This window comes from Hyla sarda, chromosome 3, assembly GCF_029499605.1.
Source record: "Hyla sarda isolate aHylSar1 chromosome 3, aHylSar1.hap1, whole genome shotgun sequence".
NCBI classification, from domain to species: domain Eukaryota; kingdom Metazoa; phylum Chordata; class Amphibia; order Anura; family Hylidae; genus Hyla; species Hyla sarda.
Genome location: NC_079191.1, coordinates 382,967,565 through 383,039,653, shown reverse-complemented (window position 1 = coordinate 383,039,653; position 72,089 = coordinate 382,967,565).

The window sequence follows — 72,089 nt, the reverse complement described above, 5'->3', positions numbered from 1 at the left end:
CTGCAATTCAAACGATTTTAAAGGCATAGTTGTCATTCTGTTTTATAGTTAGACATTTTTTATTGAATTTTAGAATATAACATAAAAGCAAATGTTACAGCCATTGAGTGCAGGTAATAATTGTGAAGTTCAATTAATGTTGATCTTGAATGCTGTCCATCAATATCCTCGTAAAATGTTACAGAAGTATTTGTTTATCGTGTGGATCTTCGACTCTAAGAATAGTCTTCCAGCTGGAGTAGTGGAAGATGGTACCATTCCTCAAATAAAAAAATACCATAACAATAGATAAGGAAATAAATCCTTCTCTGTCAATGTACTTTGTCTACAATAATTGTCCAACCATTTTAGTTAAGGTGTCAAATCAACTTCGCCATTCCCACTACTCATAGATATTTTTTTTTTTTTTTGTATTTGTAGGTAATCATGTTTTGGAGATGCTTGTGCTATCAGATATAGTTGTTATTTCTTTCAAAGAAGGAGTAAATAAATGTATTAGTGGAAACCACTCTTCCAGTTCTGGGTTGTAATTCCCATCAATAGTAGTGCCAGGGATAGGAATGTTGGTATAGGTGCCTTAAAATTTTGGGATATTAGTTGAAAAATTGACCATCATAAAATAGGTAAGTAGAGACAAGATCATAGAAAATAAAATAGCATGCATGTACCGTCACAGTCTCTCTAACAAAGTTGTGGCTTAGTCAACATCTCTAGTGTGGTATCCCAGAGCGGAACACACCTGTTTACCTGCCCTGTCAGGTGAATGTCACTTTATTGTGTCTGTACTGGTCCACAGTAGTGTTGAGCGGCATAGGCCATATTCAAATTCGTGAATATTCGCGATTATATGGACGAATATTCATTATATATTCGCTAAATTCGCATATTCGTAATATTATCGTTTTATTTTCCCATATGCGAAAATTAACATATGCGGAAATTAGCATATAAAAAATTAGCATAAGCGAAAATTTGTATATGCGAAAATTAGCATATGCAAATGTTCGCATATGCAAAAATTCGCACGACAGTCTCACACAGTAGTATTAGAGCCTTCTTTACACCACACAAGCTGGAAGCAGAGAGGGGTGATCACTGTGATGTGTACTGTGAAAAAAAAAAAAAACGAATATTCGTCATTACGAATATATAGTGCTATATTCGCGAATATTCGCGAATAAAATTTGCATTGCGAAAATTCGCGAGCAACACTAATCCGCAGCTCCAGGGGTAAATTCTATGTATTTTGAGATTTGGGTAGAAGTATCAAAAAAGCCGACAGATCCTATAGCAACCTAAGAATAACGTGAGTGAAATCCTGCATCAGCTCTGGTCCAAACAAATCCACCCTGGTGGTAAGCCATAACCCTGGAACCCCAAGTGTGAAAGTCTTGACCGGCGGCAGCTTTATCCTTTCTCTCAAGTCTGTGTTTCCTACTTTGTCAAGTCAAGTCTCAGTCAGTTAGTCTAGTCAAGTCAAGGCTAGCTCAGTCAAGGCACCTTTTAGTCAATGAGAACAACATGTTCCAAAGTGCCAAGAAGCAACTGTGTTTTCTGTTATTTTCAGCGTCAATCACATTGAACTGAACTGCACTTGTTATAGCACCTGTCTGTGATTCCTGAAATAAAGTTCAAAGGTGGCTTCCCTAACCTGGCACTTGGCACCAGAAACACTCCTGGCATCACAAACTCTTACCACAATAGCAACAACCCATAGTACACCAACACGCCATTAAAAGCCTAGCTCTCCATATTGGGTGAATGAATGACTCATATTGGGAGACACAGCAAAATGTTTTTGTAATTAGTTTTTTAAAGAATATCCAAGATAGATTTTGATCTAAACCTATTTCCTATGTATTATAGATATAATAACCTTTGTAATATATCTGTTCAGAAAAACTGCTCTAGTCAATATCAAGATAAATTAGCTTATATCAGGTAACAGTCGCTCATACAAGTCTATGGAGATAGGGGGGGGGGGGAGGTCGGTGCCTGTGGAGAGGAAGACAGATGCATAGGAAAAGGTTACAGAAGCTTGTAGTGAATTTTGTATCTCACGCTAAGTGCTGGATTCACAGTTAACACTGCTCATACATAGCACTGGCAGCAATGTAACATGGACATTTGTTTGTATGAGATGTCTGGTCTTAGACATTTACAAAATTCCTTGGGCATAATTTGTTATTTTTGGTTGTAAATAATAATAATTATTATTTTTTTTAAAGGTGTTATGTTACTTTATTCTGTCGTATTTGTATCACTATAATGTGATATAACTATATTACTATATAGAAACTTAAAAGCAGCCCAATGGTATTTGAATAAACATGCAGAATCATCATATCCCATGCAGAATCATATGGGTAGGCTCATATTGTAATTTTAATTAGCAGCTGTTGTAGAACAAATAAATCGCAAAAAGAGGAACGTTGCACTCACCTAGCAGTCGGTTCAGGTATTTTATTGTTCCAAAAAAAGCAGTATGGGAACAGAACATGAAATTCCTTGGGGGTTCGTACCACTAGTTGTGTGTCAACTGATGCTTCTTCAGAATGACCATCATGGATCACATCTGGCACGAAGTGGCCTTGCATACATTACTGTATGCATCACTGCTCAGTACGTACAGGAGCAGGGCATACAGCAATAAATAGGAGTCCTTCTTCTGTACATTCTGTGGTGCAATCATTTTGGTGGCCATCAGCGCTAAATGCCCCAACAATATTGTGACAACTCAACATGTAATTAAAATGGTGTACAATGAGCAGGCAGCAGTAAGGTGAAGCAGTAATACATACAGTATTATGTGCATCACTGCTTACAACATCATGAAAACAGAGTAGCAGGCCCAATCCTCATTAATATATATTAAAGGGGTTATCCAGTTTAAGAAATCTTATCCTCTATCCACAGGATAGAGGATTGGTGTCTGAGAGGAGCAGAGACGGCCCTTGCAGGAGATGGCATGCGATACAGTCAATTCTATGGGAGTACCAGACACCCGTGTGCTTTATGCCCTACCCTGTGGATAGGGGATAAGTTGCCCTCAACTGGTTAACCCCTTTAAGTCATTAAAAAGCACAGAAGGTTGGATCTAAAAACGACACGATGTTAAAGTCAACATCTAGAATGCAGAAAAAAGATGTCACTAGATCAGTGTTTTCCCATCAGGATACCTCCAGCTGTTTCAAAACTCATACTCCCAGCATGCCAGGACAGCCAAAGGCTGTCCGGGCATGTTGGGAGTTGTAATTTTGCAACAACTGGATGCACCCTATTTGGGAAACACTGATGTAGATCGACAGTACAGTATTCCAATTTGTTTTTTTAATTTGGATTTGGGGGAAATTTGAGCTTGTCGTGACTGCTGTTTCTTATTACCCAAATTTATTCCAAAAAAGAGCTTTTCTTAAACTGTAAGGCTTGTACCCAGGGTTACAACTCGATGCAAAACATTAACCGTGTGGCTATTTTCATCCTAGATCCAAAGGCTGCTCACAGATCTGTCAAGTATCTCAGAGTTCTTATCTTTGTGCCTAATGAGCCTCCTGACTTGAAATTTTCAATTATTTTATCCGCAAGACAAGCTTCTATCTTCCACACAACAAAGGAAATAGAGGCGGCTATAAACTGAAAATGATCATAAGGCATTCAGAGCCTGGGCTCAGCTCTCGTAGTAGAAAGAGATGAGAAGATATTTCACAACAATCATCCCACATCTCTTTCAATTGTCTGGTAACACCTACACAGATACAGTGTAACCAAGAAAGCCACATACCGTAATGGGCATTTTTCAGCACCATTTTTTTTTTCTTTTGATATCCACAGGATGTTTTAAAGCAATTTTTCTATGTACATTTCAGTCTACAAATAATAAGGTTAGAAAAATCCCAATTATATAATTTTTGTTATTATTTTATTCCCCCTGGAGACTGCAAAGAAATGTGTTTGATGTGGTTAGCAATTTGCTTTCTATGTGGCCAGCACGAAAAACAAAACAAATAGTGAGCTAGCTATGGTGACGTGAAGCGGATGGCTAATACCATTAAGCAGCGATGTAATTTTGTTATTCAGATTGGAATTTACAGCCTTTGTAACAGGCATTGCAGTGATAAATTGTCTCCATTAACACTGATAGCTGAAGTCTGGGATAAACCATGTTTCAATATAAGGAGGAAACAACAAATACAACAATAACAAGCTTTGCATAGATTTTGAGTGCATTAACTTTATATGTATTAGTTAAAGGGATATGCCAGGAATTTTTTTTTTATTTGACTGTGCTACAGAAGCTGTAAAATTAGTTTATTTTATAACATAGTGTCTTTACCTGTGTTTGATAGTGGTCTTGCAATTCTTATATGATATTTGCCCTGATGTTTATTTTTAGCAGCATATAAAATGAGTGTTGTCTCAGCTTTTCCCAGGTTGCAGTGCAGCCCGAGACATTACATCACTAGTAAGGTGTTAAAAAGAGCTTGGCTGAGCTTCAATGGGTGAAGCGACCACTTGGTGGAAAGGAAATCATTCTCCATAGGGGTGCAGGTGTGCTTCAATGGGTGGAGTGGCTGATGTGTGGGTGGGAAAAAAATGACCTCACACTTGCAAATAAGGGTTCTTGGGACTTATAATTAAAGGAAAGGAACTCCAACAGGAAATAGCAATTTAACAAAAAGAAATCAGCAGCATTAAAGTGGACTCCCAACACAGCTATTTAGCCCCAAGATAAGAATGGCTTCTTCCGCAGCATGTCCATTTTTGTCTGGCAGGTAAATACTAAAATCACCTTATGGTGAATAACCCCTTTAAAGCATGTCTCTCAACATATTTATTCCCTTCTCGACCTATGGCTTACCGGTACGTCATGGGTCAAGTGAGGGAAATATGGCATGGGCCCACGGTTCTAGTCCGTGTCATAACCCCAAAATCCCCTGCTATCAGCAGCTGACATCTGCCGGATATTGGAGCTAGCTGATTTAATGCCATTTGCTATGAGCAGCTGATGTCCGCCAGTAATCACAGTCATCGGAGCTGGCTCCGATGTCCATCACTTAAAGGTTTAAATGCCGTCTGCTCTCACCAGCAGACATCTGCCACTAATGGTGGCCATTGGAGCTGGCTCCGATGTCCGTCATTTAAATGGTTAATGGCGGGATCAAAAGCAGTCAAGGCTTTTAAACACTGAATGCCAGTAATCCCTGGTGTCTAAGGGAACCCATCTGTAGCTCTGCTATGTAATCAGGGGCTGCAGATGGGTTGCTTGGGAAAAAAAGGCACTTACCCATCCTTCACTGTGCTCCATGGATCAGTTATTGTTTAAGGCTGCCTCAGGTAGCCCTTAGCAATCAAGGAGGGGCCAAAACATGTGTTGAAAAAAGTTTTAAAATGTCTTTAAAAATAGAAAAAAAAACTCCCCCCCCCCCCCCCCCCAATGAAATCACCTCTTATTCCAATTTGTCAAATTAACCACTTAAGGACCAAGGGCATACCTGTATGCCTGTGGGAATTCGGGTCCCCGCCTGCTAAAATCATTCAGTACAAACCCCCGGGGGGGGGGGGCCTGAGACCCAACCGTGTCGGCGAATGCTGCAAATCTGCAGTGATTCCGGGTCATACGGGTCTCCAGTGACCTGGAAAATAAGGGGGATCGGGGCTGTCCAAGACACCCCCAATCCCCCTGAAGGGATTGGAGTGAGGTGGCAGGGGTGCCACCCCTCCAATCCCTGCTATTATTCGGGGGTTAAAGTTCAGTTTCCCATTCTGCCCACCCACAGTAGTCAGGGCAGAACCGGGGAACTGTGGTGTAACCGGTGGCGGAGGTCCCTTACCGGCGGCAATCGGCGGTGGGCAGCAATTCTCTCCCTGGTGCAGCATGCGGTGATCCTGCTGACTACAGAAGACGGTGAGTTGTTGCCTAGCAACATCTGGTGGGCTGCAGTTTGGAGACCACTATACAGTGGTCTCTAAACTATAGCCCTCCAGATGTTGCAAAACTACAACTCCCAGCATGCCCAAACAGCTGTTTGGGCATGCTGGGATTTGTAGTTTTGCAAGATTTAGAGGGGTACAGTTTGGAGATCACTGTGCAGTGGTTTCTAAACTGTGGTCCTCTAGATCTTGCAAAACTACAACTCTCAGCATACCCACACAGCAGTTTGCTGTCTGGGCATGCTGGGATTTGTAGTTTTGCAACATCTGGAGGGCCACAGTTTGGAGATCACTGTGCGGTGGTTTCTAAACCTTGGCCCTCTAAATCTTGCAAAACTACAACTCCCAGCATGTACGAACAGCAAACAGCTGCCTCGCCATGCTGGGAGTTGTAGTTGCATACCTCCAGCTGTTGCATAACTACATCTCCCAGCATGCCCTTCGGTGATCAGTACCTGCTGGGTGATGTAGTTTTGCAACAGCTGGAGGCACACTGGTTGGGAAATACCTAGTTAGGTAACAGAACCTAACTGAAGGTTTTCCAACCAGTGTGCCTCCAGCTGTTGCAAAAGTACAACTCGCAGCATGCACGGTCTGTCAATGCATGCTGGGAGTTGTACTTTTGCAACAGCTGGAGGTACCCCCCCTCCCCCCATGTGAATGTATAGGGTTCATTCACACGGGCAGGTTCACAGTGAGTTTCCTGCTTCAAGTTTGAGCTGCCGCAAATTTTCCGCCGCAGCGCAAACTCCTAGCGGGAACTCACCATAAACTCCCGCCTGTGTGAATGTACTCTAAAAACACTACATATACACCCCTCTTACACTGTCTCCCCCCCCCCCCCACCAATAAAAATGAAAAACATATTGTACGGCAGTGTTTCCAAAAGGGAGCCTTCAGCTTTTGCAAAACAACAACTCCCAGCATTTCCAGACAGGGATGCTGGGAGTTTAGCAACAGCTGGAGGCACCCTGTTTGGGAATCGCTGGCATAGAATTCCCTTATGTCCACCCCTATGCAATCCCTAATTTAGTCCTCAAATGCGCATGCACTCTCTCACTTCGGAGATTTGTCGTATTTCAAGGAAACAGTTTAGTGCCACATATGGGATATTTCCTTACTCAGGAGCAAATTGTGTTACAAATTTTGGGGGGGGGGCTTTTTCTCCTTTTACCCCTTATTAAAAGGAAAAGTTGGGGTCTACAGCAGCCTGTTACCGTAAAAAAATAAAAATGTTTACACTAACATGCTGGTGTTGCCCCATACTTTTCATTTTCACAAGAGGTAAAAGGAATAAAAGACCCCCAAAATTTGTAACACAATTTCTCCTGAGTACGGAAATACCCCATATGTGGGTATAAAATGCTCTGCAGACGCACAACAAGGCTCAGGAGTGAGAGCGCACTATGTACATTTGAGGCCTAAATTGGTGATTTGCACAGGGGTGGCTGATTTTACAGCGGTTCTGACATAAACACAAAAAAATAAATACCCACGTATGACCGCATTTTGGAAACTATACCCCTCACGGAACTTAACAAGGGGTATAGTGAGCCTTAACACCCAACAGGTGTGACTCCAAATGTGACTCCTTCTCTCTGAGCATTGTAGTTCGTCCGCAGAGCATTTTACGTCCTAACATGGGGTGGTTCCATAATCTGAAGAAATTGAGTTACAAATTTTTGGGGCATTTTCTCCCATTATTCTTTGTAAAAATTGTAAGTTTGGGGAAAAAACTGCACTTAAACATCCAACTTTAATGAAAAGTTGTCAAACACCTGTGGAGTGTTAAGGCTCACTGCACCCCTCATTACGTGCCTTGAGGGGTGTAGTTTATAAAATAGTATGACTTTTTTTTTATTTATTTTTTTTGCTGCTCTGGCACCATAGGGGCTTCCAAAATGCGACATGCCCACCAAAAATAATTTCAGCAAAATTCACTCTCCAAAATCCCATTGTCGCTCCTGCCCTTCTGAGCCCTCTAGTGCAGTGTTTTTCAACCACTGTGCCGCGGCACACTAGTGTGCGGTGACATAGTGTAAGGTATGCCGTGGGAAAAACACCCGCTGGGTGTTTTTGCAGCGGGACATCTCTGTGTCCCGAAAGTTGCTTTCGGGACACAGGGATGCCTCTAAGCCCCTGCGGCCCCGCGTTTACTTTAAAAATGCGGGGCCGCCGGGAGGTAGCGCATGCAGGGACATCACTGACGTCCCATGTGTGCTCCCATAGCAACAATCGCGGAGGACCGGAGCAGCGAGGAGGACGCGCGCTGTCAACTTGGTAAGTGTTAACAGCGGCGCGTCTCCTTCGGTGTTCCGAGTACCGCTCCTCCAGTACCGGGACCTACTGCTATAGCCAGACCGGAGGAGCGGTGCTCGGAACACCGAAGTGGGGCAGTACACAGGCATACAGCCTTCAGTAATACACTGTATGGCTGAAGGCTGTATGTCTGTGGGAGAACTATACTGCACCTAATGTGGGGGGACTATACTGGACCTAATTTGGGGGGACTATACTGGGCCTAATGCGGGGGAACTATACTGGACCTAATGTGGGGGACTATACTGGACCTAATGTGGGGGACTATACTGGGCCTAATGTGGGGGAACTATACTGGGCCTAATGTGGGGGAACTATACTGGACCTAATGTGGGGAATTATACTGCACCTAATGTGGGGGGACTATACTGCACCTAATGTGGGGGAACTATACTGGACCTAATGTGGGGGGACTATACTGGGCCTAATGTGGGGGAACTATACTGCACCTAATGTGGGGGAACTATACTGCCAACCTAATGTGGGGAGCTATACTGGGCCTAATGTGGGGGAACTATACTGGACCTAATGTGGGGGACTATACTGGACCTAATGTGGGGGAACTACAACCTAATGTTGGGGAACTACAACCTAATGTGGGGGTAACTATACTGCCAACCTAATGTGGGGGAAAATAAGATATATGCAAGATAAGATATATGCAGTGTGCATAGGAATTTGTTCATAGTTTTTTTTGTTTTTTTTAACTATAGTCCGGCCCTCCAAGGAGACAAGTGCAGTAATTACTGAGTGACAGTAAAACAGACAAATAGATATAGTGCAGTGCATTTTTTCCCTTTTTTTTTTTTTTTTTTGCTCGTTAACCTCGGTAGCGGTGCCCTGCGGAAATTTTTTTTTCCGAGGTGTGCCCTGACCCGAAAAAGGTTGGGAAACACTGCTCTAGTGCACCCACAGAGCACTTTACATCCACATATGAGGTATTTCCTTAATCGAGAGAAATTGGGTTACAAATTTTGGAGGGCTTTTTCTCCTATTACCCCTTGTAAAAATTCTAAAACTAGGTCTACAAGAACATGCGAGTGTAAAAAATGAAGATTTAGAATTTTCTCTTTCACTTTGCTGCTATTCCTATGAAACACCTAAAGGGTTAACAAAACAAACTTTCTGAATGTCATTTTGAATACTTTGAGGGGTGCAGTTTCTATAATGCGGTCATTTATGGGGTATTTCTAATATGAAGGCCCTTCAAATCCACTTCAAAACTGAACTGGTAACTGAAAAATTCCAATTTTGAAAATGTTGTGAAACATTAGAAAATTGCTGCTGAACTTTGAAGCTCTCTGATATCTTCCAAAAGTAAAAATATGTCAACTTTATGATGCCATCATAAAGTAGACATATTGTATATGTGAATCAATATAACATTTATTTGGAATGTCAATTTTCCTTACAAGTTGAGAGATTCAAGGTTAGAAAAATGCAACATTTTCAAATTTTTCATGAAATTTTGGATTTTTTCACCAAGAAATGATGCAAGTATTGACAAAAACTTACCACTATGTTAAAGTAGAATATGTCACGAAAAAGCATGGCTTAAAGGGACAGTGGTCAGATGTGTAAAAAAATGTTCTTGTCCTTAAGGGGTTAAAAATCATAATAAACATATTTTGATATTGCTGCATGTGTAATTTTCCAAACTATTATGCTATGATGTTCTGGATCCTGCACGGTGAACACGTAAACGCAAAAAAATTTCAAATGCCAAAATTTTAGATTTTTGCTCACATCACTTCCTATACAAAATAGAATAAAAAGTGATCTATAAGTCATATATACGCACAAATGGTATCATAAAAAACAAATCTCATGGTGCAAGAAAAACCCCTAACATAGCTCCGTAGGTGGAAAAATAAAAAAAAAAGTTATAGGGATCAGAACTTCACATTGAACAAACTTTTTTTTTCTTTTTCCAATTTTTTTTTACCTTAAAATGAAACAAAGATTATCATTGGAATGATACTGACCTATAGAATAAAGATAGCATGTCAGATTTACTGTATTGTCATAGACATGAATGAAGGGGATGTGACGTGACGTCACAACCCCTGCTATGGGAACCCAGCATTCTAAACATACACGGGAAAACTGCACGAAGATATCCTTTGGATAGGGGATAAGATGTATGTGGGCAGAGTATCCCTTTAATCCACAGCCTCTTATGATGAGAACCTCTATGTATAGATGCAGCTGATTTAGAATTAAAAATAATTGTTCTCTGCTGTTTTGAAGCGTTTCTCACTTTGAGACACATTTATTTCAATATAGGACTGAGAAGGCATAGACTTACACTGATCTCTTCTTCGTTTCTTTGTCATATGATTTGTATTAAAGGAAAACTGTCATCAAGTTCACCCACACTAAACCCAATACACTGGGTTATAGTGTGGGTGAACAGGAGTCCATACAGGGGTCACTTAAATTTTTTTTGTTGGGTTGCCGCAGAGTTTTCGTCCTGAAATTCATCCCCTTAGTTGCGCTCTGCAGGCATGTCCCCTGCCGGCAGTCATACTTTGGGTGCCTAAGACCGCCCCCCCCCCCCCTTATTCGTATATGCATTTTCTTCAACTCCACGTCCTAGTGATGTGGAGTCACATGGCCCCTGAGCACTGCGCTCTGTATGCAGAGTGCATGCGCTGAAGATTTTATGTAGCTGTGCGTCCCCAGAGAGCGCTCTGCGCAGTGTAACTGCGCATGCCCCGGGCCCTCGCTGCAGAAGTTGGGAGTAGTGAGGGCCCGTCTCATGTGCAGTTATACTGCGCAGAGCGCTCTCTGGGGACACACAGCTCTCACGTGATCAGGACGTGAGAGCTGCGTAAAATCTTCAGCGCATGCACTCTGCATACAGCCACTTAGGGGGCGTGTGAATCCACGTCACTAGGACGTGGAGTTGAAGAAAATGCAAAATGCATATGCGGGCTTAGGTACCTTCCTCCGGGACCCAAAGTATGACTGCTGGCAGGGGACACGCCTGCAACTAAGGGGGTGAATTATGAGACTTTACAGGACGAATACTCGGCAGCAACCCAACAAGAAAATATAAGTGACCCCTGTATGGACTTGGGTTTAGTGTGGGTGAACTTGCTGACAATTTACCTTTAAACATATTTGAAGTGTACCAATGCAAGCAAATAAAGTGTATATAATAACAGTTACATACAGATTAAAACTAATGAATTTACAGCCAAAAATTCAAGACAAGTTTGTAATATGATTAAGAGGGTGGTAAGCCATGAAGAAGCTCAATAGAAATAGGAATATGTATCATACATTCTATGCATTTTTACAAATTGAACAATGAAATGTAGAGTCTTTAACAAAATAAGGACAAAAAAGAACAAGAATAATGTTTAGAATTGGTGATGGCTAAATGTCACAGTTGCTTATGTGTATATACAAAGACAAGAGGATAATTGGATAAATACTACTAACATGCAAGAAATGGTCAACCACCCAGAAGAAGCATAAGCAAAACACATGTTGGGGCGCTGTGCTTTTAGTAGCTTTGGTTTTTGACTGTGTGAGGCCCCTTTCACACTAAAAAAATGACTCCGTTTTAAAGATCCATTAGAAGTTTCATCTGAAAATCGTCTGTAAAACGTCAGTTACAAAATCCTATACGGCCGTTAGAAAATCCCATTATAGTCTATGGGATTTTAACATTATCCTTTTTAACCCATTATAGCCCGTTATTAATAGCGGCCGTTATTTTGTGACGGAAGATAGTAACGGGAGAAATAGTTCATGCACACCATTCTATATTTTATGCTTTTTTAAATGTGATTTTAACTCTCATTGAAGGTTTCATTTATTTTTGTACATACTGGGACCTGGATGAAACTATAGAGATAAATAAAGACCCACTGCGGTCAAAGTGTTGCACATACTTTGTATTGGGATGCTAATAAAGATGTGAAACTTCTCTTCGGTTTCTATTGGACTTTCTATTTGAATGTTGGCTGTTGAATGAATGGACAGTGCAGAGATTTTTCTAGTGATCTTTTTATACCTAGGCTTATTACCATGACAAGGGGGCATCCTCTGCGTCAGGAGGAAAGAAGGTTTCACCATCATCACAGACAGAGATTCTTTTAGTGAGACTATGGAACTTTTCCACATGATGTTGTGAAGGGGGGGGCTTGATGTTTTTCTAGAAAAATATAATATTACAGGTTATGGATACTAGAATTATTGGGATGGGACATTGATCCAGGAATTTATTGTGATGCCATATTGGAGTCAGGGAGGCAATTGGCATCAGCCTCATGTTTTTTTTTTTTTTTTCTCTTTTTTGGCCTTCCTCTGGATCAACACTGTATGATTTTAGATTGAACTCAATGGACTCTTTTCTTTTTCTCAACCTTACAAACTAGGTTACTATGAATTTTTTTTATAGAGGCCAGTTCTGGGACTACTGCTAAACGGGCATGCATCCTGATACTTCAACAAAGAAACTCTAAGCATATTGGTGCTGCTGGATTACTCTTTTTCTGTACACCTGATCCTTCTAGTCTGCCCTTATACTATTTTTTATCTTCAGATAGGTATATGTTTATCCCTGTCAGGTTTACATTTACTTACTGTAGATTTACCAACTACATATGCTGGAAGTTTGTTCCAAGTATCCACTACTCTTTCAGTAAAATAATATTTTCTCACATGGCTTCTGATCTTCCCCCCAACTAACTTCAGATTGTGCCCCCTTGTTCTGATGTTTAGTGCAGCGTAAATGTCAAATTCAATGTTTGCAGAGAAAAAATAGGCATTTTTGCAGATATGTTCCCTCCTACCTCCATTAGTTAAGTAAACAGACGTTTAACCAAACAACAGATAAGAGCGTGTTATTCCGACGCCTAGCAGCCACACTTGATGAATTAACAAACTATAATCTCTTCATTTAGACTTATGTTTGCTTTACTGAATTAAGGACAAGGAAACCTAATATTATTCCTAAATGTATTTATGCAGAAGATACTATTGTGGTGGAAAAAAAGTAATTTTGATGACAAATAAGTTCTCTAGAAATGTAAATGTTTACCCTGAATCCCTAATGATAAATGTACTATGAGATTAACCCTGTATAGACCAGGTTTAATTTGCTACTTAAATCCTGTTGATCTAAATGTAACTTTTGATCATAAGAATACTCCTTTAAATGACACAGAGATTTCTTGAATTTTTTTGTTTTATCTTTACAGTCTGAAAGGCCAAACTTTTAATTTTGTTAGCATTCTTTTTTGCCATGATTTTTGGGGTATATCTAATGTATTTCATTGTTGTTTTGGGGTTTTGTTTTTGTATTGCTGCATTCACGAGCCTCTAACATCTGTTACGCCGAGCGCTCCAGGTCCCTGCTCCTTCCCGGAGCGCTCGCGGCGTTCTCCTCTCTGCAGCGCCCCGGTCAGACCCGCTGACCGGGAGCGCTGCACTGACACTGCCGACGGGGATGCGATTCGCATAGCGGGACGCGCCCGCTCGCGGATCGCATCCCAATCCACTTACCTGTCCCGGTCCCCAGCTGTCACATCCTAGCGCGCGCGACTCCGCTCTCTAGGGCGTGCGTGCGCGCCAGCTCTCTAAGATTTAAAGGGCCAGTGCACCACTAATTGGTGCCTGGCCCAATCAGTGTAATTAGCTTCCATCACTTCCCCTTCCCAGCATTGCCGGATCTTGTTGCCCTTGTGCCTAGTGAAAGCATTTCCTGTGATTGCCATACCAGTGTTTCCAGACCTTCTGCCGTTACCATTGACTACCAACCTTGCCGCCTGCCCTGACCTTCTGCTACGTCCGACCTCGCCTCTGTCTAGTCCTTCTGTCCCACGCCTTCTCAGCAGTCAGCGAGGTTGAGCCATTACCGGTGGATACGACCTGGTTGCTACCGCCGCAGCAAGAACATCCCGCTTTGCGGCGGGCTCTGGTGAATACCAGTAGCAGCTTAGAACCGGTCCACCGCTACGGTCCACGCCAATCCCTCGCTGACACAGAGGATCCACATCCAGCCTGCCGAATCCTAACAACATCTTTGTGTTTCTATTGACATATGTATAAATCATTTGCTTTTTTTGTGGGTAAACTTATGATTTTTATTGGTACTATTTAGGGATATATATAATTTTGGGATCACCAATTCAGTGTTCTGGAGGTGGGATCACCCAAAAACCAGCAATTTTGTCATTGCCTTTCTTTCAATTGTTTACTGTGTATGATGAGTAATAAGTTCATTTGATTGTTTAGATGTTACAGATATGGTGATACCCATTATATTAATAAAACATTTATGTTTTGTTGTTTTACTGTATTTTTACTTTTATATTTTTCTAAAACTTTTTGACATAGTATTGATTTTTCTTTCTTAACCTGAGCATGTGATTCTATGATTCCTCATATAAGTGGTAAAACTTTATCTCTGATTCCTCATATAAGTGGTAAAATGCGAAAGTCCGCGAGCACTACATAGCCGTCAATGGTGTCTGCAGGACCATGGTCCTACCGCCGAAGTATATTTTCAGCCGCGGCCGCCAGAATGGAATCTCCGCTAGTGGAATTCTGCGAGCGAAGATTCTGTTCAAACTCCGTAGTGTGAACTGTGTCTGGTTCATCTGTTTTTCACACTTCATCAACCACCTTATTTTCTCCTTCTACTGACTCTTCTGAGGAACCCTCTCAGGGAAGTTGTCCTCTCAGGAGAAAAGCACCATCCGGAGGAAGAACAATTTTTGTTTCTTTTGTGGAGAAGCGGAACACTGGATGCAATTCTGTCCCAAAGGTCAACAGCCTTGAAAATGCCATTGTCGCTGGGACCCAGTCGGTAACTGCATCTCTTTCCAGTTACATTGAGTGGCTCCTGTCCCCCCTTCTTTGTGGCATTCCCACGTTACTTAAAGACACAGGTGAACTCCTTACAGCATTTGAACATTTTTGCTGGCAGGAATCATATCACCTTGTGTCTATTGATGTGGAAAGTCTATATACCCGCATTCCCCATGGGGCGGGTATTCAGGCTACCCTGACTTTCCTGCAGAATTTAAAGAAACCACCCACCTTTTTAACCTTCATTGGTGAAGCTCTAAATTTTGTATTAACTAATAATGTATTTTTGCATGACGGGCAGTGGTACAGGCAGGCCCATGGCACGGCCATGGGCACGCCTGTAACATGCACGTATGCAAATATTTTCCTTATGGTGTTCGAACAGGAATACATTTTTTCTTCACAAAATCCATTTATCGATTGCATCAAATATTACCTGCGTTATGTAGATGATATTCTGATGGTGTGGGAGGGGCCTCAACTAACTTTTGAAAACTTTGTACGCTACCTGAATGAGGTGAACAATAAGAATATGTTGTTCACCAGTCTCTTTGGTGATACGATTTTCTTGATGTAAAATTGGAGATAAGAAACAACACCTTAGTGACATCAGGTTACCGTAAATCTATTGCCAAAAATTAGTTGCTGCATTACAATAGTTCCCATCTCAAAAGTGTAAAAGACAATATCCCTTTTAGTCAAAAGCTAAGATTGAAAAGAGTAGATAGTGACCCTAATACTTTTTTTGAACAAATAGAAGAACATAATTTCAGATTAACTGAAAGAGGATACCCTGAAGAAATAATAAAAAGAGCAAGAGAGAAGGTTGACAGCATACCTAGAGAAAATTTATTGCGTAAATCAAAAAAAAAAAAGAGAAACCAAATGTTGCGTTTTTACCTTTGTGAATACCTCAATGAATGAGCTTATAAAAAGAAGCATCTATAACAACTGGTTTATTTTAGAACGAGACCCTGATTTGCAGGAATTCGCAAGAGAAAAACCCATCATCACTTTCAGACAGACCAGAACAGTAGGTGATGTGATCAAGAACGAAAAACTAAAAGTGCAAAGGAGAAATGAGGTCTGGCTCACCTCTGCCACCCCTAGGGGAAATTACCCCTGTAAAATTGTAAATTTTGCAGATTTAATTTAGCACAAAAAAGTTTTGTGTTGGGGGGAGAGAATATTGTGGTCAACCAGCTCATTACTTGCCAGTCTGATTACGTGGTGTACGCAATTATATGCCCTTGTAAATATTTTTACATTGGAAAAACGAAGAGAAAATTGTGCATCCGTATCAGGGAACATTTGTATTCGCTCCGTACCGGAAAAGGGGCACCTCGCTTTATAACTCACATGAATGAGGTGCATAAGAATTGCTGCGAGGGACTCTGGTTTTCCAGATTGGAGCGCATACAACATGTACCAGTGGGAATAGATCGCCACACCCACTTGCTGAGAAGAGAAGCGTATTGGATTATGCACCTCTCGGCTTTGGGGCCAATAGGGTTAAATGAGCAAAATGATCTTTCCCCGTTTCTATAAAATCACAGTATAGTTTACATCCTAGGAGTCTGCTTAACAGGTTTTTGTATTTTTGTATTTGGTTTTAACATTTCTGTACTAGTTAGTTTGTTAATCCCTTTTTAACACACCTGTATATAAGCATGTCTAGCACCGTGGATTGACGTACCTGTTGACCGGAAGAAGGGTCGGCCTATGACGCGAAACTAGTTGTCTAGTGGTACGCCCCCTGCACTGAGAGTGGCGTCTCTCACTCCCTGCTCGTTATTTCCTTTCACCGTGTCTTGATGTCTTGAAATAAAGAAGGATTTTATCTGCAAAGAGTGGGTGAGTGCAGCATTTTTCTTCTCTGCCTTCAATTTTTTCTTGAAAGACCTGTTTCTGGTAAAGCATTTCTTGATTCAGGTTCAGCTGCCAGCTTTGTTGGTCTGAGTTTTATAAGGTTCCTGAATCTTCCTTTGAATTTGTTGGAGAACCCCATTCCCATCTCTGGAGTGGATTACATACCTTTGTCTGTGGGATCTGTCTCTTCTTCCACTCCTGAAGTGGGATTGCTGGTGGGTTCATTGCATTTTGAGAGAATCCTGTTTTTAGTTTTAGAAAATTTGTCAGTAAATATGATCCTGGGTTTTCCCTGGTTAAGATGTCCCAATCCTGTGTTTGATCTCAAGTGGGGTTCCGACTGTAGTAGCAAATGTATTTCCACTTGTGTTGCAACTCTAGATGTGGCCCAGAGTAATTTACCTGAATTTATTTCACACTTTTCGGAGATTTTTTCTGAGGAAGCCTCCCCTGCTCTGAGATTATAACTGTGCTATTGAACTGGTTCCTGGTGCTAAGTTTCCTAAAGATCAAATAAAAAATGTGTCTGGTCCTAAAAGGGGAGCTATGAAGGACTATATCCAGTCAAGTTTGCAAAAGGGTCACATTCATCCACCAGTGTCTCCTATGGGAGCAGGGTTCTTCTTTGTGGCAAAGAAGAATGGAGGGTTGAGACCTTGTATTGATTATCGGGGGGTGTGAGTAAGATTACTGTAAAAATATCAGTATCCCTTATTCCAGATTTGTTTAATCAAATACAGGGGGGGGGGGTGTTGGTATACTAAACTCGATCTTTCGAGGGGACTATAACCTAATCAAAATCAAAGAAGGTGATGAATGGAAAACTAAATGTAACACTCCCGAAGGACGTTATGAATATTTGGTAATGCTCTTTGGTCTAAGTAATGCACCGGCCGTTTTTCAAAATCTGGTCAATTATATTTTTATATAAACTTTTCTATTATAGCAAAACCATTAACTGATTTGACCGGCAAAGGGGCAGATCTGGTCAATTGGACTAGAGAGGTGGCAGCTTTTGAACATCTTAAAGGGTGTTTTACCTCTGCTCCGATCTTAGTTCAACCAGATCAAACCAAGCCTTTTATTGTAGAGGTTGGTGTTGGAGCAGTATTGTCTCAGGGAACTGCTTCTCTTACTCATTTACGTCCTTGTGCTTTTTTTTCTTGTAAATTTTCTGAAGCTGTACAAAATTATGACGTTGGTAATTGGGAACTTTTGGCTATTAAGTGGGCTTTTGAGGATTGTAGATATTTTTGGGAAGGAGCAGTACATCAGGTTACGGTTATTACTGATCATAAAAAGTTAACCTTCTTAGAATCTGCTAAACGTCTCAATCCCCATCAAGCTCGTTGGGCCTTGTTCTTTACTTGTTTTAATTTTGTTATAACTTATCCTCCAGGTACCAAGAATGTCAAAACTGATGCCTTATCTCAGAGCTTCAATGCTTCTCAGCCCATTGATTCTGATCCTGAGACAATTCTCCCAGAGGTGGGTGGTTATTTCAGCAGTGTCCTCAGATTTAACTTCTGAGATTTTGAATAATCAAGGTTTGGTTCCTCTGGAGACTCCTTGTGACAAAAGATTTGTACCCAGTCAGTTTTGTCTCTGTATTATTGAGGAATGTCATTGTTCCCTGTTGGCAGGTCATCTGGGAATTCTGGATACAAAGAAATAGCTTCAGAGAAAATTTTGGTGGCCAACTCTCAGCAGGGATGTGGAGGCTTTTGTTGTTGCTTGTGAGGTTTGTACCTGAGAAAAAAATTCCTCAGACATGTCCCGCAGGAGAGATGTGTCCTCTATCTATTCCTAAGAGACTGTGGACTCAAATTTGTATGGATTTTGTGACTGATCTGCCTCCATCTGAGGGAAACACTGTTCTATGGGTGGTGGTGGACAGGTTCAGTAAACAGTGTCATTTGGTTCCTTTGAGGCAACTCTGTTCAGCTAAAACTCTTGCCAATAAATTTTTAATACATGTGGTTAGGTACCATGGGGTTCAAGAGAATACTGTGTCTGATTGAGGTGTACAGTTTGCCTCAACATGTTTGCAAGCTTTCTGTAAACAATTGGGAGTTTAATTGTCCTTTTCTTCTGCTTTTCATCCACAATCTTATGGTCAGACAGAAAGGATGAATCAGAATGTTGAACAGTACCTTAGATGTTACATAGCAGATAGATAAGATTAATGGGCCTCATTGTTATCTCTTGCTGAGTTTGCCATGAATAATCGAGAGAATTCCTCTATCGGCATGTTACCATTCTTCTGTGTTTATGGGTTTCATCCACGATTCTCTTCATGTACTGATGTTGATTGTGATAGCCCTGAGATTGAAACAACTATGAATAAACTGTTGACAGCTTGGGCCAAGGCTCAGGAGAACCTGAGGAAAGCCCAAAAGGTACAAAGTAAATTTTCCAACAAGAGACGTACTTGTGGTACTGCATTTAAAGTAGGTGATAAAGTGTGGCTTTCTACAAAGAATTTACATCTTAAAGTTCCATCTGGTGAATTGGCTCCATGCTTTATTGGGCCATATGAGATATCGGAAGTCATCAATAAAGTCTGTTTTAAGTTGAAATGACCATGTTCTCCTAAAATCCATAATGCGTTTCATCGCTCTCTACTTAAATGATATGTTCCATCTCAAACTCCCATTTCAGATCTTACTTCTCCAGTAGAAATTGACGGTGAACTGGAGTATGAAGTCTCCAAAATATTGGATGGTCATAGGGTACAAAACTCTATCCAAAATTGCATTGGAAGGGGTATGGTCCGGAGGAGAGTTTGTGAATTCCAGCGTCTTCTATTCATGCCCCAAAGTTGGTTAAAAGATTCCATACATCTCATCCGGACAAACCCGGACCCAAATTTAAGGGTTTATCGGCCCCTCCTAAAAGGTGGGGGGGGGGTACTGTCAGAACCCATAGGGTTAATCTGCATGCCAGAACCGTAGGGTTAATCTGCCTTAGAGTTTCTTGTTTTCCTTGGTTGCTGAGACTACGCCTATGTGCTTGGGTGTGGTTTTGTTTGTGGCCAATTGGAGTCTTTCTGGCACTTCCACAGGTATATATAAAAGGAGGCCTTTTCCTCTCATTCCCTGCCTGTGATAGTTCTAGTGACTGACCTAGCAACCTCTTACACTACTGTTTATTCTGGTTTTCTGTGACCCTTGGCTCAGCTTTTTGACTTCTCCTTGTAACTCCATTATTGTACTTTGTTCCCTCTTGGCTTGGACTCGGCTCATTGGCTACGAATTAGTGTGTGTGTGCATGTTTAGGTTATTTTTTGTTAGTTTGTGTGCCTCCAGCTGTTCCCCGTCGTCTGTTTTTTGTAGTTTATTGTTTTGACTACTGACTGCCATCACTCATATAGGAGGAGACCGCCATTGTGGTTGTGGACCCGCTACCTAGGGCGGATACGCAAGTAGGCAGGCACAGAGGGAGTAGGCGAGCTCAGAGCTGCACTCAATCCCTGCCCAATGCTGACATTTAATAAACATGATACTGACCATAGAAAATATTTTCTTCCACCGAAGAACAAATTGGATCCCATAATGCACAGTATCAAGGTCATGCTGTTTTCCTTTTAAACTGCAATATGTCGGACTGGTCTTAATTTTATGGCAAGTTGAGTTGATATTTTTTTACATCCAGTACCACCATGTGGTTCTCCACAGAAAATTCTCATTTTCTTAAATCATTTTTCCAATTTTGTTTTCATTTTTCTAAGCTTATAGTATAAAAGTTTATCAGTTTACCAGTGACCAGTAAGTGTGGCCACTTTTCTGTAAATTTTTGCTAGTTGACTGAAATTGTAAAACAATAAGCCTAAGATAAAAATAAAGAATGCATACCCTTCTAACTAGGGATGCACTGCAAGGGAAATTTTGGTCCGAAACCGAAAAATTTTAAAACTGAAAATGCATTGCCCCGCCCACTTTTTTCAATATAGTTTTTGTAAAAATGTATTATCAGAATTTTTTAGTTACTGATGTACTTGAAAGTGAAACCAGAACACATGTGAGGTGGCTATAGAAAGTACTGGCCGCGCTTGGAGCCACAGCACTGCCACTTACTATATATTGACTCCAGGACACACTATAGGGGTACACACCTATCTGATTGGTTGCTATGGACAACTACTCTATTTTTTAGCAGCACATTTTGATAAATTCCCCCCCCCCCTTATATCTTTAAAAAATAAAATCAGTATGCTTATAATCTTCTCTTCTGACCCCTATAACTTTCTTATTTTTCCATATATGGGGTTGTATAGTGGCGCATTTCTTTGCACTCTGATCTGTATTTTTTATCAGTATCATTTTTATTTTGATGAAACTTTTTGATCACTTTTTTTTCTTCTACATTTAGTGAACAAAAATCAGCAGTTTTGAATGTTGGTATTTTTTTACATTTACGCCTTTGACCGTGTGGTTTCATTAACATTATATTTTAATAGTTCGGACATTACGGCACGTGGTGTTACCAAAAATGTTTATTTTTGTTTATTTTGTTTGAAAAAAAGGGGTGGGGGTGATTTAAACTTTTATTTAGGGGAAGTTTTTTTTTTACATTTATTACCATTTTTTATTTTTTACAAATTTATATTCACAATATTTTTGTCCCCCTAGGGCAGTGTTTTTCAAAGTGTGCCCTCAGTTGTTGCAAAACTACAACTACCAGCCAAGGGCTGTAAGGCATTCTGCTGTAGTTTTGTAACAGCAGGAGAAATACAGATTCTCCTGTGTTTGTAGACACTGATCAATTCTGTGCCATAGGAGCCTATAGCACATCATTGATCAGTGTTATCGGCGCTCCATTACTACAGCCTGCTAAGGCTGCCAGCAGTATTGGAGCACCGATCGGATGAGCCGGAGGCAGGAAGGGAACCTCTGCTCATCCTCTCAGCTCATCGGGAACTCATTGGTCCCCGCGCGTGTCCCGATCAGCTCCACTGAGCTACCGCATATCATTTTCGGCATTTCAGACGCTGCGATCAATGTTGATCGCGGTTTATAAAGGGTTAATGCCAGACATCAGATTGATCAGCGATGTCCGGCATTAGCCAGTATGGAGCGAGCTCAGCTCCTGAGCTCACTTCATACGCCCGCTTCATGGCTGCGGCGTATACAAACTGCGGCCGGCCGTGCAAGGGTTAAGTCATCTCCTCTCGGTGGTGAGTACTGCTGGGAGGAGTAACAGTGGGCCCATAATGGAGGCCCTGGACCGGACCGCTCTGCATGGGACCGGGGGATGGCAGGGGGCATATACAGCTGCACGAGACCTGGGGGTTTGAGGGAGATATACTGCCTCACGAGACCGGGTGTGGGGTGGGTTATGTACTGCAGCATGGGAGTGTACTGCCGACTGCCCAAGTTCCCACAGCACAGGGACACATCGGAGGAAGAGGCAGTGTAGCGCCGGTGTGCAGTTCTGCACCTTACACCAGAGAGAGTAGTTGAAAGCCACACCCCCATTTTAGGCCACGACCCCTGAAATTATCGGCAGGAAATTCCCTTAGCTGAGAAGGCTGAAAGGGGCATTTTTGGCAGCCGAAATTTTGGTGCATCCCTACTTCTAACTATATGTACTGCACAGATGCGTATTTCTTTTAGGCCAGTCACAAACCAGCGTAATACGGACACACTTTTTCATCTATATTACAGTCACCAGACCGAGCCTCACCAGTTTTCTGATGACAAGAGCTAACACAAATAGAGAAACATAGCCACACACCCACCATTTGTATTTTGATCTACTTGCTTCTCAGCATAATTTAAAAAACTTACAGGTTGTTAGTATACATTTTAATCAAAAAGTACAAGCCCACTCGCCATATAAAGGACCCCTAGTCGTAGTGGGTCCATAGCCTAACATTGGCATAGCGCCGGGCGGCGACCACTGCCTCCAAAACACAATGCCCACAGGGGAACGATCCAGTGGCAAGGCAGCCCCACTGCTGCCCGACCAAGCCCCTGGCTTTGGGCTGCACCATCCCACAGACAAAGCATTAGAGAAACGATTGCCGCCACAGAGAACCACACCAGTGTGAACACTTACCATGTGCTCCCTACCAGAGGGCTGGAAGAATGTAAGGAGGAAACCCTTATGCAGTCTCCTGCTAATTAAAAAACGCCTGGGCCAAATGGGTGGAGTGGAGTGCTGGCCATGGAAGAAGGGAGAGAATACAAATGAACAAAACAAAGAGAGAAGCATAGCCGCAAATCCACCATTTGTATTTTGATCTACTTGCTTCTCAAGGCCACCTAGTCAGAGTGGGTCCCTAACCTAACACTGGCGTAGCACCAGGCGGCGACCACCACCTCCGAAACACAATGCTAACAGGGGGAACGACCCATTGGCCAGGCAGCCCCACTGCTGCCTTACCAAGCCCCTGGCCCCCTCGTTTTTTTATCAAAATGTATGCTAACAACCTGTTAGTTTTTTTTTTTTATTATGCTGAGAAGCAAGTAGATCAAAATACAAATGGTGGATGTGCGGCTATGTTTCTCTTTTTTGTGTTGTACATTTGTAGTCTCTCACTTCTTCCGTGGCCAGCAGTCCACTCCACCCATCCGGCCCAGACATTTTTAAATAGTAGGAGACTGCATAAGGGTTTCCTCTTTACATTCTCCCAGTCCTCTGGTAGTGAACACATGGTGGGTGTTCACGCTGGTGTGGTTCTCTGTGGTGGCCATTGTTTCTGTGGGGTGGTGCGTCCCAAGGCCAAGGGCTTGGTTGGGCAGCAGAGGGGCTGTCTGGCCACTGGGTCGTTCCCCGTGTGGGCATGGTGTCTCAGAGGCGGCAGTCACCATCCGGCGCTATGCCAGTGTTAGGTTAGGGACTCACTCAGACTAGTTGGCCTTGATGTGGTGAGTGGGCTTGTACTTTTTGTTCAAAATGTTTACCTGTTAGTTTTTTTAAATTATGCTGAGAAGCAAGTAGATCAAAATACAAATGGTGGACGTGCGGCTATGTTTCTCTATTTGTGTTGTACTGGTGACAAGAGCTGACATCTCCTGAGGACCAACAGATGTACATGTAACATAACTTACACCACAAATTAGCAAAAAATATATATATGACAAAAAATAATGTATCAAATTTAGTAACAGGCATGTGCTTTTACTGATCCTTTTTTTTTTTTTTTGTTAATTTGTTTCCTGGATACATGCAACAGCTTTCTAAGTAGTCTGCATTAGAGCTATCCTACCATTTAGCTGCTACTCAAACAAAGATAAGTCCATCAGAGTGATGGACTTTCTGCCCTCTTAGTATTATAGATAACAGCAGTAATATCAGTGATCTACTTGAATAATCTCCCAGCTATATCTAGAGATCGGTGGGGGTCTTGACCGTAAGACCCCAACTATTCAAAACTTTTTGACACTTCTCTGTGACATGTCATATCCCACAAAAAATGTTATATGTCAATCAGTACCTAATCTTTTATGTATCTAGCACCTGTATTTCTCTCACAAATACCTTATTTCTGTTGCTTACTTGGTTTTTCCAACCTGTGCTCTGGAGAAGGTGTGTCAGTCTCTTACCCTCACTCAGTATGACTACCTCCCTGAGTCTGCTGTGCTTTGCTGGATCTCTTCATCCAATCACTACAGGCTGCTCTGTAAGCCCCTACTCTCTGTTTTGATGCTGCAGTCTGATAGACATGGCAGGAAAAAGCAAACGAGTGCTAGTTCTGTCCTCACTTCCTGGACTTTGTCCATGCCTGTGCTTCAGCTGGGACAAAGATGATGCTACAGCTAGACATGATTATGTTCTGGATGGTATGGGGACCCCTTGTGGTCTTTTTTAGAAGCTTGATTTTTATAAAAAGGAAATATAGGAAATATTAGAAAGGTTAATGTTTTGCCAAGATGTACAACATATAAAAAGTTTTTGAATCTGACAGTGGCCATTTAAGTATACCCATTAATAACCAGCATCTCGACAGCGAAAAATATCAGAATGCTTGTAGGGTCAAGGTCAGCTTGAGTAATAGCAGCTTTAAATATAGATACATTAAGTATTGTATTTATGAGCATGTCCTGGGCTAGTAGATTGCTATTTGTAATTTCTTCTTTGACTCATTACCAAGAGAGTAAACAATTTCTGATGCGGAGCTGCAGTTTAATTACCAACTAAGTCGCTATAGGCATACATCTGTCTGATAAGGACATCCTGTCTGGAAGACATGGTCATATACAATACTGTTAGCAAGAAAGCGACCAATATATTACATCACTCAGAGAGTAAAAGAGAAAAAAAACCATTGTCATTACTCCGCAATTCCACTCAAGTCTGAAGGTCGTGATTTTTCAATCTCATGTTGTTTGGTGCTTCAGAAGATGAGGCAGGCAGCTTTTAAATTAAAACTTGGTATGCACAGGTATACTGTCATTTTCTCTAGTCTCTCATGATACCATAAAGATTAATATGTTGCCATGGAGATTATATGGTGAAGTCGTGCTCTGTGATGTCAAAACTAAGAACAAAACATTGAAATCAGAAAATTTCCCTTCGGAAAGCATAGAGTGCCTTGAAACACTGCTATTTTTAATCAGTGGGAAGACCGGATTGCACAGGATCAATTTCATTTGTCAAACACAGATGGGACTCTTCCTTATTTATTTATTTGTTTGAGTATTTGATGTTCGTCATTCTCCTCTGACTTGTACACAGACTGAAAATGCAATTGGCGTTCAAGTCTTTAAAGGGGAAATCCGGTCAAGATTAGATCCTCATATTTTATAGGTACATCTGAGAAAGTTGTGTACAGAAGATGTGAATTCTTTAATCTACAATCCATTTAATGTAGGCGAAATTGGGGTGCTAAATGTAGGGGACCATTTAGTCTTTACCAATGATCCTCAGCTCTATGCTATGTGGATACTGTATGGTGGCAAAGGGAAGTAGTGATGTCATTTATCACTATATCCCTACAAGGATGCTGAAAATATGGTGTTTATGCCTAAACAAATGTCATAGTCTCAGCATTCTACAATATGGAAAAACTGCCAAATCACAGCAAAACACCAGGGTCAGGAAAAACAAATTCCAAACCCAAAAAAATGCATGGTGAGTTTGCCATGTCTCTATGGACTTTCCGCCAAAATCTAGCTTTGGAAACCTGGCCTAAAACCAATGATAAATTCCTCTATGACTTTAACAATAGTTTCCTTTTGTAATTCCCAAAGAGAGGGGACACCATTTAACCCCTTAAGGACCAAGCCCATTTTCACCTTAAGGATCAGAGCATTTTTTGCAGATCTGACTACTGTCACTGGGATGCTTTTTACTTTATATTCTGATTTCAAGACTGTTTTTCGTGACATATTCTACTTTATATTAGTGGAAAACTTTTGGTGATACTTGCATCATTTGTTGGTGAAAAATTCAAAATTTTGATGAAAAATGTAAAAATTTTGCATTATTTTAATTTTGAAACTCTCTGCTTATAAGGAAAATGCATATTCCAAATAAATGTTATATTTATTCACATATACAATATGTCTACTTTATGTTGGCATCATAAAGTTGACATGTTTTTACTTTTGGAAGACATCAGAGGATTTCAAAGTTCAGCGGCAATTTTCCAATTTTTCACGAAAATTTGAAAATCATAATTTTTCAGGGACCAGTTCAGTTTGAAGTGGATTTTAGGGGCTTTCATGTTAGAAATACCCCATAAATGACCCCATTATAATAACGGCACCCCTCAAAATATTCAAAATGACATTCAGAGAGTGTGTTAACACCCTTTAGGTGTTTCACAGGAATAGCAGCAAAGCAAAGGAGAAAATTCAAAATCTTAATTTTTTACACTCCCATTTTCTTTATTTTTTTTTAACAAGAGGTAAAAGGAGAAAAAGCCCCCCAAAATTTGTAACCCAATTTCTCTCTAATAAGGAAATACCTCATATATGGATCTAAAGTGCTCTGCTGCCGTACTACAAGGCTCAGAAGGGAAGAAGCAACAATAGGATTTTGGAGAGGACATTTTGCAGAAATGTTTTTTGGGGGCATGTCGCATTTAGGAAGCCCCTATGGTGCCAGAACATATTTTGGAAACTACACCCCTCAAGGAACGTAACAAGGGGCCCAGTGAGCCTTAATATCCCACAGGTGTTTGACAACTTTTCATTAAAGTTGGATGTGCAAATGAAAAAAAAATGTTTCACTAAAATGCTGGTTTTTCTTAAAATTTTACATTTTTACAAGGGGTAATAGGAGAAAATGCCCCACAAAAAATGTAACACCATTTCTTCTGAGTACGGAAATACCCCATATGTTGATGTAAAGTGCTCTGTGGGTGAACTAGAATGCTCAGAAGAGAAGGGGCACCATTGAGCTTTTGGAGAGAGAATTTGTTTGGAATCGGATCGTGGCCATGTGCGTTTGCAAAGCCCCCATGGTGCCCCTCACAGAATTTTTCATTTGCACGGACCACTGTTCCAAAAATCTGTCAGACAGGGGCCCGGGGCCCTAGGGCTGCGACATGCAGGGACCGATGCTGGCACAATCCCTGCATGTGCATAACCAGACCCATCACCTGCGGGCCCCATTGTTGCCCCTGCGACTGGGCCAGCAGGTGAAGGGGGGGCTACGCCCTCAGATCCGGGACACCTGTCTCGAATCACTGAGCGACCGCAGCTTTTAACACTGAGTGCGCCTTTAAGACAAACCCAGCGTTGAGCGCGCGATCGGCAGCGGCAGCTGACGTAACAGGAAGGAGTCGGCGGCTCCGTCATGTCACTCCAGCCTGGGCTACCTGTGCGGCAGCAGCTCTGCGGAGTCTGTCAGCACAGGAAGCAGAGGGAAGAGGAGAGAGCAGGAGCTGCGGGGCAACGAGGTGAGTGTTTTTTTTTTTTTGTTAGAGGCATTACTATGTATGGGGGCCATGTGAGGGGGCGTTATTATGTGACGGGGTATTACTTATATGGGGGCAAAGTGATGGCGGCATGACTTACATGGGGCAAAGTGACGGGGCATTATTTATATGGGGACAAAGTGAGGGGGCATTACTTACATAGGGGCAAAGTGAGGGGGGCATTACTTATATGGGGTAAAGTGATGGGGGCATTACTTATATGGGGGCAAAGTGAGGGGGCGTTACTAATATGGGGCAAAGGGAGGGGGCATTACTTATATGGGGCAAAGTGAGGGGGCATTACTTATATGGTGGCAAAGTGAGGGGGCATTACTTATATGGGGGCAAAGTGATGGGGGCAATGCTGGGAGTTGTTTTTTAACAGCTGGAGGCTCCATTTTGGAAACACTGCCATATGAGACGTCTTTCCTTTTTATTGGGGAGGGGGGGAGAAGGGGCAGTGTAAGGGTGTGTATATGTGTGTTTTACCCTTTATTTTGTGTTAGTGTAGTGTAGTGTTTTTATGGTACATTCGCACTGGCGGGGGTTTACAGCGAGTTTCCCAATAGGAGTTTGAGCTGCAGCGGAATATTTGCCACAACTCAAACTTGAAGCAGGAAACTCAATGTGAATGTATCGTGCATGCTGGGAGTTGAAGTTTTGCGACAGCTGGAGGCACACTGATTGGAAAATCTTGAGTTAGGTTCTGTTACTATAGCTGTTGCAAAACTATAACTCCCAGCATGCACTGATGGCCGAAGGGCATGCTGGGAGTTGTAGTTATTTTCAACAGCTGGAGGTACGCAACTACAACTCCCATGCTGAGATAGCCGTTTGCTGTTCGTGCATGCTGGGAGTTGTAGTTTTGCAATATTTAGAGGGCCACGGCTTAGAGACCACTGCACAGTGATCTCCAAACTGCGGCCCTCCAGATGTTGCAAAACTACAAATCCCAGCATGCCTAGACAAACTGCTGTGTGGGCCTGCTGGAAGTTGTAGTCTTGCAAGATCTAGAGGGCCACAGTTTAGAGACCACTGCACAGTGATCTCCAAGCTGTCCCCCTCTAAATCTTGCTAAACTACAAATCCCAGCATGACCAAACGGCTGTCTGGGCATGCTGGGATATGTAGTTTTGCAACATCTAGAGGGCTACAGTTTAGAGACCACTGTATAGTGTTCTTCAAACTGTAGCTCTCCTGATGTTGCTAGGTAACATCTCCGCACCTCATCGCCAGCGAGAGGAACGCCGCCCGCCACCGCTGCTGCCGCTTGCAGGACAGGGGGAACCAAACTTTAACCCCCCCCCCACCTACGATCTGCTATTGGTCTGTCGCTTCTGACCAACCAATAGCAGGGATAGGAGGGGTGGCACCCCTGCCTTATCACTCCTATCCCTTCAGGGGGATCAGGGGGGTCTTGGATAGCCCGATCCTTCTTATTTTCTGGGTCACCGGGTCACTGGAGACCAGAATGACCCGGAATCGTCGGTCTGAATTGAGGTCTCACGACCCCCCCAGGCGTTGGCACGGGATGCACAATTTCAGTAGGCATTCTGTTCTGTTCACTGCCCAGTTACCGGCTGTGAACAGATACGCCGAGGGCGTACTTGCGGGGGTCAAAAAAGCTAGGAGCAATCCTCTAGGGTAATTTTACATCATGGTATTCTAACATAACAATTCCTAGCTCACAATGCAATAGAGGCAGCTAAGCTATTTTAGGTTTTCTTCCAGGATGTTTTCTTACCTTTAATTTGATATCTTGTATCCCTACAAAGATTCTATAGTCTTGTAAATCACACTTGTGTTTCATGGTGCTGATGAAAAAGCCGGTACACTTAATCCCTGAGCGATGCCGAGGAATCTGCTGGTATGAATCACAATTGAAATCCTAAAAACTTACGCCGTAACAAGTTTGATACATTATTGAAAGAGTAACTTGCACTAAAATGCTTATTTTCTATGTTTTTCACAAAATAATATTATGTTTCAAATTAATTCTATACAATTAAAAGGGTATGGTCTTCATATATCTTGTGCAATGATCTGCCTGAGTTTCCTACATCAAGCCGACTTCTCATGAATATTTATTACTTTTCTACTATTTTAGAATTTTTCATTTAGCAACTTAAGCTACATGATGATTTGTTACCTCTAATAACAGATCCTTCCAATTATATAGTGTAAAACATATATTTATTTGTAAGACATCAGGATAAGCCCAAAAAAATATGTGTCTTAGTTAAGTCATTATTTAAAGAGGTACTCCGGTGGGGGAAAAAAAAATAAAAAATCAACTTATCTCAGAAAGTTAAACATATTTGTATATGACTTCTATTTAAAAAACGTAATCCTTCCATTACTTATCAGCTGCTGTATACTACAGAGGAAGTTCTTTTCTTTTTGAATTTCTTTTCTGTCTGACCACAGTGCTCTCTGCTGACACCTCTGTCCATGTCAGGAACTGTTCAGAGTAGGAGCAAATCCCCATTGCAAACCTGGAAAGTTCCTGACATGGACAGAGGTGTAAGCAGAGAGCACTGTGGTCAGACAGAAAGGAAATTCAAAAAGAAATCAACTTGCTGTGGAGCATACAGCAGCTGATAAGTACTGGAAAGATTAAGATTTTTTAATAAGTAGTAATTTACAAATCTGTTTAACTTTCTGGCACCAGTTGATAAAAAAAAAAAAAATATATATATATATATATATATATATATATATATGTTTTCCACAGGAGTACCCCTTTAACAATAGCAAGAACTAAATATCATGGCAAAACATGGAGAAACATGCCAAGAAAGGAGAAAGTCTATGAATTTATAAGTCCAGCATAGAAGTTAAAGAGTAGCTCCCACCATCTGTATTTTTTTTCTGTCCCTACCTATTGCTAAATTATCCCTAAACCCCCCCTTTAAAAAAAATGTTTGCTACCTTATAAATGTCTCATCTTCTAATCTTCTCCCTAGCTCTGCCAGAAGCCGACTTCCGCCCTCACTTCATCTATACTGCGCTCCTATTGGGAGCGCGCATAGATGATCAGCGAATCGCATGGCAGGCTGCTCCGGCTGCTCCCTGTTTAGCAGTGTAGTGATATCAAGGGAGGAGGAGTATAGGAGCATTGCTCACCTGCCGTGCTCACCGCCGAGACCCGGGACCGAAACAATGTACGTGTAAGTGAAAAAAGATCTCACTTATCCCTGCACAGTCCTGGAGCATCAGCACAGCACTGAGATTCAGTGACGCGCTGCTTCCAGACTGTACATGCCGGGGGCAGGCAGCTGCGAGGCCAGAGCGTCAATGAGCGCAGCCCCGGCGTTCACATAACTCGCTCCCGACTGTCTGATTGACAGGCGGGGAGCGAGCGCAGCCTGAATGAATTAGGACCGATTGTCCGGCCGGCATCGGTCCGAATTCAGGCGTGACATCACGCCAGGCTGCAGCCGGCCACTAGGAGGGAGACCCCTAATGGCCGGTTTTCAAATGTAAAATACACCATGCTAATAAAAAAAAATAATAATAATAATAACAATGAAACTGTGTTAGAGATATGTTGTAGTACATAAGTACTACAACATATCAAAAAAAAAAAAGTTGGTGACAGTGCCCATTTAAAACATGTTCTCTATCTACATTATATATTAGAATACACAAATAATGTACATCATGAAAAACGAAAAAGCCTGTGTGTTTCAGATTAAAGCTGATAATTATTACAGACATAGTGGCCTTCATAGTGGCCTTGAAGAAGGATCAGCTTTGAACCAAAACATGTAGAATGTTTTATGTATTGTAGATAATGATGTGTGGTAGCCTGGGGGTGTAGGGTATATGGGGTGTAGACGTGCAGTGATGAAAGGGTGCTGGTTTAGCCCTTAACTGTCGTGACGCCAGGGTTTCTGAAAACTCACGGTTTCGCAAGTTGTGGAATTTTCAGGCTTCAGGCCTGGTCTTGTCTTTGTAAGTTGCACGGATCCACTCTCTCTCTCTCTGCTAGTCCGGAACCCAAGAGAGTGAGGATTGGCTGGCAGCTCTCTTATATGGGCAGGGACTGGCCTTCAGCTCATTGGTCCATACCATATGTCAATTCTCCTTACAAAGGATTATGGTATGACATGTGACTATACCATGTGACCTTGGAAGGTCCTTAACCCCTTAAGGACCGGGCCATTTTACACCTTAGGACCGGAGCGTTTTTTGCAATTCTGACCACTGTCACTTTAAACATTAATAACTCTGGAATGGTTTTAGTTATCATTCTGATTCCGAGATTGTTTTTTCATGACATATTCTACTTTAACTTAGTGGTAAAATTTTATGGTAACTTGCATCCTTTCATGGTGAAAAATCCCAAAATTTGATGAAAAAAATGAAAATTTTGCATTTTTCTAACTTTGAAGCTCTCTGCTTGTAAGGAAAATGGATATTCAAAATAAAAAAAAATTTGGATCACATATACAATATGTCTACTTTATGTTTGCATCATAAAATTGATGAGTTTTTACTTTTGGAAGACACCAGAGGGCTTCAAAATTCAGCAGCAATTTTCAAATTTTTCACAAAATTTTTAAACTCACTTTTTTTCAGTGACCAGTTCAGTTTGAAGTGGATTTGAAGGGTCTTCATATTAGAAATACCCCACAAATGACCCCATTATAAAAACTACACCCCCAAAGTATTCAAAATGACATTCAGTAAGTGTTTTAACTCTTTAGGTAGCAGTAGCAGTAGCAGTAAAGTGAAGGAGAAAATTTAAAATCTTCATTTTTTACACTCGCATTTTCTTGCAGACCCAATTTTTTTATTTTTGCAAGGGGTAAAAGGAGAACATTTTTACTGGTATTTGTAGCCCAATTTCTCTCGAGTAAGCACATACCTCATATGTCTATGTTAATTGTTCAGCGGGCGCAGTAGAGGGCTCAGAAGGGAAGGAGCGACAAGGGGATTTTGGAAAGAACATTTTTCTGAAATGGTTTTTGGGGGGCATGTCACCTTTAGGAAGCCCCTAGGGTGCCATGACAGCAAAAAAAAACCACATGGCATTATATTTTGGAAACTAGACCCCTTGGGGAACGTAACAAGGGGTAAAGTGAACCTTAATACCCCACAGGGGTTTCACGACTTTTGCATATGTAAAAAAAAAATAAAACATTTTACCTAAAATGCTTGTTTTCGCAAAAATGTAACATTTTTACAAAGGGTTAAAGCAGAAAATACCCCCCAAAATTTGAAGCCCAATTTCTCCCGATTCAGAAAACACCCCATATGGAGGTGAAAAGTGCTCTGCTGGCGCACTACAGGTCTCAGAAGAGCAGTAGTCACATTTGGCTTTTTGGAAGCAAATTTTGTTCTAGGGGCATGCCGCATTTAGGAAGCCCCTATGGTGCCAGAACAGCAAAAAAAAAAAAAACACATGGCATTATATTTTTGAAACTAGACCCCTTGGGGAACATAACAAGGGGTAAAGTGAACCTTAATACCCCACAGGGTTTTCACAACTTTTGCATATGTATAAAAAAAAACTAAAAAATGTTACATAAAATGCTTGTTTTCGCAAAAATGTAACATTTTTACAAAGGGTTAAAGCAGAAAATACCCCCCAAAATTTGAAGCCCAATTTCTCCTGATTCAGAAAACACCCCATATGGGGGTGAAAAGTGCTCTGATGGCGCACTACAGGTCTCAGAAGAGAAGGAGTCACATTTGGCTTTTTGGAAGCAAATTTTGCTCTGGGGGCATGCCGCAATTAGGAAGCCCCTATTGTGCCAGAAAAGCAAAAAAAAAACACATTGCATTATATTTTTGAAACTAGACCCCTTGGGGAACATAACAAGGGGTAAAGTGAACCTTAATACCCCACAGGGTTTTCACAACTTTTGCACATGTGAAAAAATTTTTTTTTACCTAAAATGCTTGTTTTTGCAAAAATGTTACATTTTTACAAAGGGTTAAAGCAGAAAATACCCCCCAAAATTTGAAGCCCAATTTCTCTCGATTCAGTAAACACCCCATATGGGGGTGAAAAGTGCTCTGCTGGCGCACTACAGGTCTCAGAAGAGGAGTAGTCACATTTGGCTTTTTGGAAGCAAATTTTGCTCTGGGGGCATGTCGCATTTAGGAAGCCCCTATGGTGCCAGGACAGCAAAAAAAAAAACACATGGCATTATATTTTGGAAACTAGACCCCTTGGGGAACGTAACAAGGGGTAAAGTGAACCTTAATACCCCACAGGGATTTCACGACTTTTGCATATATAAAAAAATATGTATTTTTATTTGTAACCCCATCTCTTCTGAGTATGTAGGTACCCTATAAGTGGACGTCAAGTGCACTACGCGCGAACTACAATGCTCAGAAGAGAAGGAGTCACATTTGCAAACTTTGCTGAAATGGGGGGGACATGTCACATTTAGGAAGCCCCTATGGTGCCAGGACAGCAAAATACCCCCCACATGTCATACCATTTTGGAAACTAGACCCCTTGAGGGGTAAAGTGAGCCTTAATACCCCACAGGGGTTTTACAACTTTTGCATATGTTAAAAAAAAATCTTTTTTTCACTAAAATGTGTTTCCCCCCAAATTTTACATTTTTACAAGGGTTAATAGCAGAAAATACCCCCCAAAATTTGTAAATACATTTCTTTGGAGTAAGGACATACCTTAATTTTTGATGATCTTCGCTCCGCGGGTGCACACCAGGTCTTGGAGTAGGATGTCAGTCAGGGGCCTTGAGCTTATTATAGCAGCCAGGATGTGGGACCCCCCCTCAAGGAGCGTTAATGGGTGGGAGCACTGAGCCCTAAAATAGGGGAACACTATGGGGGACAACAGGCCGTAACTGGGGTAGACAGGTGGGGTACAGTGGCCCGTAATATGGGGTACAGTGGGCCAGAAAATAATATAATAATAAAATAGGATATGTTCCCAGAATGATGACCCAGAGAACAGCCAAAACAAAAAAAAATATGCCCGCCCCAAACCCTGTGCTCTGAGTCATCATTCTGGGAATGTGATGTGTGTGGCCGTCCCTAACCTGTTGCCTCAAATGCGCACCCGCTCAGGTGGAGAGAGAGCGCTGCGCATTTGAGGCAACATAAAAAGTCCCCGATGATAGTGACTCAGTGACCTATGACCCATTTTTGAAAAAACACCCCCAGAGGTCTTATCAGGTTTTTTTTTATTTTCAGGTTTTTTTGGGCAATTTAGTGATTTATGGGGGTAAAATTTTGGAATGTACTCTGGACTTGGTAAATTGTTCAAATTATGGAAAATTAAACTGAAAAGGGAAAATTTAGGGCTCAATGGAAGTGTGATACTCCCTGAAGCAGCCTATGCAGAGGCCCGGATGATCGGGGCAAGTGTCACACTGAATGGTGGTGTCCCTCCGTCTCCCCTTCCTGTAACACACTCTGCATTTTTTCTGGGATCGTCCCTTCTTTCCACTGGGGGGGGACCTCACCTGGAAAGTGTTGGCCTGGGACGATCCTGGTGCCTATAACTCCAGACCCTTGGGAAGTCCGGCCTGCTCTTTCCCGGTCAGCAAAATCAGGAACCTTAGGACTTCTTCTTGGTACTGGAGGAATGTCCCTGTGTTGCCAGCGTACTGGGATAGTACAAAAGCGTTGTACATGGCAACATGTACCATGTAGACTGCAACTTTTTTGTACCATGCCCATGTTTTCTGCATGGCGTTATATGGCTTGAGGACTTGATCTGAGAGATCAACTCCCCCCATATACCGATTGTAGTCCAGAATACAATCGGGCTTGAGGACCGGTCCCACGGTACCTCGCACAGGGACAGGGGTGCTGCCGTTCCCATGAATAGTGGTGAGTATAAGGACATCCCTCTTATCCTTATACTTCACCAACAACAGGTTATCATGGGTGAGGGCACGGGACTCACCCTTTGGGATAGGCGTCTGGACCAAATTTAGAGGGAGGCCTCTCTGGTTTTTCCGCACGGTCCCACAAGCGGACGTCGATCTGGCGGAAAGGGATGTGAAGAGAGGGATGCTGGAATAAAAGTTGTCCACGTACACGTGGTAGCCCTTATCCAGCAATGGGTACATAAGGTCCCAAATGATTTTCCCGCTAACACCCAGAGTGGGGGAACAATCTGGGAGTTCAATACGGGAATCTCGTCCCTCATACACTCTAAACTTGAGAGTGTACCCGGAGGTACTCTCACAAAGTTTATAGAGCTTCACGCCATATCGCGCCCGCTTCGAGGGAATATACTGGCGGAAGATGAGTCTCCCCTTAAAACTGATGAGAGACTCATCTACCGAGAGGTCCCTGAGCGGTACATAGGCCTCCAAAAATTTGGCCCCAAAGTGATCGATGACCGGCCTAACTTTGTAAAGCCGGTCATGGGCGGGATCACCTTGGGGCGGACATGCCGCATTATCTGCATAATGCAAGCATTTCCGAATGGCCTCATACCGGTTCCGTGTCATCGCCATACTGTAAAGCGGGGTCTTGTAGAGGACGTCCCCGCTCCAGTAATGACGAGCACTTGGTTTTTTGACCAGGCCCATATGCAGCGTGAGGCCCCAAAATGTCCTCATTTCCGCTGCATCAATTGCGCGGCATTCATTGGGCCTGGCCAAAAACGAATTGGGCTGGTGGGCAATGAACTGCTGGGCGTACAAGTTCGTTTGCTCCACCATTAGATTGACCAGGCTGTCACTGAAAAAAAACTTTAAAAAGTCCAGATCAGTGAAGCCAGCCGTGTCAATCCGGATTCCTGAGTCGCCAACAAACTCAGGAATCCGTGGCTGATAATCATCTGGGGGGCTCCAGACAGGGTCATCGGAAGGGGGCTCCGGTGCACTTGTCTGGGGGGCTGGACTCCTATTACGAGCAGCATTGACACCCGTACTAGTGTCGGCCACTGGGTCACTCTCATGGGGGGTGCGTGGCCTCGCCTGGTGCTGTCTCCGCCGCCGTACAGGGGACTCATCATCACTACTAGATGATGAGGAGGGCGATGAAGAACACAAAAATGTTGGATCTTCATCGTCCTCACTGGCAGATTCGGAGTCGGAGGCTAAAAAAGCGTAAGCCTCCACTGCCGAAAATGCCCGGCGGGCCATCGCCTTTTTTGTACGGTGGGGGGGCGGGGAAGTATGTAGTGTGTGGTGCTTGGTGTACAAAGTGTAGAACAGTAATAGAAAGAAGAAAAAAAAGGGGTGGCAAACGCAGCTCCCTGAACCCCTAATAGGACCCTGGGTAACGGATCAGACCCTAATAGGACCCTGGGGGACCTATTAGGGGGTCAGGGGGGGGAGGGGGGTACTTTTTTAACTTTTTTTAACTTTTATTTAACTTTTTAACTATTTATACTCCTACCTGTCCCTAAAATGATCTCACCCTATTCTAAGGCTCCTGAGGGGGCTCCGGAGCTCTGGGGGGGGATCAACGGTCCTCTTCCTGCTGCTGCACGTTAACCCCTCCTCTGCTGCTCTGCTATTGGCTGGACGATCGCCAGCCAATAGCAGCGTTGCTGGGGCGGTGACAGTATTGTCACTGCTCCCCAGCAACGGTAGGTGATTGGCGGTGTAATTGTACACCGCCGATCACCATTTATTTCCAGGTCATCGGGTCACAAGTGACCCGAATGACCTGAATCGCTGAAGATCGCTCGCGTGATTTCGCAAGCGATCCCCGGCGATCGCCGACATGCGGAGGTCCCGGGACCCCCCTCGGCATTTGCACGGCATGCCTGCTGAAAGATTTCAGCAGACATGCCGTTGCGATCTCTGCCCGGCGAGCGGCAGAGACCGGAAATACAACAGGACGTTCTCTAACGTCCTTGGGCATTAAAGCCCAGGTAGCGGGGACGTTAGAGAACGTCCTATGTCCTTAACAGGTTAAGCATAACCTAAAGAAGTAACATTAGTCATGTGACCTAAGGTCCTGCGACGCTATATACACAATTAAATATTTAATTACTTATACATGTAAACATCACAAAATTGAAGAAGGATGAGGCAACTAGGGGTTATCCCACCAAGAGGACCCTACTGGAACAAACTAACTCTGGACTTTGGGGACCCCCATACAAGGTATGGTATACCATACGGTACCAGGACACCACAAACCCCCTTACTTAAGATATGTTGACCTTGACGTCTGTCCCCTAAAGCAAAGGGGCGAAGTGCACCAATTGTTCTTTTTTACAAATACGTAACAAGAGAGTCTTTAGTTTTATATATTAGTTTAGTTTTTCAAAAAAAACTTTATATACACTTTGATGTACAGAGATGAGTACTGATAAACTCAAGAACAGGATTATGCTGTTCATGAATTTAGTAACAGGATCACATTATAAGGCATTAGATACATCCTAAAAACGTTTACTTACTTAATAATTTTTCTATTTTCTTTTGAATGACTAGAAACATTATATAACATATTATAAATATCCCTTGACATTGTTATCACCACATTTGTTACCTGTCTATTAAACTGAAGTTATATTGGCTTGCCTGTGGCTATCCACCAATAACTAGCTACTAGGGTCCATTGGCTACACGCACTTATCCCTAGATCTCAACTGATAAACCTTACCTAGGTTATCTTTATGAATAAGTGTATATACCTGGCCAGGAAGAGCATCGTGAATACGTAAAGAGAAAAAAGTTAGTGTACACAACAGTGGCAGGAATTGAATAATGACATAGGCTACAATCCCTTAATGTTTTGTTTCTTTGTTTACTTAGAATGTGAGATATTTTTTTTCCTTTTCTTTGTTTTGTGTACTAAATTATAGTGAGGTAGGTACACTAGAGTAATTATTTGATGTACTATGTGTACATGAATTATGTGAAGAGTCAGTCTTGGTATCTTAAGGGTAGGTTACCCTGAGTAGACCTTTGAGAAGGTGTTAGTGAGGGGTGACAGGAATTTTACTCTCAGTGGAGCTGAGAGAGCCACCTACTTACAACTACTACAACACCTGATATCTTATGTACACGTGTGCAGAGTGAAATTTTTCATGTACAAGAACTATTTACATTTGGTTTGACCTGAAAACAACATTTATTAGAAGTACAACAGGTTTCAGGTGCATTCACCTGATAAGTGCAATTAGGCAAGGAAATAATGTATTACTGTTAGATTATGTACATTTAAATAGACGCGCAAGGATCACCAGTCCACCTGCACAAGGAGTCTATAGGACATGGCTACCACATTTAGCCGGGCATACACTTGCAATTCTCCTAAGGGCTAGGAGTCTCTTGACCCAAGGGTCAGGCACAAACTTGGTGGTTGCATGGATAACTAAAACTGTCTTCGCAGGGTTCTGCTAGATGCTTTCTTAAACAGTTTCAACAGTCCGTGCAAACAAAATGAAGACAAAATCAAATTAAGATCAAGCAGGAAGATTAGCCTCTTTCGTCGTCCAGCTCCTCTTGCAGAACCCCTGCCCCTCTTGACTTCAGAACTGGGCAAGGGATTAATGTTGGTGTCCCACACCACATTAGTGAAGGTAGAGTGGATCACTGTAGGGTTAACATTGACCATATAATAAATGGCCGCTGCTGAAGATGCCAGTGGTAGAATGTTTGGTGCCGGTTGGTCTGGCCAAACCTCCTCAGTAGGAGTAGGCCACGGCACTGTTGTTGGGGCCTGCAGTTTAGGCCTCACCTTCTTGGTAGGAGTAGGCCTGGGCACTTAGCTTAAGTTAGAAGTATCCGGCTTCTGCTGTAGAGTCTCTTTCTCTGTAGGCTGATCAGTGGAAGCAACAGGAGCAGGCCATTTCGGCCTTAGCTGAAAGGGGTCCGTCTCCCAATCCTCGGAGGGGTAGTACTGGAACAGAAGCTGGATAGGAGCTGCGGGTCTGGTGACTGCGGCAGCCCACTCTCCTCTCAGACCTTGTACAGGTGTATATTCAACTATTTCACCCACCTCCAGTGAGTGGAACTTCTTGTCGATGTAAGGCCTTTGAACAGCTTGATGGTTTACGAGAATGGTATAGCCAGTTTGGCAATCAATGAGGGTACCATAACCTCTGACCTTGTCGAACTTGGCCACCATGGCACGGCAGCACTCTAAAGGCTTTTCCCCTTCTAGGGGACAGTCCCACATACAGATGAAGAGTGCTTCCAATTCCTTAGTATTTTGTTGGTAGCAGATCCTCTCATAAGGCAGATGAACATGTTTGGGGGCATAAAGTTCTCTGTGTCGGGCCTTTAGTTTCTCCATCAATTTGGCCATTTCGGCTTCTCGACGAGCCCTTTCCCTCTGCACTGTGAGCATTGGTGGGACTGGCTTCCCAGGCAGGGGTTGAAGAACATCATGCATATATTGAATCAACTCTGGTTCATCCCAAAATGTCCATTTAGGCAAACGTGGCGAGCGCGGTCATGCACTCGGCAAATTTAAATCAGACAGGGGTACTTTTGGTTCTGGGCTGGAGGAGGAAAAGAAGGCAGCTTCTGGTGTTGTACTTACAGAAGATTCCTCCGTCGGGATCTCAGCCCACGAACCCCATGTCCGGTGGTGAGGGGATAGTCTCACCAGTGAAGATGCTCCAGGTGTCCCAGCAAATTCTCCTGGAGGGGTGTCCGGCCAGTCGTCGTCATCGTCGGGCAGCCGGGGAAGATTGCAGGCCCCCTCTGCATCCAACGATAACTGCTGCAGATGGTCGGCAAGGTCTTGGAATAGTTGGGCTGTGACCGCCACAACTTTCCTCTGCTCCCGCGCCATCTTGGAACTCTCCCCGCGTGGAACGCTGCTCACCGCCATGTCTGTACACTCCATCTCTTCCTCATGCAGACTGAAGAGGTCGCTGTGCAGGGCTCCTTTTATAATGGGCTTCTCCAAAATGGCCGCCGGCCGGAAGGACGTCATCGGTGCAGCCCCGACTTCCGGTCCCTCGGGAAACAACAGCAGTGAATCTAAGTTCCCTTTTGGCTGCGACACATTTATTTGGTAGCCACGTGTTGCAGCGTGGGCTTTTTTCGTGCGCGTCTCTGGCAGCTAATTAACTCTTGCAGCGCTGACCAGACCAGAGGATCGTAGCATGCATTCACCTCGTACTTTACACATTCTTGCAGCCAATAAATCTTCGCCTCCCTCCTTACTTTTCGCGTGCCCTCCTTGCACGCATCACCACATACACAGTCCCGTACACTTGAATGGTGATTTAAAGCACATGAATAAAGTCTTTTACATGAGGGGGAGTACTCTGGTAATGGTGGCAACAGCTGTAGGCACACACTCGTGTCCTGTTCGTAAGACGCCAAAAAGCTATGTGGTAGCCTGGGGGTGTAGGGTATATGGGGTGTACCTGTGCAGTGATGAAAGGCTGCTGGTTTAACCCTTAACTGTCGTGACACCAGGGTGAGGGTTTTCCCTGTATGCTTGTCCTACCGCCACCCATCCCAAGAGCGATAGGGAGATAGTAAATAAATGATTGTCCACAAACGGAGATTTTCAGAAAACTGTCAGAACTTTTACTGTAGCTTTTATGCAGACTTAAACAGGAACAGTCCATATAACAGAGTCTATGTGAAGTTTGACAGCTGGTTGGGACCTCGTGAGTTTCTAGAGCTTAGGAGATTTATATGCGCTGTTCCACTGGATTTAGGGGATTGAGATTAGGTCCAGTAGTCACGCTAGCGGGGATTGATATTTAAACTCACGGTTTCGCAAGTTGCGGAATTTTCAGGCTTCAGGCCTGGTCTTGTCTTTGTAAGACACGGATCCACTCTCTCTCTGCTAGTCCAGAACCCAAGAGAGCGAGGATTGGCTGGCAGCTCTCTCATATGGGCAGGGGCTGGCCTTAAGATCATTGGTCCATACCATATGTCAATTCTCCTTACAAAGGATTATGGTCTGACATGTGACTATACCATGTGACCTTGGAAGGTCCTTAAGCATAACCTAAAGAAGTAACATTAGTCATGTGACCTAAGGTCCTGTGACACTGTATAGACAGTTAAATATATAATTACTTATACATGTAAACATCACAAAATTGAAAAAGGAAGAGGCGAATAGGGGTTATCCCACCAGGAGGACCCTACTGGAACGAAGTAACTGTGACTTTGGGGACCACCATACAAGGTACAGTATACCATACGGTACCGGGACACCACAATTGCATATCAGCATTTTGTGTGTGTGTAGATATATATATATATATATATATATATATATATATATTTATTTATAATATTGCTAGAATATAACATTACCAAAAGAGGGGATGGATGGAAAGGGGGGGGGGGAGGGGGTAGCTGTCCAGGGGCCTATTTACATGGTGGGGCCCACTTTTGGATTAAATTAATTGGGTATCCCTGATTCAGGCTATTGCTGAAATTACAGCCGGTTCACCAAACTGGAAACAAGCAAGGATCCAATCCTGTCCTGCCCTGAGGAAACAGCATACCGTATGTATTTGTACTGGCTCCTTCTCCCCTTTGCCATGAGTATGATGCCGCCACCATAATATTATGCAGTATTGGCGCAACATCTGTCTTTATCTTCTGTTAGCTGGCATCTAATGATATTATATACACTCATAGGCTAGGTGAGTATTTTTTTTATTTATTTATTTTTTATTTTATTTTGGATACCTTCTATGCATGAAGACAATAAGGGGGCTCTATTACTTAGCATTCATAAAGGCAGGTATTATTATTTTGTGTGACACTAGCAGAATGTTTGTTCTGTAGAGAGATTAGGGAATAGGTACAGAGGGTACTAAAAGGTGCAAAGCTAAAAAAAATACCTGGGTTACAAAAACTGCAAACATAAGTCTCAATCAGAGAAAACTTTACTTTTTGCCACCTGACATAACTGAGTTCAATTCCCTATGTGGTCTGCAGGGCGGCGTATAGTGCTGTCTGCAGAGGGCCATGTAATGCTGATCGGGAGGCACCTCTGCCTGGACTTACCACTAACTCTGGACATTAGCAAGATTACCAATGTCCAGCATTATCCCTTCAGGTCTAAAAATTATTTAAAAAATAGTTGCTAGTTAACTCAGTGGCTCATCAGGACCTCAGTGGTGTGATTGTGGGGTTCCGATCAGCTGACATAACAGCCGAAGGTTCCATTCCTGCCTTTGTGCCAACAGTTCGGCACTTCGGATATACTGGCATAGCACTGAAATGTGTTTGCCTCTGAAAGATTACATGTAATAGTCTCCTATGGGGGCAAAACAAAATAGTGAGGAAAAAAAAGTGTTTATAAATGTAAATAAACCCCTCCCCAAAATAGTTCAAATCACCCCCCTTTTCTCATTTTTCAAATAAAATAATGTAAACAAAAATAAACATATTTGTATTACTGAATGCGGAAGAGCTATTAAAATATAATGTTAATAAAACTGCACACTGAATGGCATAAACATAAAAAATAAATAAATCCAGAATAGCACATTTTTGGTCACTTCAATATCAGAATTTTTTTAAAATAAAAAGCAAGCAAAAGGGCATATAAACAAAAAATTGTGCTGATAAAAACTTCTATAGCTCCCATTGGTGTTTAAAAGGTGACTCCACTACCCAACGTCCGAAACATTGAGTGCTTCCGTGTTCACACCCGCCCCTTCGTGACGTCCCGCCCAATCATGTGACATCCCGCCCCCTCAATGCAAGTCTATGGGAGGGGGCGTGACGGCCGTCACACCCCCTCCCATAGACTTGCATTGAGGGGGCGGGACGTGAGATCACATGATGGGCGTGACTTCACAAGGAGGCGAGCCTGAACACGGATGGTCGCACACAGCATTAGGAACTCAATATTCCGGACGCTGGGGAGCGGAGTAACCCTGTAAAAGTCCATATTTACTTCAATACTTTATTCTTTTTATTATACATATTTGTGTAGCTATCTGTTTTATTTACCTGTCATCCTGCTTTAAATACAAAATAGTCAATAATATGATGCAAATGGAAATCTAGTCAATTATATTTAGAAGCGAAAAAACGTAGGCGTATAAATGTGATCATTTTCCAAGCATTGGATTTACGATGGATAGTCAAGGATGACTTTCTGAATGACTTACTTCAAGTACCTCTTAAGAACAAGGCTGCTTAATCAATAGAAAATAGGAATCACTTCACCTTGAGACAAATGAATGGCTTAGAGGATTTACATAGCTTTCATCAATTTAATGCATTGCGTGCTATTGATCAGCAAGGTATTTTCCCATCAGGACTTAGAAATCACTGAAGTCTCCTTGACGTGACCATCTACGATTACATGTAGTTCAAAAGCTAATAAACACATCTAGCATTTCATTCAGATTTTTTTAAAGTATTAAATCACAGTATTAAATCAACTAACCAATGGTTGAAAAAGATGTATGTTTTCGAATGGCTGACTCATAGTCCTTACCTCAACCCTCTGGAGGTGCTATAGCATGACCTAAAGACAAGGCTTTCAAGAAATATTGATCAACTAAATGACATTTGCAGGGACAGAATTCCTCCTTAACAAATCTTATTTGCAGCTACAGAAAACTATAGGTGGTAGTGACTAATGCTATTGGGGATTGACAGGTTATAAACTGGGATCTGTAGTGCACCAATTGGACACAGTAATGCAGGTGACAGAGGTCACTGTTTGAGGTCAACCCACTTCTCAATGATTTGCTCAGCTTGATATGTATTGGATGAAGGCTTTTTGGGATCAGCAGTTCCTGTGCACTGTCTGGGCCAAAATGCATTCTAGTGCTGAGGTTTTATCGGCTGCATTGTAGTGCAGAGGTTTTATCACCCTCTTAAACCAACCCCTATTGCTGTCCCCTGAATGTCCTGGGAGCCGAATGTCACATAATGCAAGCAATGACTGGATAACCTGGGGTCATGTGATCTTGCTGCTAGCTGCATGTGTGGTGACTAAAGGCTGGCGAGTTGTGTAGACTATGGGTGCTGTGTCTGTGACTAGAGATCGTGACGCCAGGTGTGTTAACCACCACACTACCAAGGTTAAGTGGTTGCTGGAGCCAAGCACCAGGTAAAAATACCTCAAATGCCTGGTTAGGGAAACCACTTTATTTCAGGAATTTGCAACATAGTACAAACAAGAACAGTTCACTTTAGTGCAATATTCACTGAAGGCTACAACAGAGAACACAAATTGCTGATTGGCACTATTGGACTTATAGTTGTTCTTCTTTACTTAGGTGTAGCTTAGACTGGTCTGAACCTGACTTGGACAGACTGACTGATTGGGACTTGACTTAGATTAAGCTTGACTTGACTTTGGAGCTGACCATCACTTACTCTGCACTTAACTTGTGGAATCCCATGCAAGGGCTTACCACCAGGGTTGACATGTGTGGACCTAAGCTGCCAGAGGTTTTAACTCACGTTATCCTCTTCTTTGACTAATGAGGCCCTTCGGCTCTCTTGGCACTTCTCGCCAAAGCGGACTTGAGTCTTAACTGGACTGGACAGACTTGACTGATGTGCGACCTGGTTGGCAGGATCTTGGTGAAGGGTAATGTTGCTATGAAACAAAGATGGTTGCCGCTACTGGTTCTCTTAGGCATAAATGAAGAAGCAAGAAGGGCCGGCACAGCTTCAGCAAAGGTACAGCTTGCACACACAGTTCATAGGCAGATAACGTGATGCATAAAATTACGTGATGCATAAAATTCTTCTTTATTTTAAGAAATGCAGCAGCAGACAGGACATGTGTGGACGCAGCACACTACAGACAGATAACAGCTATTTCACGCCCCCTATGGGCGCTTCATCAGACCACGCCTTTGCTCTTCCGTTCAGGTGCTTAAATCCAAACACCTGAGTGACGTCAGAGCAAAGGGCGTTTACAAAAAAGATAAAACCACAATAAGTGCAAGGGTTAAAAACAAGACGTAGTGTGAATACTTTTACTATGTAAACATACTGGCTTTGTGATGTATATATTCCATACTGAAAAAATGATAAATAAATGGAGAATAGAAAATGACACTAAGTTATGGGAATTTTAATAAGAAGGAGCAAATATTAGATGAACGGACTCAGATCAAGTCGATCATTGAGTCCTAAGTTTCCCTGAGCATTCGTTTTAAGAATCCACTTAGCTTTGCATTGAAGCAACATTTTGCGTCTATCGCATCCTTGCTCAGTGTGAACACGTTCTAGGCCGAAAAAGGTGAGTACTTTAATGTCCCCTCCATGTACCTCCCAGACATGTTGTATAAGCCTTGGGGAACCTTTTTGAGTCTTTACTGAATGCACATGTTATCGAAAGCGTATATTAAGCGCTCAAATAGTGCAACCTATATAGAATCTAGCACAAGTGCATTGAATAGCATACCCTACAAAATTGGTTCTCTTAGGCCTGTTATCATGTGGTGAAGCTCAGGTCCCACAGCAGAGATCTGGACTTGACCCCCACTCACTGTTCTCTCTCTCTCTCTATGGGAGGGGGCGTGAGGGCCATAAGTGGGGTAAGTGAACGTCTTTTTACTCGCTTAGTTAATGCGTTGGAAACTGTGTACCTGCTCCAAATTTATTACACGGTGCAGGGCATGTGATAAATCGGGAGCTGGTCACATTTCTTATATCAGTACTCTACTTTGTATGGTGTTTTTGTGTGACTTTTGTGCTTTTTAACCTTTGCAACAATTAGGCAACTTTATAATAATGCTGTCCACAGTTAGTTTGTATGACTTTTTTTAGGTGGAGATTGGCACCCTTTTGGGCGCTTTTTGCCAAAGTATGAAATTTTTCAAAAAATTCATGACCACTGCAAAAAATCATCTCAAAACACATCTACCACTGCAAAAAACAAAAAAGCAGGTCAAAAGAAACACAATTTTTGCACAAAAAAATTGAACTGCTCCAAAATATTGCAACGAATTTACCCAGGAAAACCTGAATGAAAGGCTTCATAAATACCTTACCCCCCCCCCCCCCCCTTGCCGAGCTCCCAGTCAGTTTTCCGGTGGGCCTTTGATGCATTGCAGGGTTACAACCCTTACTATATCTTAGGTTAAGCAATTACATAAGCATTTAAAAGCATCTAATAATAAAAAACTCTATTAGTAAAACTATTAAGGATACAATTGCAAATACAGTCTAATAGAAGGTTTAAATTGTGTATCATTAATTCTAGAACATTAAAACATTAAGCACAATAATGTATTATGAACATTAGTTATTTCCAACCACAATTAAACATTGTTCTATGTTTTGTAATGAACTCCCATGCCTTGTTCGATATGAAATGTATATGGCACTAATAGCGGCATTACTTCCTGTGGAATCTGTCTTGATTTTAATTAGGAATCTTAATGCAACATGAGCAGCATGAAGCACTTTTGATTAAAAAGAGACCTTGATTTGTCCTCCGCCATGTGTTTCATTTAAAGGGGTACTCCGGCCCTAATACATCCAAAGGATAGGGGATAAGATGTCTGATCGCAAGGGTCCCACCGCTGGGGACCCCCGCAATTTGTTATTCAGCACCCACCTTTGCAAGATATCCGGAGCGCTGGAGGCTTCGAGTGTGCAACGTGATGGGGAGGGGTGTGAGGTCACATGGGGCGGAGTCGTGACATCACGATACTCTGGCCCCGTGGTCGTCACACTGCACACTTGGAGAAAGATTGCGTGGGCCCCCAGTGGTGGGACCCCCGCGATCAGACATCTTATCCTCTATCCTTTGGATAGGGCATAAGAAGTATTAGGGCCGGAGTACCCCTTTAATTACAGTGTTAAGAGGAAAAAAAATACAGCTGAGAAATGTCGGTTACGTTTTCTTACCATAGAAGAAAGTTGTATGTTTTTGTGTTTAGGAACCTTTTATGGGATTTAAAAAGCAAGCAATATTAAAATAATAAATATATATTTATTAACATTGTAAAAATTTGTATTAATATAATTAATTATTTTGAATCACCAATGTTTGGGGAGGAAGGTACCTTATCTATTGGTCTGTACCCCTTCTCAATAAAGCAATTTTTGGGTGTTGAAAAATTGAAAGAAGTTATCTGAATGGTTGCTATGGGCAACTGCACCACTCTGCCTCTGCACAGGTTTTAATAAATCTCCTCCGATGGCCTTCATTTGGAGTGTAGTGGAGTGTAGATTTCTTTATGGGTTTTTGTTTCTGACAAGTATTTTTCCATGTATTTACTATTGTACACTGCTCAAAAAAATAAAGGGAACACTTAAACAACATAATGTAAATCCAAGTCAATCACACTTCTGTGAAATCACACTGTCCACTCAGGAAGCAACACTGATTGACAATCAATTTCACATGCGAATGGAGCAGACCACAGGTGGAAATTATAGGCAATTAGCAAGACACCCTCAATAAAGGAGTGGTTCTGCTGGTGGTTATCACAGACCACTTCTCAGTTCTTATCCTTCTTGACTGATGTTTTGGTCACTTTTGAATGCTGGCGGTGCTTTCACTCTAGTGGTAGCATGAAGCGGAGTCTACAACCCACACAAGTGGCTCAGGTAGTGCAGCTCATCCAGGATGGCACATCAATGCGAGCTGTGGCAAGAAGGTTTGCTGTGTCTGTTATCGTAGTGTCCAGAGCATGGAGGCGCTACCAGGAGACAGGCCAGTACATCAGGAGACGTGGAGGAGGCCGTAGGAGGGCAACAACCCAGCAGCAGGACCGCTATCTACGCTTTTGTGCTAGGAGGAGTAATACCTTCAAAATTACCTCCAGCAGGCCACAAATGTGCATGTGTCTACTCAAACAGCCAGAAACAGACTCCATGAGGGTGGTATGAGGGCCCGATGTTCACAGGTGGGGGTTGTGCTTACAGCCCAACACCATGCAGACACTTGGCATTTACCAGAGAACAATAAGATTGGCAAATTCGCCACTGGTGCCATGTGCTCTTCACAGATGAAAGCAGATTCACACTGAGCACATGTGACAGAAGACAGAGTCTGGAGACGCCGTGGAGAACATTGTGAGACTGGTGTGGTTGGCCCTGAGTTTCTCCTAATGCAAGACAATGCTAGACCTCATGTGGCTGGAGTGTGTCAGCAGTTACTGCAAGAGGAAGGCATTGATGCTATGGACTGGCCCGCCCGTTCCCCAGACCTGAATCCGATTGAGCACATCTGGTACATCATGTCTCGCTCCATCCACCACAGACTGTCCAGGAGTTGGCAGATGCTTTAGTCCAGGTCTGGGAGGACATCCCTCAGGAGACCATCCGCCACCTCATCAGGAGCATGCCCAGGCGTTGTAGGGAGGTCATACAGGCATGGGGAGGCCACACACACTACTGAGCCTCATTTTGACTTGTTTTAAGGATATTACATCAAAGATGAATCAGCCTGTAGTGTGGTTTTCGACTTTGATTTTGAGTGTGACTCCATATCCAGACCTCCATGGGTTGATAAATTTGATTTCCATTGATAATTTTTGTGTGATTTTGTTGTCAGCTCATTCCCCTACAGACAGGGATAGGGGATGGCGGTTGGGAAGAAAGGGGGTAGGGACAGGAGATCACAGGCTTGAAGCTGTATTGAGAGGCAAGAACATGAGGGAAGAGGGTGAAGTGGAGGGGTGTTAATCCTCTTTCTCCTCAACATCCCGACTGTTGGTACAGTTGTCAGTACTGACTGTCCCCCATGGAATAGTTTCTAAACAGGCTGCGGACCAGCTTGCAGCAGTCTTGGATTGCCATCCTAGAGGATGCCCATCCAGGATTGCCTCAGGCTGGTCAGCAGCCTGTTTAGGAACTATTCCATGGGGGACAGTCAGGACTGACTGTACTGCCCTTCTGTTGTCATAGTTATGCAAACAATGTCACAAGCAAAGAAGGCCTGCTGAAGAATGAGGATGTCTTGAACTCCTTTCTCAGCCTTACACCTTTCCCATCCTTACTTAAACATTACTTGCTGTTTTACTCTGTCCAATTTGGAGCTCCAGATAAAGCAAAATACACCTTTCTCTCCATAGTCAGTTGTCTGAGGCCCTACAGTTCAATCTTGGAAGTGATTTGACTTTAGGGCTGCTTCTTCCATTTCAAACCAGAATGGATGGAGAAGGGGACTTTTGCTCTTGAAGCCAGGGCAAATTCTTGGCTGGTCTGATTGAGGGCTATCACTGCATGCTGGTCAATGCAGAAGATGTCATGTCATTCATGTACAGCAAACACTTGGCCTCTTGACGGTCTTTTCCAAGCATGGTCATCACTAGGAGTTTTAAACCCAGTGAGAATTGAAAAGGGGGTCAGTCTTCAAGCAGTTCACCAACACTGTGCTGAAAACAGTAGGGTACATCAAATCAACATAAAAATTTAAAATTTTCCCCAGCCCAAACCTCTGCAGCACCCTGTCCATGAACATGTGTGAAACACGTTCAAATGCCTTTTCCTGATCAATACTGGCCAAGGTCGTCGTCACTGATGAGGTTGATACCGCAGGTCTGATCCTGATGAATCATCCATCCAATGAAAACCTTCAGCAGGTCAGTTAACACCTTGGTGAGGTTCTTGAAATTCCCATTCAGGAGAGAGAGGGGATGTCAGTTTTATTTAAATTTCGTCTGTCTTCCTTTAGCTTAAGAAGATTGTGATAATTCCCTTCCACAATGACAAAGGCATTCTGCCCTCCACCCCAATCTCCCTGTACAGCCCTAAAAGTTCTGGGCCAATGAGGTCCCACAGTGCTACATAGAGCTCTGCTGGGAAAGAGGCAATGAAGGTGGGAGGAGGAGTAGAGGTGAGAGGAGCAGTAGACAGGAGGAGTGAAGAGGAGCGGTGGAGAGGAAAGAATCGGTGGAGAGGGAAAGTAGAGTGAAGGGGTGAGGAGGAATGGAGAGGAGCATTGGAGGTGGGAGGAGGAGTGAAGGGGTGAGGAGGAATGGAGAGGAGCAGTGGAGGTTGGAGGAGGAGTGGAAGGGAAAATAGCTGTGGAGATGGAACGAGGAGTGCAGGGGAGAAAAGTTGTGCAGGGAGGAGGAGGGGTGGAGGTGGGAAGAATTGGAGGGGAATCCAGCAACAGCCAAAAGGCAAAATGAGGAGTGAAGGGGAAAGGGATTTGAGTCATGAGAGGAGGTACATATCATCAGTGTCTAGCAATACCCATCCCTCTTCTGAAAGGTGTTACATTGCTTCTTTTTTCAGAGGCCTTTTTTAAAATTAAATAAGTAATTTGGTTGCTATCGGCAACTGCTTCACTTTTCCTCTGCACAGGTTTTGATAAATGTCTTCCAATGTCTTAATGCAGGATATATGGAAAAAAAAATAGGAACAAAACACAAAATAACGCTATCTAAGTGCCGTAAATGATGGTTACAGTAAAAAGTCAGGGGTAAACGGATCCCACTGATAAGCCTTTGAATATACTCCTTTAATATTCTAGTGGCAGTATAGATAGATAGATTAGTGAACGGTATCTCACTCACCTATTGGTGTTGCACTGCAGGCACAACCCTGTTTAGCACATAGGAAGAGTGTGGCAACTCTCCAAAGGTCCTCTGACAGCCCGACATCCGAACCCGAACAGCAGTTGTGTCGGTTTTTTGTGAAGGAAGCACGGGTGGTCCCAAAAGGAGGCTGCTCCAGCAGTTTTCAGGGAAAAAATACGGATGGTGTCGATGGCGCCTTGGAGGTGGGTGGTGGTCAGACAAGCATCCAATAGCTAGGGGTTACTTGTTTATTTCATAAAAAACTGGCAGATCATACATTATATTTAACATATGGAATGCTGAATAAACGCATTTCGCAGGGTGACCCCCGCTTCATCAGGCTCATATAGTCTGACTGGATGTTTGCAGTATATAAAGCGGCAGTTTGTTTGAAGTTCGCGGGCCACCCGTGTTTCTGACGTCACTCATGGTGGTTGGCATGGTTGGCAGGGAACATACAGTGTTACAGTCATTTTTTCTATTTTACTTTTTTATATAACAAATATTCAATAGCAAAACATGTTAGGTTATATAAGGCATGTTGATATATTCACTAGTGTGTGTTAGTTGCATGTTCGCAGACAGCGCTGGATGTTCTAGTGTTCCGGTGCGCTGTCAGATATCTGTCAGGTAAGTGTGTTATTGTATTCCTGGCTGATAGTGCCTACGGACTTTATTTAATATTTAATATTGATACGTTTCTGCTGCAGACTTGGATATTTCTGAAGGGACCGGCATTTGTGATTAGCGTCAGATAAATAATTGCTGCCGGATTAGCGGCCGTAGTGCTATAGGCAGTAGCGCTGTCAAATCAGAGCGCTCTGTGTCATAGCGAGAGAAAGACAAAAAAAGAGGTGCGCTCCTAGTGTGGATGGTTCAAACAGGTGAGCCCCTTAGGATAATGAGTAGGCTTACCAGAGATGGTTGTGCTCAGGGCACAACACCTGTATCTGCATGTAGTATCACTCGATGAGAAATGAGGTCAGCAGCTCCGAAGTCCCATCTGAGTGAGCTGGTCACTCAGCATATCTGATGCGGAGTAATGTGAGCCAAAATTGGGGCACATAAAAGGAGGACTGGATGCCGGGCGCTTCCCCTCTCAATGAAATTCTTGATCTTAGGCAGGTAGTTCCATAAAAGAAATTTAATCGCTGATGCGTCCGGCATCCAGTCCTCCTTTTATGTGCCCCAATTTTGGCTCACATTACTCCAGACCGCATCTGTGTCATAGCGAGGCAGTGTAATCCAATGACAGCGCTGGATGTTTTAGTGTTCCGGCTCGATGTCAAATCAGATGAGTGTGTTGTGGTATTACTGGCTGATAGTAACTGCGGACTTTATTTGATATTAATATATTTCCCGTAGCATTGTAGGTGGTAGCACTGTCAGATCAAAGCGCTCTATGTTATATCGGGCAAAGTGATCCATAGCACCGCAAGGTAGCAGCGTTGTTGGATCGGGGGATTATGTTTCTTTGCAGGCGGTACGATCAGGGAATGACAGCGGGCAGGGAGGCTATCAGATCAGTGGACCCAGTGTCACAGAGGACAGTGGGATCTGGGAATTCTTCATGCAATAGCACTGTTTGATCGGTGCGCTCTGTTTCTGCTCTGACACAGAAGTGGTTTTGGATACATTTGCATCTATTTAGATACAACTGCATCTGTTGGGTTACCTGTTTGAAGGGCTTGAGGGTTTAATTTAATTTTCATGTGTGTTTGTATACATAGTATTCTATTATATATGTTGTTGGGCATCGGTTAGAAAGGTGGGGATTACTCTTTTGTAATAAACTCTTTATACTTTTTGTAGGAATCCTATATAGGGATTAAATGAATGCATCTGTTAGATTGATGATGAGGAAGATGTTGTTTAGGTGGGGAATTTGATATGGAAGATGGTGGAGGGACTAGACAGATATATGACCATTTTTATGTAAATGGATAAATAAATGCATGGATATGAGGGATTCTGAATGGGTGGGGGGATATTGATGGGGATGGATGTCTAATTCTGATTGGCATTTGGACTATATGTCTGGGTAAATGGTGTCTATGGTTGACAGAGGGTATATATATGTGTGTTTGTGTAAAAGTGTTTTGAGGGGGTTTTATGTTGGAGGGGGCATATATAGGACAGAGAAACGGATTCTTAGTCGTATTAACGGATAAGTTCAGTGGCTTCATTGAGTCCTCCTGGTGCCATGGTGCCCAAGCGGTATATCCAATACATCTCCCGTTTGTTTAATTCCTCTATTCGGTTTGGAGTTTGATCATGGATGTGATCTATTGGATGAATGCAGATAGAATTATTGATTTCTGGGTGTTTTTCTTTACAATGTTTTGATAGGCTATGCATTAGATAACCTTTTTTGATGTTATGTCTGTAGTTATTAAGCCTGAGATGGAGTTCTTGAGTGGTTCGGCCTACATATTGTAGGCCACAGCAACACTCAATGACGTATATGACGAAAGAGGATCTACAACCAAGGTGGTGTTTGATGGAAAATATTTAGTCTGAGTTGTTGGTTTTGTATTTTGATAGGCCGGTCTTGATGGTTCGACAGCATAGACAACGGTTTCTTCCACATTTAAAAATACCATGTGTGGTATGATCTATTTTTCCCATTTTATTTTTATTTGTATCTTTGCTTCGATGTTGTTTTAACCGACTTGGAGCCAAAATGGATTTGAGTGTGGGAGCTCGTTTGAAGGTTAGGTAGTACGTTCTTGATTTCCTTAAAGGCGTGGTTGAATATTGTTATAAAGTTGATTCTGGGTGTAGTTAGCGCCATTTTTTGTTTTGTTGTTTTTGCCAGACTTTCCTCTTGGGAAAGTAGGTCAGTTTTTTTACGTGCATCATTTATTAATTCTTGCAGCTATCCTTTGGCTTTAAATCGTTCCATTATTTTCTTTGCTTATTCCTTATATTTCTTAGTTTCTGAACACTTTTTCCTAACTCTTCTTAGTTGAATGAAGGGGATATAAGTTTTCCACTTCTACTGATGGCCACTGGAAAATGGTAAGTAGCTATTTGAGTCTACTTTTTTTTTTTAAATGTTGCTGTTGAAATATCGGTGGTGTTATGATAGATCTCTAGGTCCAAAATTCCACTTTTGTATTTGAATTTTGTAATGTAAGATGTATGCCCCAATCATTTTGGTTGATCTCCTCGACCATCTGATTGATGGCATCTTGTGGACCCTTCCAAATAAGGAAGAGGTCATCAATATACCTTTTGTAAATGACGGCATGTGTTGAAAATAGATGGTTTGATGTAAGAAATATATTTTCAAAATGCCCCATGACGAGGTTGGCTTAGGATGGCGCCACTCCTGTCCCCATGGTGGTCCCTCTCGTTTGATGGTATGTAATACCATCATAGTTAAAGAAGTTCTGGTTAAGGATGATCTCCAGACAATTGAGAAGGAATTCTTTTTGCATAATTGGTATTGATGTATAACATTCCAATACTTTTTTGATACAATTTAAGCCAATGTCGTGTTTGATGTTGCTATATAATGATGTTACGTCCATGGTTATGAATGTATAATCGTTTTTCCATTTTATATCTTTCAGAATTGTGATCAGGTTGTCGGAATTTTTCAAGCAGCTTGGGAGGGCATGGACCTGGTCCTGTAAAATCAAATCAAGGTAGTGGGATATGTTAGATGTATGACTGTTTATGCCTGAAATGATGGGGCGTTCGGGTGGGTTATTGGGATTTTTATGTATTTTTGGGAGGTGGTAAAAGAACGGCTGTGACGGATGGGGAATGATGAGGAACTTTTTTTCTTCTTTGGTGATGGTTTTATTTTGGTAGGCATTTTCTATTAACTCTTCAATTTGCTTTTGTAGTTGAGGATATGGATTAGTTTGTAATGCTCTTTAATTACATAGTTACATAGTTAGTATGGTTGAAAAAAGACATACGTCCATCAAGTTCAACCAGGGAATTGAAGGGTAGGGGTGTGGCGCGATATTGGGGAAGGGATGGGATTTTATATTTCCTCATAAGCATTAATGTTGTATCTAATCCTGTTTTAAAGCTGTTAATTTTTCCTGCTGTGACCAGTTCCTGAGGTAGACTGTTCCATAAGTTCACAGTTCTCATGGTAAAGAAGGCGTGTCGCCCCTTGAGACTAAACTTTTTCTTCTCCAGACGGAGGGAGTGCCCCCTCGTCCTTTGGGAGGGTTTAACCTGGAACAGTTTTTCTCCATATTTTTTGTATGGGCCATTAATATACTTATATACATTTATCATATCCCCCTTAGACGTCTCTTCTCAAGACTAAACAATTGTAACTCCTTTAATCGCTCCTCATAGCTAAGATGATCCATGCCCCATATTAGTTTAGTCGCACGTCTCTGCACCCTCTCCAGCTCCACAGTGTCCCTTTTATGGACTGGTGCCCAAAACTGAACAGCATATTCCAGGTGAGGCCATACCAATGCTTTATAAAGGGGGAGTATTATGTCCCTGTCCCTCGAGTCCATGCCTCTTTTTATACATGACAATATCCTGCCTGCCTTGGAAGCAGCAGCCTGACATTGCATGCTATTCTGTAGTCTGTGATCTACAAGTACACCCATATCCTTCTCTACCAGTGACTCTGACAGTTTAATCCCCCCTAAGACTTACCACGCATGCAGGTTATTAGTACCCAGATGCATAACTTTACATTTATCCACATTGAACCTCATTTGCAAAGATAGAAACAGAGCTGTTAATGCCATCCTCTATATCATTGATAAATAAATTAAACAACAGCGGGCCCAGTACAGAACCTTGGGGTACACCACTAATAACCGGGGACCAATCAGAGTACGAATCATTGACCACCACTCTCTGGGTACGATCCATGAGCCAATGTTTAATCCAGTTACAAACTAAAATTTCCAAGCCCAAAGACCTTAACTTACCTGTCAGACGTCTATGAGAGACAGTATCAAACGCTTTAGCAAAATCCAGAAACACTATATCCACAGCCATTCCTCTGTCAAGGCTTCTACTCACGTCTTCATAAAAGCAAATTAGATTGTTTTGACAACTTCTATCCTTAGTAAACCCATGCTGGTTATCACTTATAATACAATTACCCCCTATGTATTCCTGTATGTAATCCCTTATAAGTCCTTCAAACAATTTACCCACAATGCACGTTAAACTTACCAGTCTATAGTTTCCTGGGGAAGACCTAGAGCCCTTTTTGAAGATTGGCACCACATTCGCCTTGCACCAGTCCCTTGGCACAATACCAGACACCAGTGAATCTCTAAATATCATGAATAGGGGTACAGATATTACTGAACTTACCTCTCTAAGAACTCTTGGGTGCAATCCATCTGGCCCTGGAGATTTGCTTACATTTAAATTACTTAACTTACCTTGTACCATCTCTACATTAAGCCAGTTCAGTACATTACATGATGTGTTACCAGCACTGACCTGTCCAATGTCAGCTCCTCCTTCTTCCCTAGTATATACAGAACTGAAGAACCCATTCAGTAGCTCCGCCTTCTCTTGATTGCCCGTGACAACCTCCCCATTATCATTATTAAGGGGTCCTACAAGCTCTGCCCTTGTTTTTTTTGCATTTATATTTCTAAAAAAATATTTAGGATTAGTTTTGCTTTCTTTGGCCACCTGTCTCTCATTTTGAATTTTTGCTGTTTTTATTACATTTTTACAGATTTTATTAAGCTCTTTGTACTGTTTAAATGTTATAGCTGACCCATCAGATTTGAATTTTTTGAAGGCTATTTTTTTGTTGTTTATTGCTCTTTTAACCTCATTTGTCAGCCATGTAGGATTTAGTTTTAATCTTTATATTTGTTCCCCTTTGGTATATATTTAGCTGTATAGTTATTTAAAGTTGATTTAAAGATGTCCCATTTACCTTCTGTATCAGTATTTGACAACTCCTCCCCCAGTCTATGTCCTGTAGTGCAGCTCTCAGCCCAGGGAAGTTTGCCTTTTTAAAGTTATATGTTTTTTCCTTCCCCGCCTGTCTTTGTTTTCCACATTTTAAGTCAAAAGTAACTATATTGTGGTCGCTATTACCAAGGTTTTCCCGCACAGTTACATTACCAACCAGCTCTGCGTTGTTGGAAATGATCAGATCCAACAAGGCATAGCTTTTTGTTGGGTCCTCCACAAACTGGCCCATAAAATTATCCTGCAATAAATTTAGGAATTGTCGCCCCTTTGTATTTTTAGCCAACCCGGACCCCAATCTATATTTGGATAGTTAAAATCTCCCATTATTACCATTGTACCTGCCCGGGCGGCCCTCTCTATTTGTTTATGCAGCCGACCTTCTATCTCTTCAGTGATATTAGGGGGTCTGTAGATTACACCAAGTATTATTTTTTCAGTATTTCCCTCCTTTTGTAATTCTACCCACAGTGATTCCACTTCCTCAGAATCATCACACACTATGGCATTGTTCACACTGACTTTCATACCACTTCTTACATACAGACAGACTCCACCACCTTTTCTGTTCATTTTATCCTTGTGAAACAATGTAAACCCCTGCAAATTAACGGCCCAGTCATGCGAGGAGTCCAGCCATGTCTCAGTGACCCCAACTATATCAATATGTTCCTCCAGTATCAAGGCCTCAAGCTCCCCCATTTTATTTGCTAGGCTTCTGGCATTTGTGAACATACACTTTACATTTCCATTAATTTTTACACATATAGTCTCACTAATGGGATTTTCAGAGTTATTGGGGTTAATGTTATTATTTGAGTTATAAGGGCTAATTGTACTATTTAAGTTATTGGGGCTAATGGGATTTTTTGAGTTATTGGGTCTAACGTTATTATTTAAGTTATTGGGGCTAATGGGATTTTTTGCGTTATTGCGTCTAACGTTGTTATTTAAGTTATTGGGGCTAACGGTATTTTTTGAGTTAATGGGGCTTTTTGGGATTACAATTTTTCGGGCTACATTTATTTTTACAGCTGGTTTGTAACGCATGAATCTCCTTATCCACTGCTCTTAACCTCCCCCCACAGGACTCCTCTCCACCCACCATTATGTCCTGACCCCTCTCTAACCTATCCATCCCACTGTCTGCTTTCTTTGCTTTATTATCCTCCCCCCACTCACCTAGTTTAAATACTCAGCCACCCCTTCCAGGATTCTCTCCCCCAGCACAGCAGACCCCCTTCCATTCAGGTGCAAATTATCCATAGAATAGAGTTTGTACCCCAATGAAAAGTCAGCCCAGTGCTCTAAAAACCCAAACCCTTCCCCCTCACACCACGACTTAAGCCATGCATTTAACTCCCTAAGCTCCCGCTGTCTTTCCTGCGATGCGCATGGCACAGGAAGTATTCCAGAGAACACAACCTTAGAGGTCCTTCCCTTCAGCTTGGCACCTAGTTCCTTGTAATTATTCTTCAAGGACCTCCACCTACCATGTATTCTGTCGTTGGTTCCCACATGGACCACGACAGCTGGGTCATCCCCAGCCCCCCCTAGTAATTTGTCCACCCTTTCCACCACATGCCGAACCCTGGCACCAGGGAGACAGCAAACCATTCGGTTGAGGTGGTCTTGGCGACAAATTATTCTATCCGTCTTCCTGATTATAGAATCCCCTACCACAACTAACTGTCTTGGCCTACCTGCGTTACCATCCCCCACACCACTAGTTGAGCTGTTCCCCTGGCTGTTAGGGAGACCAGTATCCACTAGGGTTGCCATCTCTGATACTGAGGCCCTCGCATCATTGCCCAACTTGGCAATTTTACTTGGGAGATCAGAAGCAGAAGTGATCTTCCTTTTCCTTGCCCCCTTTCCAGTCCCTCTAACTACATTAACCCAGCTCCCTACTTGGGCCTCCTGGCTAGTTTCTCCAACCTCCATTTCTACCCCACTAACTGCTTGCTCTGTAAGATTGTCAATCGCCCTCAATGTTGCATTTTGCTCCTCTAGATCTCTAATACGAGCTTCCAGGTGGGCAACATGCTCACATTTGTCACAGCGGTATTCCCCCTGAATCTGCTGCTCCAGAGATGTATACATGTGGCACAATGTGCACTGAAGAAAACCTCCAATCCTGCTGTCCATATCCTTGGTGACAAACAGCTGTTATTAACTATTAAGAAAAACTACTTTTATCAAGGGAGTGTAATACTTACAGTTACAGTGGCCCTGCTTACAACTCCTGCTTTTTAAACTTCTGCTTATAAAACTTCTCAGATGTAACACTTAATAATACAACACTTTAGAATACAGACCCAGCTTCAGTTAGAATCAGTCAGAGCAATGTGCCCAATGTACTCCTCCTCCCCCTAGAGGTGGAACAGAGAAAAAAAAAATTAAAAAGGGTGTTTAAACTCTAACAATTATCCCACTATGTGCAAGAGAGAAAGACTTACCCAAAATGTGAATGTGGACTATGGGCAGTCGCACCCACTCCACAGATTCACTCCGCACAACAGATAATCACAGTTTTTGAAACTCCTCTTTCACGCCCCCTCTTACACAGCAACACTCAGAAGAGCAAGCTCTCAGTAAGAGTCCCAAGCTAAAATTTATACACCTGTGCCCAATCTACTCCTCCTCCCCCCAAAATATGAATGTGGACTATAGGCAGTCGCACCCACTCCACAGATTCACTCCGCACAACAGATAATCGCAGTTTTTGAAACTCCTCTTTCACGCCCCCTCTTACACAGCAACACTCAGAAAAGCAAGGTCACACTCAGTCACACTATCTTGCTGTCCTGCAAGATATTCAATGCTTCTCTTTGATAATCCGTATAATTTTGAACCACGATGCCTCCGCCTTTGTCGGCCGGATTACGATTTGGGGATTTTCTTTGAGGGTCTTCAGAGCTTCTCTTCCTATTTGGTAAGTTTGCCTTCTATGTTTCTTGCAGTCTTGTCAGAGATTTTCTTGAGATCTGTGGCTGTTAGGTCATGAAAGGATTTGATTAGATGGCCTTGATTGTATATCGGGTAGAATTTTGATTTATAATTGATTTTAGGATGCAGGTTGTTTTGTCGCTAGTGAATGTTTTTGATGAGGGAAGTTGAAAATGTCTGAGAAGGGTTAACTTCCTTGTAAAGTGGTGACGGTATAAGAACAGTGTGAATCCATCTGGTTTGTTTGAAGGACAGTAGGATAAGCCTTTCTTCAGAAGGCCTATCTCATAAGCTGTCAACTTATATTCAGATAAATTGAATATTTTCACGGTGGTATCGTTATCTGATGGGTTTTTCATGTTGCTGTTCTCAATTCCCGTTATTGCGTTTATTGTATTTGTCGGTCCTTTCTCTCTCTTTTTCCATTTGTTTGGTCCTCCTCTAGTTCCTCGTTTGTATTTTTTTTTTTTTGTTGCCTTGCCCGGGATGAAAAAGTTTTCCAGGGTTTTCTGGCGTACTTTGGCTTCGTGTTTTTTTCTAAAAAACGTTCTTCTCTGTTTGGGGTTGGTGGGAATGTACTTGTGCAAGCCTGTAGGAAAGGAACAAAGGTTTGTTCTCTGGATCCTGTGTTGTCAATGGTAATAATATTGTCATTATTGATGGATTTGCTTTGTTCACTGTGAGTGATGGTAGTGGGGTAGGTGGTTTCCATCGGTTTTTTGGTGATGTTTGTTTCATTTTTTTTTTCGCCAGATGATAGGATTGACCTCATAGGAGCTTCTGACTGTAGTCATGTCCATTTTGGAGACTGCTGTGAAGATGCACCGCCTTCCGGTGAGTATTCTGCATGTGTGGTTAATATAGATAATATGGATAAATCATTTGTTGGTGTGGTTTCTTCTTTCGTAGGAGATGGTGAGAGTTGTAGTATTGTGCAATCTGTGGTCTCTTTCGGGTGTCCACAGCCTAATTCCTCTTGAAGTCGATCTATTGTGCTTCTAATTTCAATCATCTGAACTTTTGTTTGTATAGGGGTTACTGGTAGGCCTGCTTCCAATGTCAAAGTATCCAGGCATGAAGGATCAGTCAGTTTGATGGGGTTTTTTTTTTTGTTTTCTCTGGATTTATTTGATCCCTGTCTTAAACATTAGAGCGGTGGAGAGGACATCTGTCTGCAAGAGGCTTCGGGAAATAAATATCTAAATATGTGTTACAATTTGGTTTGTACAACGTGTAAGCATAATTTTTTACAAGATATTAGGAGTGCAGCAAAATATCCTAATGTACTAGGGAGGAAGGTAACGCTGGCTAGCCACATCTGTGTAGAAGAGATATGTGAAGGAACTCTCTTACAACCTTTTCAAGGAGCTTTACCTTAAAGGGGTACTCTGGTGGAAAACTTTTTTTTTTTTTTAATGAACTGGTGCCAGAAAGTTAAACAGATTTGTAAATTACTTATATTTAAACATCTTAATCCTTTCAGTACTTATTAGCAGCTGTATGCTACAGAGGAAATGCTTTTCATTTTTAGCTCTCTGCTGACACCTGTGTCCATGTCAGGAACTTTCCAGAGCAGCATAGGTTTGCTATGGGGATTTTCTCCTGCTCTGGACAGTTCCTGATATGGGCATCAAGTGTCAGCGGAGAGCACTGTGGACAACACAAAAAAGAAATTCAAAAATAAAAGATTTTCCTCTGTAGCACACAGCTGCTAATAAGTACTGGAATGGTAAAGATTTTTTAATAGAAGTAATTTACAAATCTGTTAAAGGGGTACTCCGGTGAAAAACTTTTTTTTTTTTTTAATCCACTGGTGCCAGAAAGGTAAACAGATTTGCAAAATTACTTCTATTAAAACATCTTAATTCTTCCTGTACTTATTAGCTGCTGAATACTACAGTGGAAATTATTTTCCGTTTTAAACAAAGAGCTGTCTGCTGACATCATGAGCACAGTGCTCTCTGCTGACATCTCTGTGCATTTTAGGAACTGTCCAGAGTAAAAGGAAATCCCCATAGCAAACATATGCTGTTCTGGACAGTTCCTAAAATGGACAGAGATGTCAGCAGAGAGCACTGTGCTCATGATGTCAGCAGACAGCTCTGTGTTTCAAAAAGAAAAGAATTTCCGCTGTAGTATTCAGCAGCTAATAAGTACAGGAAGGATTAAGATTTTTTAATAGAAGAAATTTACAAATCTGTTTAACTTTCTGGCACCAGTTGATTAAAAAAAAAAAAAAAAAAAGTTTTTCACCGGAGTACCCCTTTAAACTTTCTGCCACCAGCTGATTTAAAAAAAAAATGTTTTCCACTGGAGTACCCCTTTAAGGGTTAGCTCCTTGAAAAGGTGGTACGAGAGTTGCCTTGCAAATCCATTTTATCCAGAATTCCAGGTGGAGTGTAAAATGGCCTATAAATCTCCACACAGCTTTATTAAAGGGGTATTCCAGGCCAAAACTTTTTTTTATATATCAACTGGCTCCGGAAAGTTAAACAGATTTGTAAATGACTTCTATTAAAAAATCTTAATCCTTCCAATAATTATTAGCTTCTGAAGTTGAGTTGTTGTTTTCTGTCTAACTGCTCTCTGATGACTCACGTCCCGGGAGCTGTGCAGTTCCTATGGGGATATTCTTCCATCATGCACAGCTCCCGGGACGTGACATCCTCATTGAGCAGTTAGACAGGAAACTTCAGAAGCTAATAACTTTTGGAAGGATTAAAGGGGTATTCCAGGGAAAAAAAAATGTTTTATGTATCAACTGGCTCCGGAAAGTTAAACAGATTTGTAAATTACATCTATTAAAAAATCTTAATCCTTCCAATAGTTATTAGCTTCTGAAGTTGAGTTGTTGTTTTCTGTCTAACTGCTCTCTGATGACTCACGTTCAGGGAGCTGTGCAGTTCCTATGGGGATATTCTCCCATCATGCATAGCTCCCGGGACATGACATCATCATTGAGCAGTTAGACAGAAAACTTCAGAAGCTAATAACTATTGGAAGGATTAAGATTTTTTAATAGAAGTAATTTACAAATCTGTTTAACTTTCCGGAGCCAGTTGATATATATAAAAAAAAGGTTTTGCCTGGAATACCCCTTTAAGCTCTCCTAAAGCCCTTTTGTCCTACATTTGTATATAAATTCATAAATATACAACATATAAGCATAATATGAAAAAATGTATAATTTTTTTATTTTCAATCAAACCTTTTTATCGTCATAGCACATAAAATAGTAATGCTTTAAGTAATGCTGTTATATATTTATTTACAAGTACTATGATTGCAAGACGGCCGCACTACAGAAATTTAACACGTTGCAGCATCTTGGCACTGGGGGACGTCTCTTACAGAAGAAAGTTAACCCCTTAAGGACGCAGGACGTAAATGTACGTCCCGGTGAGGTGGTACTTAACGCACCAGGACGTACATTTACGTCCTAAGCATAACCGCGGGCATCGGAGTGATGCCCGTGTCATGCGCGGCTGATCCCGGCTGCTGATCGCAGCCAGGGACCCGCCGGCAATGGCCGACGCCCGCGATCTCGCGGGCGTCCGCCATTAACCCCTCAGGTGCCGGAATCAATACAGATCTCGGCATCTGCGGCAGTTCGCGATTTAAATGAACGATCGGATCGCCCGCAGCGCTGCTGCGGGGATCCGATCATTCATAACGCCGCACGGAGGTCCCCTCTCCTTCCTCCGTGCGGCTCCCGGCGTCTCCTGCTCTGGTCTGTGATCGAGCAGACCAGAGCAGGAGATGACCGATAATACTGATCTGTTCTATGTCCTATACATAGAACAGATCAGTATTAGCAATCATGGTATTGCTATGAATAGTCCCCTATGGGGAATATTCAAGTGTAAAAATAAATGTAAAAAAATGTAAAAGTAAAAGTAAAAAAAAAGTGAAAAATCCCCTCCCCCAATAAAAAAGTAAAACGTCAGTTTTTTCCTATTTTACCCCCAAAAAGCGTAAAAACATTTTTTATAGACATATTTGGTATCGCCGCGTGCGTAAATGTCCGAACTATTAAAATAAAATGTAAATGATCCCGTACGGTGAACGGCGTGAACGAAAAAAAATAAAAAAAGTCCAAAATTCCTACTTTTTTAATACATTTCATTTTAAAAAAATTATAAAAAATGTATTAAAAGTTTTTTATATGCAAATGTGATAGCAAAAAAAAGTACAGATCATGGCGCAAAAAATGAGCCCCTATACCGCCACTTATACGGAAAAATAAAAAAGTTAGAGGTCATCAAAATAAAGGGATTATAAACGTACTAATTTGGTTAAAAAGTTTGTGATTTTTTTTAAGTGCAACAATAATATAAAAGTATATAATAATGGGTATCATTTTAATCGTATTGACCCTCAGAATAAATAACACATGTCATTTTTACCATAAATTGTACGGCGTGAAAACAAAACCTTCCAAAATTAGCAAAATTGCGTTTTTCGTTTTAATTTCCCCACAAAAATAGTGTTTTTTGGTTGCGCCATACATTTTATGATATAATGAGTGATGTCATTACAAAGGACAACTGGTCGCGCAAAAAACAAGCCCTCATACTAGTCTGTGGATGAAAATATAAAAGAGTTATGATTTTTAGAAGGAGAGGAGGAAAAAATGAAAACGTAAAAATTAAATTGTCTGAGTCCTTAAGGGGTTAAAGGGGTACTCCAGTGGAAAAACAATTTGTTTTTCTTTTTTAAATCAACTGGTGCCAGAAAGTTAAACATATTTGTAAATTACTTCTATTAAAAAATCTTCATCCTTCCAATACTTATTAGCTGCTGAATGCTACCGAGGAAATTCCTTTCTTTTTGGAACACTGATGACATCATGACCACAGTGCTCTCTGCTGACATCTCTGTCCATTTTAGCAACCGTGCATAGCAGATGTATGCTAAGGGCAGCATGGTGGCTTAGTGGTTAGCACTGCTGCCTTGCAGTGCTGGGGCCTTGGGTTCAAATCCCACTAAGGACAACCATAAATAACAACTTATTACTATTATTATAATAACGTCAGCAGAGAGCAGTGTGTTCGTGATGTCATCAGAGAGCATTCCAAAAAGAGAAGAATTTCCCCTGTAGTATTCAGCAGCTAATAAATACAGGAAGGATTTAAGATTTTTTAATAGAAGTAATTTACAAATATGTTTAACTTTCTGGCACCAGTTGATTTAAAAAAGAAAAAAAAAATTGTTTTTCCACCGGAGTACCCCTTTAATTTTAGGATTTGGAGAGACAGACTTCTGCTAGAGACTTTCACAGCAGGAATGGGAGTGGATCCGGCACAACCATCAGAGCCCCAGAGAGCTGGTGTGTAAAAGTAAATACATTATTATATATTGCAATAATAGGGTAGTTTCAAGCTCACTACTGATTCTTAACAACTACAATACAGACACAGCCCGATCTGCAGAAACTCATTTCATCTGCTTAACCCCTGGGATGTCGGCTACTGCAGGGGAGACTTACTTTTTTTTCACAATCATGTTTTCCAGATACAACAACATCATCTGCGGATAGATCAGCTCCAAGCATGTCTCTGACGTATTCTTGTAATGTGAGTATCTTACAGAAAGACAAAGGGTAAATGATGATGAACATTTATATACTTTATGCAACATTTAAAGGGGCCTGTTATCATTTTAAAGGGGTACTCCACCCCTAGACATCTTATCCCCTATCCAAAGGATAGGGGATAAGATGTCTGATCACAGGGGTCCCGCTGCTGGGGACCCCCGCAATATAGCATGCAGCACCCACCTGTATCTGCTTCCGGCAGCGCTGGAGGTTCTGGCTCCCGACCACGGGAACGGAAGATCGTGACGGCACGACTCCGCCCCTGTTTGACGTCACGCCCTGCCCCCTCAATGCAAGTCTATGGGATGGGGCATGACAGCCATCATGCCCCCTCCCATAGACTTGCATTGAGGGGTGGGGCGTGACGTCACACGGGGGCGGAGTCGTGACATTAGGCGGGTAGCATAACACTGGTGCAGGGGGAACACAATGTTTTTACACTATAAATTACTCTGATACGCTCATGCATTTCAGAGTAATCATAGTTTAAAACAGCCAACAGGAACCAGGTAAGTAGTCATGGGGGCAGGTACAACCAACACTAAGTGACATGTTTCTCCCTATACACTAGGGAGAGACACATCACTCAGTGCTGGCAGGGAAGAGTCAGCTTGAGAAAGTGCATACCTACACAGGAAACATCTGTTGCTGATTTTTACTCCTCTCTATCTGTGTGCAGCTCCCCGCTGCATGTTTGTACACACTGAATTTTGAATAAAGTCGGATGAAGATGATCTACTATATTACAGGTAAATGTAAACCCTTCAGGACACAACCAATTTTATTTTTGCATTTTCGTTTTTTCCACCTCGCCTTCTCAGAGCCATAACTCTTTTATTTTCCATCTTCAGACCCATATGAAGGCTTGTTTTAGGCGTGACTAATTGTACTTCCTAATTACATCATTTACTTAACCATAACATCTAGAGAGAGGGAGGAAGGCGCCTCATGTGCGGGATCAGTAGATTTTGTAGGTGGGGGTAGGGGACGGTAATTCCCAAGCCGCTTACCAAAGTTGGTTGTGCGCCCACACACAACAAGGTTAAGAGCAGAAGAGATATAGAAGAAGGTCCACTGCAGCCCTCCTGGGTAAGAGTAAAATCAAAACCGAATGACCAGGGAGTCAGGAGTTTGTCTGGCGCAGAGAGGAACCATCAGGCAGCCAAGTAAAATCAATGGATTTATTAGATGCAACGCGTTTCGCTGCGCATGCGCAGCTTCATCAGGCATGACAAGAGAAGGCTGGTAACAGATATATATACCTCCAGGAATTAACCATTAGAGTACTTTTTGAAAGAGTTGTTACATAAAATTACATATCCACATATGAATGTGACAATGTAAGAAAAATATATAAATAGATATAAATAAATATATATAAATAGGCAGACAAAAGTCACAAAAATAATAATGAAACGATAATGTAAAAGCACAATGGAATCATCTAAACATATATATATAATATAATAATCGCATGTGGTGTGAATATGCCACCACAAGCGACTCAAGCAATCACACCGCTTAGTCACCGGTGCTGCATTCAACAACGCAAGTTGGATATTATTTAAAAAAATATATATAATATAAAGAGATATGGACCTATAAGGTGCTATGTATGTTATTTCAAAGAATAAAAAATTAATTTGTATATCGCTGCATTATTAAATGAAAGATAAATAATAAACAGTGTGGTAAACCAAATCGCAACTGACCAGAAAGTGGTGTATGAACACTACTTAGAGAAAGTGAAGAAAATGAACTAGAATAACTAGTGCGGTATTGAATACAGCACCCGGCGAAAATGCAGGGTGTGAATATTCGTAAAGAGATCCAAATTTACAAACATTAAATAAATAAATAAAAAATACAGAAGTTTCTGTATGCAGAAAGGAAGGGAAGAACAAAAAACGGAACTAGGATAATAAAACATAAGGAATAATAAATACACAGTGGGGCGCTCCAGGGTGAACAGCACAGAAGGAACAACGAAAAGAATAGATCAAGATATAATATTTTGGAGTTTAATCCATTGGAAGAGATGGAAATTTTTATTTATTTATTTTTTTTTTAAACCCTAATTTATCAGATTATTTAACTGTATCGATACATTCATTAAAACCTTGAGGGTGCAAAGTATGTAGTTTGTGAATCCAGAAGGATTCACGATTATTTAATCTTTGTATTCTGTTAGGTAAATGAATGGGGATAGTTTCTAGAATAATAAATTTCAAAGTTTCGGTATTTTTTTGATGATGAAGAGTGAAGTGTCGGGACAAACTATGCAACAAAAAAACATGTTTTATGTTCCATCTGTGCTTGTTCATCCTGGAGCGCACCGTTTGTGTGGTGCGGCCAATGTATTGGCGGTCGCAACCACAGGTTAATAGATAGATAGCAAAAGTGGTGTCGCAATTTAGTGAATCTTTTATTTTAAATGTTTGTTGTGTGAAAAAGGAAGAAAAAGTATCAGTTTGGATGATCCATTCACAACAAAGGCAGCGACTTTTTTTTACAAGGGAAACAATATGGTTTAATGGAACAGGTATTCTGTGGTGTAAGATGTTCGGAAAATCTACTGGGGGCTAATAAATTACTAAGATTTTTGGAACGTCTGTAGGTGACATTAGGAACTGGGGGAATTATTTGGTTTAGAATTTTATCATTTTGAATAATGGGCCAGTTTTTAGTTAGTATTTTTCTGATATTAGATGCCTCAATATTGAAATTCGTAACAAAGTTATATCTAAAGGGGTTATGAGGCTGATTGGAACTGGATTTTTTGGAAATAGATGTAACCAAATCAGATTGTTTTTTATCTTTCACCTTCATATATGCCTTGGTTAAGAGCGATTTAGGATAGCCCTTCTGTATGAAGCGTTGTTTTAAAACCTCAGCTTGAGAAATAAAATCTGAATCAGAAGTACAATTTCTGCGGATTCATAAATACTGGCCGAATGGCACCCCTCTTAGCCAGCTTGCACTGTCGAACTGTAAAAAACTGTTAATATCAACAGATTTGAAAAAAGTCTTTGTGGAAATAGTGCCATCCACTGTTTTATGGATATCAAGGTCTAAAAATTGGATGGAGTTTTCTGCATAATGCATAGTAAATTTTATGCCCCATGTATTAGTATTCAACTCATGTACAAAGAGGTCAGCTTCATGTTTGGTACCTACCCAGATCAAGAAGAGGTCGTCTCTATAACGACGAAAGAAAAAAACAGACTTAAAATACAGGGACTGTGCCATAACTAGGGACTCGAATCGCCCCATAAACAAATTTGCGTAACTGGGGGCGAATCGAGTCCCCATGGCACAGCCCCTGTTCTGCCGATAGATGGTATGATTGAATTCAAAAACATTATTGAGAAGAATAAATCTAATGGACTCCAGTAAAAATTCTGACTGACTGGGGTTTAGTGAGGGGTCCTCTTGTAGAAAATGTTTAATTGCAGGAACACCTAAATCAGTGGAGATGTTAGAATAGAGGGAGCACACATTCAGGGTAAGGAAACTATAGTGAGGGGGTAGGGATAGGGCATGTAATTCAGAAATGAGCTGAGCTGAATCTCTCAAATAGGATGGTAAATGTAAAACAAAAGGTTGGAGAAATAGATCTATAAAGTGGGAAAGGTTTGCAGTAATCGAACCAATACCAGAAATAATAGGTCTACCAGGGGGATTGGTTAAGCATTTATGTAATTTGGGTAAATAATAAAAAATAGGTAAATTATAATTTTTAATATTGAGAAATGTGTGCTCTCTTTTATCCAACAATTGATTTTCTACAGCTCCACCTATAAGCAAACAATATTGTGAAAAAATATGAGGAGAAGGGTCATAGGAAAGCGGGGTATAATATTCGAGATCTGATAGAATTCTGAGGGCTTCATTTTTATAATCAGCCCTATTCAAAACAGCGACCCCCCCACCTTTGTCTGCAGGGCGAACAATAATAGATTTATTGTTCTGTATAGATTTAATTGCAATTCTCTCAGCAGAAGTTAGATTATCATTCTCCTTAAAAATAACAGATTTATCACATAAATTTGAAAAATCCTGCATGACCATATGGTAAAAAGTCTCAAGATGGCTGCCACGATTGTGTAAAGGGTAAAACGAAGATTTGGGTTTTACTAGTACATGACGAGCTGGGGGTCATGTCAACTGGTGTGGTAACAGGAGTTGGAATGTTACCAATGTTAGAATTACAAACTCCCAAATTCGAAATTTGGGGGGTATTAATAGTTTGATGATCGGATCTGTTCTGGATAAAAGAGTGACGGCTCAATGTTAATCTACGAATAAAGTCATTTAGATCTAAGAATAACTGAAAGTCATTCGGACGTACAGCAGGACAAAAAGAAAGCCCCTTCGCAAGTAAATTAGTTTCATTTTCGGAAAGTATATAGCTAGATAAATAAATAAAAATTATATTTTCTTTTTTTGTTATTAATTTTTCTGTCTTTGAGATAGTTGTAGAGGTGGGATGGCGTTTTCTTTGACCTCCTCTGCAACCTCTGGGTTTTCCTTTCTTTTTATGGATTGTGTTCGATTTAATGTCTTTATGAGGGGGTAATACTGAGTGATCGTGCGTAAGCGTACATCCAAATTGGCATTGCACGCTAGAGTGGCATCTGTAGTGGGAGGGCAATTGTAAAAAGAAGATGAAGAAGTGGAAGCAGGAGTAGAACTCCCTGGGGTGTCAAACGTGTCATATTGTGAACTATCAATAAGTGTGGAACTCATGTCAGGCACTGAAACCTCGTGTACCGTGAGGAGGGAGGAATCGATGGAGCAGTCGAGAGACTTACAAGGCTGCCCAGCATAGAGACCCCCCACTGCCCCGGAACCCAGGTCCAACCCATGACAGGGATCCGAAAAAGTAAGTGGAGGAAGCAAAGGACAGACCATGTTAGGTGCTGGTCTGTCTAATGATAGGAGAGTATTAGTGGTAGTGTTGTTAAGAACATTAATGTTAGAATTAGCAGGGGTGATCCGTGTAATGGTAGTGACTTTTTGACTACAACTGGCATTGGTATTAGTAGCAGACATAGAGGGTTTATGGTTCTGCTATGTTCAAATCTTCTATCAGTCCCCAAGGGAGTGATAGACGATGTTTTCAAGATGGAATTAGTTGGGTTTTCCTGTTTTTTAGAGGATAAAGTGTTATTAGACATTTGTTTCTGAGGATTATATCTTGGCCATTTATGTATTTGGCCACACATATAATCCTGTTTCTCACGATTAAACTTATGTACTTTTTTATTTCTGGTTTCTATCTCCAGTTTTTGTAATCTATTGGATTAAAGTCCCTCAAGTTTGTGATATTCAGAAAAACCCGAAAAGATTGCCAGAGTGTTTTTAATGGACCTAGCTTTGTCCCGATAATAGAGGACTAATGTATTTATTTTGTCCAGGAGACGAGTAACAAGTCCCCTTGAACAATTTTCCGTAAATTCATTCCACTCTTTAGTAAAAAGAGGATCCTCAGGAAAGGAAGATTCAAATGGTAATCTCAGACCCCTCGGGGTGAAACTATCATTAAGATATCTTTGTAAAAATAAAACATCTAAATTGTGCTGCAATTCAGACTTACAACAACTTTCATAATCATTAAAAAGAGCCGTCAATTTAGTGAGCTCGTCCTCTGTGAGGGCTCCTGGAACAAAGCCACCAGGTGGTGCATAAAATGGACGACAAAACCAAAAAAATATTATTTGTGTGGGGAACTTCAAAAGAAAACAGCAATTTTGCTAATTTTGAAGGGTTTTGTTTTTATTCTGTACATTCTACAGTAAAAGTTACATGTTTTTCTTTATTCTGTGGGCCAATAGGATTGAAATGATCCCCATGTTTACATGCTTTTTTATTATTGCATTTTTTTTTTAAATGCCAATTTATTTTTATTATATAAAAAAAAAATACATTTGAAATTGCCCTATTTTGACCACCTATAACCTTCCCATAGAGAAGATCCCATGAGAGCATCCAGAGGAAAGTGAAGAAACCTCCATCCGCCATCTTGCCTCATCTGGTCCCCTGTCGCGGGTGATGAGCCATTAGAGCTGCCATATTGCCACAGATGCCGTGATCAGTATTGATCATGGGATTTGAGGGGTTAATAGCAGGCATCAGCCTAATCACTGATTTCTGCCATTACCGGCAGCCAGTCTCACCATGCATGATGAGCTCCCTTCATGTACAGGATGTAAATGTACCAGGCACCAGGATGTACATTTACATCCAATGTCACTAAGGGGTTAAAGAGTGATGTAATAAAAAAAATTACAGTAATATTTTTGAGAATATGATAGTCTTCTTCCTCAGTTGAAAACTGAAAACATCAGCTGGCCATTTTTCTTCCTATTAGTAGTAATGGTAGCACTAGCAGTGTTGCTTCCCACTTTTTTACTGGGAGGAGC